Genomic DNA, 72,089 nt, shown 5'->3' on the forward strand with positions numbered 1-72,089 from the left:
CAGATGCGTTCCACTTACTGCAACTCACTGTCGCCTGCGGTTAGCCTGGAGTAGAGAGCATGCATTGTGGACACCGCAACAGTGGGCTTGTGTGATTTTTTCCGACGAGTCCAGGTTCAGCTTGCAGTCTGATTCTCGCCGGACTTTCATAAGAGAGCTCCAGGTACCCGTTACCATCAAGAAAACATCATTGAACAACACCGTTACGGTGGTGCAGGAGTGCTCGTTTGGGGTGGAATTATTCTGGGTTCAAGAACTGACCTGCATGCTCAAATTGGAACCATGACAAGCCAAATCTATCGGGACGTCATTCTGAAACAACATGTACGTTTGTTTCGGGGCGCCATGTGCGCACAATTTGTGTTTATGGATGAGAACACCCGTCCTCACCGTGCAAACATCGTAAGCGAATGCCTTCAATCGGAGGATATCACCCGTATGGACTGGCCAGCATTCTCACCGGACTTGAATCCAGTAGAGCACGTGTGGGACATGCTTGGCCGACGAGTTGCAGCCCGTCAACCTCCTCCTACATGTCTACCGGAACTTCGGAGAGCATTGCTTTTTGAGTGGTGTAATATCCCCAAAGATCAGATCGAGAATTTGATACTGAACATGCCTAGGCGTTGTACGGACTTTATTGCATCATCTGGGAGACATACAATGTATTGACAATCATACCAACCATGTAATATTGGTTTTTTGTAAATAGGATTTTTTTTTGCAATTTGCTCCAGGGAGAAAAAATCGCTAATTTTTTTAATAATATGAAACATATAGCATCTTTTTTTGCTCTTTACCTTTTGTTTAATAAATAAGCTTTACAAAAGTTAAATTTGTTTTGCTTCTAACTCTTTCTTTGCCTGATTTTGCATTTTCCTTAATTTATGGACATGAGTGTACAAATCCTTAACAGAGTTTAAGTCTAATAAGAGAGAAATGTACCGCATTTGACTGAGTTTTTTATAGTTTGCTTTATATAAGAAATCGCGTGAGAAGGGAGTACCGCACAACTTCGACAGCAGCCCTGAAATACTAACTGGTATTCCTTCTCTCGACCTAACTGCGGAGCGAGAAGCAATATATTCCTGTGTATTACGACTGAAAAACATATCACTCTATGAAATGGTCACATTTCAGCTTTGGACAACGAGGCAAAAATTTCAGATTATCTTTGCCATCCCTCCCATATTTGCTCTATATCGCAATTTACACAGATGTTTCGCGTACTGAAACAGGCACACGCTGTGGTCTGTGTGTCATGTCAAGTAATATCGTAAAATACACTTGGAAAAGAAGATTAAGTAATCATAGTTCAATATTTCAAGCTGAATTGTCGGTAATAAAGAAAGCTATTCAACTCTTCTATAGATTCGATACACAAGCCCATGTATGGAGTGATTCTCTATCTAGTTTGGAAGCAATTGGTGGTATAAATTCCAGAAATCCTCTAATCATAGAAATTCAAAAATTACTTCTCAAGAAAATGTCAGAATTTCGTCCACGATTATACTGGGTTCCAGCACATACGGGCGTAGTTGGCAATAAGCTTGCAGACGAACTTGCCAAGCAAAGCAGCAACCGCCACAAAGTTGCCGGAACATCCCTTGTCCTTGCCAAGTTTCTTTCTTAAAGTAGTTAACATTTTGAGCGGGAAAAGCATTTTTAATACGCTCATAAACAACCCCTCCTCTAAACTGACATCAAACTGTGTCGATTTCTAAAACAATCTATATAAATACGTTTCCAAAAAATTCTGCTAAAATATTAAAAGTTGTATTTGTAGAGCATTTATTAGTTAGATTTGTGACTACCTACTCAACTTTTGTAACCTATAAGGTATTTTCTCCCGCCTTCTTAGCATACCTTCGTGGTGTAATGGTCAGCACGCACGGCGTGTATTCGAGAGGTTGGTGGTTCGAGTGCCGGCGAAGGCATTGCTCCTATTTCACATGTCCTGCTTCGAAATAACCTAATGTTTCTATAGTGGCACCCAAGCCAAAAAAGGTGGTGGATGATGATTCTCCACCGCAAGGATTTGGCGATTCGGTTCCCTAATCCCCAGTCGCCCTTTAAAAGGGGGAGTATATACGGTATTTTCTCCCGCCCTTTTAGCATGCCTTCGTGGTCTCAGTTCGCTCGGCGCGCATTCGAGAAGTCCGTGGTTCGCGTCCCGGGTAAGGCATTGCTCATTTTTCATGTCTCTTGCTGTTAAAAAAATGTAATGTCTCTAAAAACTTTCCATTCATCAGAATAGTAATAAAGTCATGAAGCATAGTGGGTAGGGGGGAAAAAGGAATTTTAAAGAAAAGCTTATTTTTACAAAATGACTCAAAATTTCTTGAGACAGTATAAGTAGTTATATAACTCAAATAATTAAATATTTGACCTCTTAATTTTACCAGTATTTCTGTATAGAAATAAAACATTATTAAATATCTTTAATGAGTATCATAGATAGTGGAGCACATCGAGTGAGCTTCACAATATTTTCAAAAGCAGCCACTTTGACAAATGAACAGAACTGTTGGGAATCGCTTATGAATGTCACTTACACGTTTCATAATGCCAAGAATGTTATAAAAATAACGGTTATGCTATATCAACAAATTACCGATCTTTCCAAAGTGCTTAAAAATAGAGCTGTTCCAAAAATTGTATTCAGTTCATTCCCGGTGTTTAATCAAAAGCTCGTCGTCGATTTTTGAACTGCTTATCGATAAGCTATTGAATTCAGATTTTGTACAATTACGTTTACGGATGATAATAATTCGATTTAGAGCTTTTAAAATTTAATGTCGAAGAAAGTTTTTGCGCATATTTCCATTTAAGAATAAACTAAAAATCTTAAATTTTTAAGTTTGCATCATTTTACAGAGCGTAAAATAGCTTTTGAAATAAAATTTGCATGAAATTTGTAACCTAATTTCTGATTTGGGGGCGAATTTTGTTTTAAATTTATATATTTTTTCGATTATTTGAGGTAAAAGGATACTTGGAAGTAAAAGACTGAACCAAAAGTAATAATAATAATAATAATAATTTATCGCATAGATTAATGGTAATAAGAGATTACTTAATAGCTTCTTTGCTAAATTCCTGTACAGTTTTATAAGAAGAATCATAGGCCCTTAAATTACGAAATCAAATAATTGAATCGCATTGTCAGATGTATAATATTTATAAATTTATCAAGACAGCCTCACGTTTTTATTATTCGTGATATAAATCTGTAGAAGAATTTTTTAAAGAGAATTATTTAATCTCGTATTCCCATTAAATTACACGATACATAATTTTTAAAACAAAGGGCGTTAGCCGAGAAGGTCTATTAACTTCATTTTTTCTTTTTCCGTTGAAAACTATGTCAGTTCACTTTTCAAACTGTTGCTACCATATATTACAGCCCTGTATTATATTTAAAGAAATTAAATAATGGTTTTGGTTTATTAGATTACGGCAGAGCACTCGAGGGCTATCTGCCTTGAAATTAAATAATGAATAATCTGCATAAATATATGCATGTTTTACGCATTGTGATAAAACAACGGTACCTAGACCCATCCAATTTTCAATAACGTAAATTTCCACCCGAATATGGGCATCTTGAAGCCGAGATTTGGAATTTGTTTTATTATATCTTTTCTCTTTCGTAAAACTTCAATGAATTTTTTATTAAGAAACTCAACGATTTTAAAGCAAGCAAAGGCAACACTGTATGAAAATAATAATATAAAAAATTATCTTCAACGGGCGAGACTGTGTATTGGAAATTCTAAAGATATGCTCATTTAAAATTTATTTTGCGGTATTGATGTTTAACTGAAGTTTTATGGTTTAAGTGCGGAGAACATGATATTTAAAAATAAAGGTAACCCACAAACCGTTAAAAAACGCCCTTTGGGCGTAATGTAAAATCTGAAAGATTTGCATTCTCAGATTCTTATGTTTGCATTTATTACTTTTATTTTTCTCGTTTTAATTCATTAATGCTCTTATAGGTAAACGTTCATTTTGTAAAAAATTCTATTTTTTATTCAATAACTGCTCTAAAACGGAAATTCTTAAATCCCTTTATATATGCATCCACTTTGTAACTGGTAATAAATTTGTTTCTTTAAAGTCAGTGTAAGACCTTTATCCCAAAACATCAAGGAGATTTCTCCCCACGCTAATGACAGCCAGTACCCATTGTTGTCAGGATTGCATGGACCCTTGTGCCCTTAGGCATTGGGGGTTGGAAGACATACAAAAATACGGGCTAGTCCTTTTTGGCGTGTTTTTTCGATAATACAAAAACACGGGACTGTCCGTTTTCGAGGGTACATTTAAACTAACAATAATCCGTAACGAACCGTTAAGAGACCTGCATAAAAGAACGAGAAAATCCGGGTGAAACCGTTAATGGGTTAAGAGATTTTTATGTTGATGATATGTTAACTGGTGTAAAAGATAGTTCGGAAGGTATTGCATTGATAGACGAATTGCAACATCTGCTAAAAAGGGGTGGCTTTGAGCTTCACAAATGGTCGACAAGTGAACCGTCATTGTTATAAACCTCTGGCTTAACAAACACAGATAGTGACAATATTCATCGTGTAATAGAAGACAAACCATTGAAAGTTCTGGGATTGGAATGGCATCCGGACAATGATGAATTCAAATGTAATGTCGGTGTAATAGAGTATCAAAGTGTTCCGATTAAAAGAATTATTTTGTCATTCGTAGCAAAACTATTCTATCCATTGGGGTTGATAGCTCCGTTTGTAATTCTCGCTAAAATGATCCTTCAGCAATTGTGGAAATTACAGTTATCATGGGATGATCCTGTAACAGAAGAGATTGATCGAAATAGGAGAAATCTATGTAGAGAAGTTAAACTTTTGAATTCTATAAATATACCTAGGAAAATTCTGCTACCTGATTATTTTCGATGTGAACTTCACGGATTTTGTGATGCGTCTGAAAGAGGTTATGCAGCAGTTATTTATATCAAAACTTGCAATAACTCTGACATTAATGTTAAACTCGTAACAGCTAAAACTCGTGTAGCACCATTAAAATCTATTACGATTCCAAGACTGGAATTATGTGCAGCAGTGTTATTGGCACGCTTAATTCAGTCTGTAAAAGCTGCATTAGTTATAAATTTTGATTTAGTGCAAGCTTGGAGTGATTCACAAATCGTGTTGTCATGGCTAAGGTCAGATCCTAAAAAATGGCAAGTATTCGTATCCAATAGAGTTTCTGAAATACAATCCATCTTACCACCTGAGAACTGGAGTCATGTTGATGGAAAGGAAAATCCAGCTGATTGTGCTTCACGTGGATTATTTCCTGCAGAACTATTATCTCATCAATTGTGGTGGAATGGTCCTTCTTGGTTAAAGTGCAGTGAGATTGCCTTATCTAAAAGTATTCTTATAGATAAAGAGGCATTACCAGATGCACGTAAAACAGTCTCATTTGTAGTTTCTGAACCTGTACAGGAACTTGCTATTATATCAAATAGATCTTCATTTCCAAAGTTACAACGCATATTTGCTTGGATATTAAGATTCATATCGAATTCTAAAGTAGCTTATCTAGAAAGAAATACGTCTTTTTTATCTAATAATGAAATTCGAGCTGCAACTTTCTGTATTGTCCGAATAATACAGCGATTTCACTTTTTTAAAGAAATTCAATGTTTGGAGTTGGGAAAGGACTTACCTACAAACAGCAACCTCCTTAGCTTGTGTCCAATTTTAGATGACAACAAAGTGTTACGTGTAGGAGGAAGACTGAAAAATGCGCAACTGTCAGAAAATAAAAAACATCCAATCTTATTACCTTCAAAACACAATCTGACAGAAATCATAATTAGACACTTTCATGTCAAATATCTGCATTCAGCACCGGAACTTCTTCTATCTTTAATTAGACAGCAATTTTGGATCATAGCTGCTAGATCTGCTATCCGAAAAGTAGTAAGATCTTGTATCACGTGTTGCAAACTTAGAGCTAAAACTGCAAGTCAAATAATGGCTGATCTACCGGAATCTAGAGTAACACAATCGCGACCATTTCATCGAACTGGAATAGATTTTTCTGGACCGTTCATTATTAAACATCGTGCAGAACGTGGACGAAAATAATTTAAATATTACGTATGCTTATTTGTGTGTTTTGTAATCAAGGCAGTACATCTTGCTATGGTAGAAGATTTGTCAACAAAGGCATTTTTAAGTGCATTGAAACGATTTATCGCAAGAAGAGGGAAATCATTTGAGATTTATAGTGACTGCGGTACTACCTTTAAAGGTGCAGACAAAGAAATCAGAAAATGTTTTTTGCAATGTAAGCAAAATCAAGAAATTCACAAATTTTTGTCTTTAGAGGAAATAAAATGGATATTCAACCCGCCATCATCTCTCCATTTTGCTGGACTATGGGAATCGGTAGTAAAGTCAATGAAATTACATCTGAAAAGGACTGTTGGTGATACTGTGCTGACATATCCGGAATTTCAGACCTTGATAGCGCAGGTTAAGGCTTGTCTCAACTCTAGGCCATTGTGTCCAACATCGGCTGATCCAAATGATTTAACTGCATTAACACCTGGTCATTTCCTAATAGGAACGTCTTTAACTGCCATACCTGAACCAGACCTAAATTATAGTTCCTTCAATTACATTGACAGATGGCATGTGAGACAGTTTATTTTTCAACACTTCTGGAAAAGATGGAGTCTGCAAACGACTCGAGAATACCTGTCTCAGCTTCAACAAAGACCTAAATGGCAAAAACGTCAAAACAATTTAGAAGTCAATGACTTAGTCCTCATCAAAGAAGACAACCTTTCGCCTCTTAAATGGAGGTTAGGGAGAATAATTGCTGTTCATCCGGGCTCAGATCAAAGAGTCAGAGTTGCTAGTATTAAAACTGGTCATGGTGTCATAAAACGACCAGTCGTGAAATTGTGTCCTCTTCCTATTCAGACTAAAAAACTATGAACTGCTTCGCATATAATATTTTGTATTATTTTTTCTTATGTTTATCTTTATTACAGACTAAGAAGTTTCAAAATGCTCCAACTGTTGAATTCCCCTGGGATTTCAACGAGGGCCAGGATGTTTATGTGAGTATAGTTTGCTTCATTTTATTGTTGCAAACAGCGTAAATTCCTTTTGTTTTTCTTCTTTTAGTTTTGAACTTTATGTGTGGCAACAAGATAATTGATTGATAGAATTGTGTTTGTGACAGCCATGTAGAATGGCTCGCTTATTTTGAATCAATTATTTTGCATCGCTGACAAGTGTAATTTAATAAAAGCGTAGGAATACAGTCCATTTGTTGATTGATTATAGTTTGTGAAACATATTAAGTTTAATAGAACACTTCTATTTTATTAATTTTATTATATGATATATCATATATTATCCTATACTTTAGCACTTTATTCAAAATTATAAATTTATTATATGATATATTATGTACTATTCTATACTTTATGTATTAAGCTATATTTTATTTCCCATATTTTAAGTATTATTCAGTATTTGTCATGATATATTCTGTTTTGGCATTTTATTCCAAATTTGGAAAATTCAAAATTTTGTTATAATGGCACATTATGTGTTATTGTATACTTGATGTATTATTCTACATATATTTTTCTTCTATTTTAAGAATTATTCCAAATTTGCCATATGATATCTCTACATATAATAAAAGAAAGAGTCTGTCTGTGTGTTGTGTGTGTTTCTTTCGTTCGCGCTGCGCGTAAGCTAATAGACACAGGGCTACAAAATTTGCTACATGAGGTGTATCTAGACAAGGGCCAGTGCACCTCGAAGCGATTTTTTCGAAATTCGAATTCCAATTTTTTTTTATTTTATGTTTTGTGACGAATCCGCGTCATTTTGAAACATAATGGGCTATAGGAAAGCGAGATTTTACTCTACACACTCCATTTTCAAATCGTCATGAAACGTAAGCACTTAGATATTTTACGAAATTAAAATAAATTTCTTGTTTCAATAAATCGATTAAATACGAATTTATTTAACAAATGGAGCTTAACACATTTTCAACGGGATATTTTCTAAAAAAGTTTATTTTTAAAAATGTACAGTTTATTTTTCTTTGATTTTTGGACACGTTAAACATTCATCCTTGCGACTGCTTTTACAAAAAAATTTTGGAAAACTGATAATATTTTGTAATTTTAAAAATATGTTTAAATGAAGCTTCCGAGTACACTTCGCACATCTCACATCTTTAAAAATGTGATTTTGGCAACAATTTTCCTGTCTTATTGTTGTTGATATATTTTTGATGAAATCGCATCATTTTGAATAGTCTCATTCTTCTAGAAATAAGGGTTTGGCAACAATTTTTCATCGTATTTCTTATGTCACTGTTTTTAAGAAATCGGCATATTTCATTGTCATAAATATTTATATATACAATACATTTTTATTGATTTTTTTGATAAAGTTGTTCTGTAGAGTAAAATTCTGCGCGGAATTTTATGTTTTTTGAGTTGTTTTCATGTTAATTTTTGCTTATTTCACTGTTTGTAAAATACTGAAAAGTTTTGCATATTTTTTTTTCTTCAACGGAAAGTTGGTTAATTTTTTATTAGGATAATAATTATTTGCATTAAGGGTGTAGGGTTTATATTTATTTTACGTTTAAACTTTCCTGTCAAGCCTTACTTTCCCCTGGAATTGCCAATGCCAGAGTATGTAAATTTTAGTAGAACGCGCAAAGGATTCAATTTGTCAGCGGAAGTAATCTGAGTTAAATAGAAGGGAAACGAGTTCGAAGCTCTTGCTTCACGAGCTTTCTTGCTTCACGAGCGTGGAGGTGGCTAGTTAGAAATTGAAGAACCACGCGTTTCGGCCTGTGTGCTTGCCTCGCCAGATTGTTAATTTTTCAACGTAATATTCAGAAATTTGCTGAATTATCAGCGGTATCTTAGAACGCGGTGAGGTTAGTTACGTTTAGAGAGCCTCGTAGTTAGTCACTTGTTATTATTCTTTTTTTAGTTTCTTATTTTTATTTTACCGCCGGGTCGGCGTAGTTTGTGAGCGTAATTTCTAAAGTTGAATAAAAAGGGATTTAAACCCTTCTCAAGACTTTGTCTACTTTCCAGTTCTTAGCAGTCACCACTATTGTTGCGTGCAGGTTGGAAGCGCGCAACATAACATTAGCGCCTTAACACTTGTCGAACTGAAATGGCCGAAAATTGGATGGAAGTTGCTGGAGAACAACAAGAAATGGCAAGCCAATTGGAAGGATTTGGATACCTGGTCCAGACGATGACAGCGTCAATCAAGCCAAACGTCAATTTCGAAGGAAAAAATTCGGTGGCGATATTTCTAGAATGCCTCGACAATCACATCCAGTTCTACTCTGTGCCTGAAAGACAAAAAGTTGCCATCACCACATCTGCACTAAGAGGACAGGCCGCGCTATGGTGGAAGAATATAGGCAAATTTTTATTAGGGGAATTCGGAGGCCAGACATATACATTTGAAAATTTCAAAAAATCGTTATTAAAGGCCTTCCCCATAGTGAAAGATCGGCCAAGGCTAGAAGCCGAACTGTATAGTTTTTATCAACGGAATATAGAAGAGTTGACGGACTTTATTCTGCGAAAAATTAAGCTGACGGATATGCTGTATGGGAAGAAACCCGACGAGGAGATTATTGAAATAATCTTACCAAGATTGTTACCTGCTGTTCAAGACTACTTCGAAATTAGAAACCCAAGCACATTGCAGGAGCTCTTCGAATTAGCGGTCAAGTTCCAAAATCGCAGAATAGCGGAAAAAGCTAGAGGGGCATCGTATTCTCAAAGTATCCGCAGGCAATCTTCAAATGAGCAGACCAGAAATGCAAACCACTCTTATGGGGGAAAGAGCTATCAAGCAAGGTCATCGAAGCTCGAAGGTCAAGGCCCAAAAAGGAAATTTGAAAACAACCGTCCGCGTACCCAGAAGGCAGATGTTGAAAGAAAAGCTTTAAACGAGTAGAGGGGCCTGTGAAAGCGAGGGTCCAGACCCCGGAAGTTTTGAAAAAACCCTCAGGAAGACACTTAAATACGGTCATCGTAAAGAACTCACAGTTACCAATTATACAAGTCCTGGTTGGCGATGTACCAGTAGAAGCCCTCATCGATAGAAGAGCAGAAGGTAATTTTATGAGTGACATTTTTTTAAGAACTTTAATAGGTTTCGATTATTTAAAAATAAAAACACAGAAATCATAGCAGCGCAAGGACAAACTTGTCATTGTATTGGAAAACTATCTTTAAAAATTCAAGTTCAAACGAAAGCCTTAAAGTATTAATTTTTGTAGTAAAAAATTAATAATTAATCCACTTATTTTAGGTATGGAGTTTTTAAAAGCCGCGAAGGCCAAACTGAATTTTCAGGAAAGTTCTATCGTGCTGGAGATGGATCGGAGGGTGGTGGAACCAGTGGAACAACCGCAAGTTGACCTTAGCCATTTGAATGACCATGAAAGTCAAGCCATCAAGCAAGTGGTGAGTACATTTTCAAACTTGTTTTCAGAACGGCCTGGTAGCTGTCAAATAGTTACGCATGAGATACAGTTAACTGCCGACAAACCCTGTAGGACTAAACCTTACCGCTATGATAAAGAAAAAGACCAAATCATAGAAGAACATATTCATGAAATGTTAAAGAACAAAATAATAACGCCCATAAATAGTGAGTACGCGAGTCCAGTCGTACTATGTAAGAAAAAGAACGAGTTTCCTCCTTCGGATAAAAGGGCTTGGAGGTTTGCTATCGATTACAGAAAACTTAATAGTATTACTAAATTCCCAGTTTATCCTTTGCCGGTTCTAGAGGAAATTATTAGAAAGATTAAATCTACAAGATACATGACTACTTTGGACTTAACGTCTGGCTACTATCAAATAGCTATGAGACCCGAAGACATACATAAAACCGCGTTTATAACAAAATCGGGCACTTATGCATTTTTACGCATGTCCTTTGGGTTGTGTAGGGCCCCATCAACATTCCAGAGAGCTATGGACATTGTTCTAAAGCTTGTCCTTGGAAAATCGACTTTAATCTATCTAGATGATATAATTATAAAGAGTAGTATCTTGGAACAACATATTAAAGATCTAGAAGAAGTTTTTAAATTATTAAAAGAGGCCGGTCTTACAATTAACGCCTTAAAATACAAGTTCGCAACTAAAGACTTAAATATCTGGGTTATAAAATTTCGCAAAAGAGTATAGAAACTCAAGATTCTAAAATAAAAGCAATCAAGATTTTCCCACCTCCCAACACCGCCAAGAAAATTTCTTCTTTCCTTGGGTTATGTTCTTAATATCGGCATTCATAAAAGATTTTGCTAATATTGTTGAACCCTTGTTAGTAATTAAAAGAAAGAAAAGTAAATTCATGTGGACAGCAGAAGCAAATACCGCATTCGAAAGGTTAAAAGAAGCGCTTATCAATGCCCCTGTTTTGAAATTCCCGGAGGGGGACGAAAACGTGGAAATTGCAGCAGATGCGTCGGACTGTGCTGTGGGTGCGGAAATAAGCAGATCATGACGAAAAAAGCGAAGACCAGTGACAAAAATTAAGCTTTTCCGTAGGCACTTCACGTTTTCTTTTAATTATGTTTTTATAGAATATGTATTTGTTATTTATAAAAAATGTTTCTTCTTGTTTTTGATTCTTACTTAAAAACACTTAAAAAACAACTGAGGTCGTGTTTTGGGATCTGGAAAGGATTAATGGCATTTCGGTTAATTTCAACGTGAAAATTGCTTTGAGATACGAGCAATTTGACATACGAGCAAGGTTACGAAACGAATTAAACACGTATGTCGAGGTACCACTGTACGTAATTATATAATCGTTAGCAAGCAGATAGTAATAAATAATTTTAAAACTCTGATGCTATCAATATATAAATTATGTTGACTAGTATAATTAATTTAGTATTATACGCCTACATATAATAATATGATGTATGTTACTACAGATACGTATTAATATATACATATATGAGTCTGTGCATATATATGAAATCATAATTCTATTTAAACAAGTTAACAGTTAGAATTACTGAACAACCATGAAAGATTCCCCAAAAATGAAATATGGTGTAACAATGAACACTTAGTTTAGAAATTAGATTCTATTGTATATTGTTGTAAAAGCCATTGTAAGAGTGAAAATTCTTCATTCTGCCTTAATGCGATTTTTTGCGTTTAATGCGTTGTTTGGAGATATTATGATCCCGAATTATATTGATGTGATATATTAATACTGCATTTGTAGAGATACGTTTTCTGAGAAACGAGTCAAGGCGATTGATTTTTTGTAAAAATTTGGATTTATCCTTATTTTATTGACGTGCACCAGCACTGAATTGAGAATGGCTTGTGCTATGCTTCGATGGATGAAAAAGCGTTCGTAAGTAATGAATATTATGAAAGTTTCAGCATATTTAAATGAATAGTATTAAAAGTATATATTTATTAACATATATCAATAGTTTATGGTAAATTTTTCATTATAAATCTCATGATAGTTTCATTTCTCATTCTATTGCATTTCTATTGCGGTACATAAATTTTTTGGTATACATATTGTAGATTGCATCAGTTTTGCTGCGCAATTTATTCCTCGGTATGTTACTTGTAGTGTTATTAGAAATTCCATTATTTTTGTATTTTTTCTGCAATTTTTAGTATCTTATTAAGAAATTTATGTTTTATTTCAAGATGTATATGAAGTTGGTTATATCAAATGTTAAAAAAACGTTGTTATTCAGGCAATAGCGTTAGCTTTATCCAGATAGATAAATGCATTTCTTAAAAACTCAAGATATAAAGACACACTCGGATAGTAGATTCACTGACTTTACGTTTTTTAAGGGTTATATGTATTCATTAAGGGCGTGTTCAAAACAACCATTGACGGGTAGTCTTGGCGTAATTCGGATTCATACCAAGCTTATCCATTTCTCAGGGCAATAATTTTCGTTATTTTTGCTAAACCATTTACGAAAATATAATTTTCCGAATGCTGAACTCTTATGCATGAAAAGACAGAAGTTAAGATATTTGTTTTGCAATTTGATGCAAAATTCTTATTATTAAAACACTGATGTATATGTTCTTAATTTAAAACTCTGCCAGTACATAACATTATATAACATTATTGTGTTATCACCATTTATAGATGTCGCTTGCTGCACAGCCTGCTGAATACATTTTATTTTCTAGCTATCTACAATTACATCATGTTGTTTCGTTATGAACAGGGGCGAAGTATTCATTACTTAGATACATTTAAAGATAATTAATTAAATTTTTCTGATTTTGATATCTATATTATATAGACAGGATTACTGATAAAAAAATTCAGAAAATAGTAAATGAAGAAGTAAATAGAAAAATTTCGTTCAGGTATTGTGAGATGCTAATATAAACTTCATACATTTTACTAGAGGGCTGTTGCCAAAGCAAAATATTTACTATATATGTCTACGAGCTCTACGTATACAGTGTGTTGCTCAAAGTAAACTTCCTGCATTGTGAAGAGTACTACGTGTATGTCTTGATGCGTTCATGAGAAGCTTGTTCCCTCGTATACGCTCTGCCTCTTCGAAAAAAAATTGTCCGTAAACTGCAGCTTCTTGAGTTGTTTATATAGGTTCTTGAGCTGTTCTGGTATTTCCTGTCGAATCTGACGATGACGCGGAGAGTCTTGTATCCTTCGTTTACGTGCTACTTCTTCTATTCATCGCGCATGGTCTGTTGACGTTCCACTTGCCTAATGGGCCTCCGTTTCCCTTCTGCTTCCCTTTCCGGAGCACGCAGTGTTTCTTGGTTTTCTGAATGTCTTTTGTGTTTGGGGCATTGATAAGCGCTTCTTTTAACCTTTCGAATGCGGTATTTGCTTCTGCTGTCCACATGAATTTACTTTTCTTTCTTTTAATTACTAACAAGGGTTCAACAATATTAGCAAAATCTTTTATGAATGCCGATATTAAGAACATAACCCAAGGAAAGAAGAAATTTTCTTGGCGGTGTTGGGAGGTGGGAAAATCTTGATTGCTTTTATTTTAGAATCTTGAGTTTCTATACTCTTTTGCGAAATTTTAATTCAAATTCGCTCAAAATTCGCTCTACTAGTTTCTGATACAGTTTGAGCACGCGAACTTTCTTGAGTTGCTGCTTGTCTGCTGGAACTCCTATTCGTTTCTTCTTCAGTTTCTTGAATGCGTAAGCTTTCTTGTCACTATGCTTGCCTGCTGAGTTTCTAGTTGTGTCTACATTCATTTTTGAAGCTCGCAAATTTTATTGTACTTGCCTGTTGAGTCTCCTAGTGTTTTTTACTTCATTTTTCTGTAGCTCGCTGTACCATTTGTGATCTCTTCTTGCGTTCAGACATTTTAGTAAATTGGAAAAAAAAATTATTTAACTGTAGTAAAGTAACGTTGCATCTAAAATACGTTAAATATCTACAGATGTTTAAACTTCTACTCAGAAAGTAAGTATACAATAAAAGAAATTAAATTTTTATAAATAAATTTAGAATAGCATAAAATGCATAGAAACATTTCATTATGAAGAAAATGTATTCATTCTTTCCAAGCAACCAGCGATTCGTAAATACATTTTTCTTGCCAACTCAGGAAACAAAGACCTTTGACACTTCAGGTAATACATTGGAAGTTATGATTTAAATTTATTTCAATATAACAAATTTTCAAAATCTCAATAAAGGAATTAACGTAGCGATAACATATCGTGTCACGTATCCAAAGGTGAAACATAAAAGTTGCCAAAAGCAGCTATTCATTTAAAATACTGATATTAACGAAAGATTTTCGACATACAATGACGTTATATGGAATCACGTGCTTTCTTCAACTTCAGAATATAACCGTAAATAATAATAACAATAAGTTTCACGTTTGGCAATACTATTTATTTCATATTTTTTTTAACTTAAAAATATCTCTTAAACAAACTCTACGATTTGAATGTGAGAAGGGCCAACATTTTTCCAAGTAAAGCATTTTGATGTCCAGTGCGCTAGACTTCGGGCACTTGGAAAAATAAATACGAAAAATTACCGTTTTACGAAATTTTATATAATATCTCGAGTGATAGTCGTAGGAAGATAACAATAGTCGGAAAGTTTTACCAAGAAGTTTTGAAATCCGGGGGTACCTCCTTCCAAACTCAAACTCCCCGTTCCGGAGATATGATGTTACGAAGAAAAAAACAAGGAGGCAAAAATCCACAGATATTTATATTGTTGATTCCTGTGTACAATATTCAATTTCCTTTAAAACATTAAGCTTCATTTAAATAAAAGGAAATTAAATTCAGGCATTTTTATTACCTTTCAAGCTTTTATTGTATTTTTAAATATTCTTTTTGTCACATTTGCGCAAGTTTTCCTCGGCGTCATTAGGAGCCGTAGGTCGAAGACATTTAAGAATCATTGCTGTAAATAATGATCATAGATAAATTGCAATACATATTCGATTCTTTTGATGAGAATTTGAGTACAATTCTTTATACATCAGCTACTATGCCCCTTTATGTAACGACAAAGATTATTTTCGATGATTATCCGATGAGAATGATTCTTTACAATGATTATTTGATGACAATGATTATTTACAACGAATATTAAAACCTGATGACTATGATTCTTAAATAGAATATGCATGTCATTCGATGACAGCGATTATTTCCAAAGAATCTTCGATCACGTCACTATTGTATATCGCTATACCCGTGGGGTTGGGGCCGGTTGTGAATTGTACTACGGCCCTGTAATTAAGCGTTTTAAATGACGTCAAATAGTCACTGATCCAGATATTTTTCTAGTAACTGCCGCGTATTGTGATCAAAACCGTTATTTAAATCTTCTGAATAAAATTTGGGATAATTCCTTTTACATTAGAGAATAAAGCAATTTGTAACACGAATTTCAACAAAACTGCATGCATCGAATAACAAGAATTATATAAACGGAAGTATCAGTACAACAAATCGCTCCTTGCAGCTCTGCTTGTGTGTCCGACACTTGTTTTTCAGCTATCGTATCTACCCATTTGAAGATACCATGTGAAGAATACTTTTTTTAAGTGTGTAAATTAATTACATGTATGTTATGTATATATATGGAGATATTTTTTGAATTAAGAAAGCACCAACTTCTTTTAACGAAAACAACCGAGACATTACCTCCAGTCCAATTTAATTTTTCATCTAAATCATTTCTTAATTACAAAAGTTAATATTAATTTTCTTTGCAAAGGAGACTAGGTGTTGCTGGAAACAAATGAAATACCAAACATCATAAATTTATTGAAGTCAACAGCAGAAAACTGTTAAACAATTAATAGATCACTTCAATGAAATGTAATTGCATTTAAACGTATTAAATTGTTTTCAGCAGATGTAATAATCAGGAACATAGGAAGATCCGAAGAGATATTTTGCGTTTAAATACTTCTTTTGTTTTCGCTAATTTTTTTATACATTTCAGTTAACGTGTAAATCTGTGTTTTGAACGCATGGCCCGTTAAGTGAACAAGTCTGTAGGAAGGCAATTTTTAATCCTGTGCGGAAATTGTCCAAATGATTGATCAGTCATCGACTCAGCATACGCAGCCATCAGGTTGAGATCCCAAACATTGATTAATTGCGCTCGACTGGAAATTTGATCAGCATGGTCAACGGAAGCCACCGTTTAAAAAATTTTCTTGTTCTTAAATATATGCTTATTCACTTTTGTAATATGACTAGATACTTATAATCACGGTTCCTTCACTTTCAATAATATATTTCATAAATTGTTGAAGTGCAGACACACACTTCATATTGTAGAAAAACGTTTCTCTGGAATTTTTGATGCAAATCCTGGTTATTTTTTCTAAGAAGTGAAAGTAAGGAAGTGTGCCATTTATAAAGCTTAAATTTTGCTAGATTTGCAGGTTTTTCGAGCTCGCATTTTACGTGCTTCTTAAGAATCTCTGGAAATAAAATGGGAACTTTCCATGGCTTGTTGCCAATCTAATTGGAGAAAAAATTTATTCTTTATAGGGATACTTGCGAAAGGTAACCGTCGAGCAATCTTCTTGTATCTGCCTCGTCCCATCCTGTTTGTTATTTTATTAAAAGGTGTTTGGAAATTATTTCCCTCATTGCAAGGTTTGATTTGAGATGATAGATGTCAATCAGACCTTTTAATATGGCATCTTGAGCTGCTGGTGCCAGCAACTTTATTTCCTATTATACCTGTATATCCTCATAATGGAATTTAGGCTAATAAGACGAATATTCATTTCCATATTTATCGTTTTTTAAAGATTTTGAATAAGTAAAGATATTTTACAACATAGAGCGTTTAGAAATCTTTGACAATCTGTAAAAATGTTCGCAAACTGTAACTTACTACTTTTGACAAAAAACGTATAAGTAATCATTTATTAAATTAATTAATTCAAACATATGAACATATATATTTAATGAAATAAAAATATTTCAGCGCAAATAATTATCGACGTGTATTTGAAGAAGAAGAAGGAGAAGCAGAAATATACTACAGCGAACAATTACTAGAAGAATTGGATCCCCAGTGTTTAAGATTGCAATACGTGTCGGAGACGTAAGTCTTTTCGGAAAAAATAATAAAACAAAACATAATGTTTCAGGTCCAGTTTAATTATACATTTAATAATTTTTTGACAAAAACGCTGGTCTGGAAAATAATACGTTTTCAGATTTATAATGCTTAAAGTTTTTTTCATTCCTTCATTACAAAAATAGATTATAAATGTTTAAAATGGAAAATTACATTGTGAAGAATTCATATTTACTGTAATACCTTTTGATTATAAGGAAACTTTATTGCATTAACTAATGAAATATCTAAACAGAAAGCTAATATACAAAATACACGTGTTTATACGGCCAGTTTGTAAAATTTGTGAATGAGAAGTAAATGTCAAATAGTTGATATAATTAGAGTAACAAAGACAAAAAAGACTTTATGTTTATAAATAATATGCATATATATATATATGTAAAACAAATTAAATAAACACTGAAATCCATCCCTTACTCTATTCGGAACAAATCTAATATAAATTGTTCTCCTCACCTCTTTCTGTTAGACTATATATTTCTAGATTTACAGAGATTTATGATATTATTTAGCTCGAGTTTTGACAATGTACTCATCAAACATAATAAAAATTTCGAGATTCTAACTTTTCATTGCAATTATTGTTTTTAATATGTAATATTAAATGATTTTGAATTAATAGCAAATTAAAAACTAAAAATTAATTAATTAAAATATATGTTTATGTAGATATATATATCCCCATCACATGATTTTTACATAAAGATGATGACTTAGCTAAGTGGGAATATAAAATTTCCTGAATCAAATATTTCTCTTACTAAACCACAATATTGTCGAACTATGCACATTTTTTCTATCTCTGTCACCGCTGACACGGCGTCGTACTACTTTATTCCTATTCGAACAATATGAGAAATATAAATATTCTAGAAATGGGTAAGTTTGGAATTTCAAATGAACTGGGGCCGCAAATGTGAATTGAAATAAATCTGAATATTTTATCTTATTCATCTGCCAAATTTGCTCTGTATTATAGATCAACATGTGCGATCAGAATTCCTAACATTAATTCACACACACACACATATACATATATATCTATATATATATATATATACGTTTATCGTATATATGTTACGGTGAAACACCGAAATCTGGAGAATGTCGACTTTCACCGGTGAATGTCAACATTCACATAGTCGCTTGTTGTATGTCCGAAATATTTTCAAATACTCTTATTTCTGACTTACACCGGTAAATGACGACATTCACCATCTACTAATGGTATATATATATATATATATACATATAATCGTTTATTGCAATTATTATTATTATATATATGTATACATATAATCGTTTATACATATAATCGTTTATTGTCGGAAACGCTTTCCTAACGCCATAGTGACGAGAGACAACACAAGAAAAATAGGGTACGAACAGTGTAAAGATATTTGTTTGTTATTCTTAGCGCGGCGGAAACTAAGAAATAAGAACAAAAACATTGGATCGTCATCAAAAAAAGTATTCGAAAGTTCCTTCGGGAAGAATCCTAGACATGGGTTTGGTAGGGGTAGTCCAGTGCATTGTTCAGCAAGATCACGAGCCCTCACTTGCATTATCACTTCCTCTAGGGTACGTCAAAACATTAGTGCATGAAACCCCCGTTAGAACTCCAACAGGAACTTGTGGCACATATCGTGTCAGCTGCTGGGAAAGTCCTGGGGTTGCACGGTATTTTCCAGAACATCTTATGTTCGATGTGAGAGAGATGTGATACCTGCATCAGGGTTCAGGTCGTAATATCGAAGAATTTCATTGAGGTCCATAAGTGTCTAATTTTGTTCCTATTTCTTAATTTCTCTTGTGCTAAGCATAACTGGTTTCCGTTCTTTCTTGTGTTTCGTGTTGTTTGTACCGACCAGGAAAGTGTTTTCGGTCATGTTTTGCCTTTTCATTTTTCGTCGTCGTCGTCGTCTCTCTCATATATGTGCATATTTACCTATGACTCAAGTGTTACTACTATATCATGAAATTTACAAACATAGTGTTTATAATGCTACATATCCCCATCCGAAAATATCTTTTTTTTTTCTCTTGCCCTTCAAATAAGAAATGTGTGTCCTTCATTGTATAACCTCCTGGAACTTTAATTCTTCTTTTTTCGAGGACTATGGAGAAAATATTTCAGTATAGGCAGCTGTCAAAATTCTAACATTACATTTCAAAAGCCATTAAAGTGTAGCCGAAACGCTCAGAAAGGCTTAATTCGCTTAGGATTTACGAAATACATTTTGTAAGACTTCGCAAATTTTCCTTCAATAAATTTAATGGAACAGACAAAAGAAATTACAGGGAAATACAAATATAGGAGAAAACAGATATATCTTTTCGTAATTTATTTTGCTTTGTTTGATTTCTTTCATTCTTCCTGTATAAATAATTAAAACTTTAAGAATGCAACTGAAGAATGAGAATAAAATTTTCAATTGAAAACGAATGGTGGCAAAAATCCTAGTGCTCCTCTGCTGTACCACGAAATAGACCAGCAATATATTCCGAATTTGGAATAACGAGAAAAAATTTGAAACCTTTGCAGCCAGCGATGCAAAGAGATTGATCTGACAGGAAGATGACTTAAATGAGGAAACTCGGAGATAATTTAATGAGGTGTCAGGTTACCTCTACTGGGATAATAATAAGAAAAGGTTAAAATACAAAATACGTAAGTAAATTATACAAAAATTGAAGAAATTTAATATATCTGGCATGCGTAAGAAATAGTAATTGATTCAAAAATGTAAATGAATCCAAAGCTTTCAAACTTATACTCGTTTAAATACAGATTTTGCTGATTCAGAAAGTACGTTACTTGTATATCTTCTAAAATGCTTTTTCCATCCTTAGTTTGTAGTTGTTTCATTTTTCATTTCAGTTTCATTTTTTCCTCCTATTTTGCAATTTTCGCCATTCTTTCCCTCTGCTTTTAAGCCACCTGTTTATTAGTACTATTATTTATATTAAAACATATGTAAAAATTAAGTAAGGAAAAGTAAGGCACTAAAACTTTGCAACTTATTACGCTCTACGTGAGATCCATGGTGGTCGCTTATTGCATACAAATCATGCCAAATGCTTTAACTCTTTCGCATCGAGGGACGACCAAATCTGTTTTCAATAAACATCGAAAACGCCCGTGTTTACGAATTTGTCTTGGAATAGTTTTCCTTTCCCCCTCCGGTTTCATCCATTGTAGCTTTCCGTTTTTCTCCTTTATTTCGGGCGTTTCGGGCGACTTCGATGCAAAAGAGTTAATTTCTCTGCTTGGCTTTAGGTCCTAACAACGAAAACTAAAATTTCGCCCTTTGTAGAAAAACATTCTGTCAGGCAATGAATATACGGTTAGATTTTTCCCTATGAAACTGAGCCAAAAGTGTTGTATAGTATCTAAATATGGAAGTGTTGTACATGTTAAACGTGATCTTCGTTGCATTACTTTCACTCTTTTACTACTGAAATAAAGAGATACTGATTATTTTGTAGATTGGAAAACCCTCCTTGTGATCATGAAAAGGAGCAAAAACTGGAAAACGAGAAAGAACTAGAAATGAAGCGAGAACAGGAAAAGATGCAAGAGCTGAAAAAGAATCAAGAGCTGAATAAAAAGGAAGAACAGGAAAAGAAGGAGAAACTGGAAAAGAAGCAAGAACTGAAAAACAAGAAAAAACTGGAATTGACACAAAAACGAGAAAAGAAGCAAGAACTGAAAAAGAAGCAAAAGCTGGAAAAGATACAAAAACGAGAAAAGAAGCAAGAACCGGAAAAGATACAAGAATTGGAAAACATACAAGAATTGGAAAATAAGCAAGAACTGAATAAGAAGCAAGAGCAGGAAAAGAAGCAAAAACTTGAAAAGAAGCAAGAATTGAAAATGAAACAAGAGCAGAAAAAGAAGCAAAAACTGGAAAAGAAGGAAGAACTGAAAAACAAACAAAAACTGGAAAAGCAACAGAAACTAGAAAAGAAGCAGGAACTGAAAAAGAAGCAAACTCTGGAATGGATTCAAAAACTAGAAAAGAAAGAAGAACTAAAAATTCAGAAACAACTGGAAGAGATACAAAAACAAGTAAACAAAGAAGAACTGAAAAGGCAGAAGAAACTGGAAAAAATGCAAAAACTAAAAAACAAAGAAGAACTGAAAAAGAAGAAGAAACTGAAAAAAATGCAAAAAATAAAAGACAAAGAAGAACTGAAAAAGAAGAAGAAACTGGAAAAAATGCAAATACAGGAAACGAAGCAAGAGCCGGAAAAGATGCCAGAACTGGAAAATATAGACGAGTCAGAAAAGACGCAATAACTGGAAAAGAAGCAAAAAACGGAAAAGAATACAAATCTGAAAAACAAGCTGGAACCGGAAAAGAACTGTCAAACTCGAAAAGGAAACCGGATGAACTGCGAAAAGAGCCAGAACTGGATAACGACTGTAGAACGATTGATTTAATGACCAAATGAAGCAAGAACCGGAAAAGAAAAATAGAACAAATAAATCATATACCACTGCAAATAATAGCACTGCAAACATTAAATATCAACGTCAAAAAAGTAAACACCCTTCTTCAAGGGGGCTTTCCAATACACTGTCATAATCCAGAAGATATAAAATCATTTATAACCTCATTGCCAAAACAGTTGCAAAAGATATACTTAACATAAAATTCCCTGAAGCCAGAATACCAAAATGCACAATTCATAATATTCCAAAAAATTTCAACTCTGATGAACTGATTCAAATTATCGCCCAAGAAACATAATATTTCCGAGCTAAGACCTTTATTTAAACTGAATGATCAAAATAATAAATGGATCATAAAATGTCACGGTAAAACTTTCCAAAATTTTATGAGTAAAAAACAAATATATATTGGATGGCGCACCAATAAAATAACCGAGTTTACCGGTGTACGCAGATGTCAAATCTGCCAGGATTTCTCCCATAAGACAAACAAACCAAAATGCTCATTCTTCATCGGAAATTATCATGTTTCTTGCGTTCTTCCCAAACTCCGTACTGCATAAACTGCTGGATTAACAATGAAATGTATGAAGCAAACTTTGAGTGTAAACATCCAGCTTTAGCTATTTCCTGGTCCACATATCAAACAGAAGTTAGACGAGTAAAATCCAATACATATTATCAACAATAATACAAGATCCTTCAGGCTATATATAGACCATTTCCATCAATAAAAAGAATAATAATGTCATCCGCTTTCTCAAAATAAATCTTCAAAGAGAGAAGACCGCCACCGACCAACTAAGTCAGTATCAAGTAGATTATCTGGCAGATTTTATTATAACACAAGAATCTTATTGCATCCCTGGCAAAGTAGGAAGAATTCCAAATAACTGGACAATTATTCAACGTCATGCTTCAACCGGTGTTTTATCTCCTCGTACAGCCATATTCATTCCAAACAATAAATGGAATTCTACAATAAGGATTAATACTCGAGATATAATCACAATTTCAATCAATACTAATGCATCTCAGCTTCTTATTACTAGTATCTATATATCTCCGTCAAAAATCCAAATCAAACCTTATCCATACTAAATGAAATCTTACAACAATAATAATAGTCCGCATGTTATTAGTGGAGACTTTAACTCCCATAGTACTTAATGGGGATACTTACAAACCGATCACAGAGGAGAAATACTTGAAGAATTTTTAAATGCAAACAATCTCATTCTACATAATCATTTTGCTGACCGACCTACCTTTGATAATACCTACAATAAAGATTGGACTGATCTTATTTCTACAACACATCTTGATAATAAAATTAACAACAGATCAATACTAGATGAACACTGAATCTGATAACAAATATATCTCTTTTGATATAACTGAATATACGTTCCTTTACTGCACTTACAAGATATAAAATCAATAATAACAAAGAAAAGAAATTTCAACAAAAGTTCAATTCAATTTCAAATGACTTTCTAAATTCTATTATTCTGTGTACAACAAAAACAGAACTTAATAATATTACCAAGGAACTTATCAGAAAGTTTCAAGATACCTAAGAACGTACCTTCTTCAAAAGATCATCAATTCCCATTATAAAAATCAACTGGTGACGAAAGAACTCCGCAAAGATACACCCAAAACACGAGCATTACGAAGAAAACTCAAATCATCGCAAACTGATGAAGAACGACTCAACCTACTTCAAAAATACAAAAAACGAAAAGCTTCATATAAAAAGCAAATAATATCTGAAAAACATTAAGCATGGTGCAACTATTGTTCAAACAACCAGGATACGTATGGCTCATTGTACAAAATTGAAACCAACAAAATCTTCCACCCAACGCAACTTACAGTCACTAATACGGGAAATAATGATAAAAATGTTACGAAGATCACTTTAGAAAACATCCTAGATGTTATTCTACCAAACGAAAGCATATATGATGATTCAACTGAACAAAGATTAATTCGTTTTAATCTACTTCCACGAAAATGATATCCCATTTACATCCATGAAACTCAATCGAATTATTGAAAAACTCAATAACAAAATTGCTCCTGGACCAGATAGAATCTGCATTCAAATTATACATAAAAGCTCTTGGAGAAATTCTTGAACGTTGTATTATAGGAAGACTTGAATACCAATTTCAACATCAGAATTACATCAAGGAAAATCAGTATGGATTTAGGCAGCAAAAATCTACCATTCATGCAACCAGTGCAGTCCTAAATCAAATGGATGTTAATAAAATCAATAACCTACACTCCGCAATAATCAGCTTAGATCTTGAATCAGCCTTTGATTCAATATGGCGGACTTCAATTAAAGAAGCACTTAGAAATATTGAATGTAATTATAATATCTATTAAATAATCAATAATTTCCTTGATAATTGCTATAATCTCATTTTATATAATAATATTTTAATCAGATAAAAACAAGTTCGTGGATGTTCACAAGGCGCATGTATGAGCGCAGAATTATGGAATATTACATTTAATAAAATTATAAAAAGTTCCTGGCTTCCTTTTCCTAAAATTACTCCTTTCGCCGATGATGTCGCATTTGTTATCAGTGGAAGGTCCTACTTAATCCTTCGAAGAAATTGTCAAGAAATAATAGCCATATTCCAGCAAAAATGCAAGAAAATTAAACTTGAAATTTAATCCTTCAAATCTAGAATCATGACAAATAATAAACCTGGATAAAATCTTACTAAGCAACTTTCTGTTAAAATAAATGGCGAAAAAAATCAAGCATACTAAATCAATCAAATACCTAGGAAATTATAATACATGAAAACAACATCTTATCGAATATCTCAAAGAACTTAAAATTCGCACACATTCTATAAGTCAAAATCTTCGACATGTGCATGGCACAAACTGGGCTTTAAATCGCCATATCACCAAATTACTATATCGTACAGTAATAACCAAAATGATTACCTACGGCTCTGCCATCTGGGCATTCCCTATAACCACAAGAAAAAAAAAAATTCTTACCTCAACACAACGACAATTTAATCTTAATATTTCCAGAGGCTTTCGAAATACCTCCAGTACTACTCTTAATATCTTAGCTGGAACTATTTCACTCCATGTCGAATCCATTCAGGAAGCAATTGATTCTACAATATATGAACTTCGCCATAATATTACTTATAACAAAACCATATACATCACAGAGGATTACGAAATGTGCCCTGCTCCTTACAATAGACATCTCCTGCTGTATCACACACAAAAATAAAAACAGCAATAAACACTAAAACTAAAAACAATTCAATTGAAGTATTTAATTATAGAATCAAATATTAATACTGACCGTCAATCTGCCATCTGTGCTATCTCTAACCCAGAAAATCAGATTTCTATTGTTTATGACATCAATAACCTCTCTAAAACAACAGATAATTTAAAAATTCATATATCATGGATAAGAGGCCATAGTAGAAATGCCGGTAACTTAACATTTGACAAACTTGCAAAGAAGCTGTTCCTAATCAAGAAAGCAATTTTCTATATACGAAATTTCCGAAATCTTATCTTCGACTGCCCATAAAGGAACAAATTACCCAAATATGCCAAGAACAATGGAATAACGCATCTACAGGTCGATGAAATTACTAGTTCTACCCCTATTGCAATACTGACACCAAGAGTACATAATCCTTTTTAACATGTAATATTACTGGCCATGGGCCATATCGTGTTTATTTTCATCAAAGAAACTTAATAGACACTGACTTCTGTATATGCTGCTAGAAAGGAGACAGTGATCACTATCTTTTCTCATCTCCTCTCAAGAAAACGTTTCATATTCGTGCACCCAGAAATATTGATATATAATTCAAAAGAACGATCAGCAAACTTCAACATCTTCATTATAATATGAAACAAATTCACCAAAACTTAACACAATTGGATTAAATCTATGCAGAGTAACCCCATCTACAACAGACGAAATATAACAAAATATTTAATTTTCACCTTTGTAGAATTTTAAGATAATTATCGATCTTTGTCACAAATACTTATTTGTACTGATCGTAATAAAAAAAGCCTTGAAAAATCCATAATAAACAGAATGAAATATAAAAATTGAGTAAACTAGAACTGAAAAGGTGAGTCATGATATTGATTTGCTGTGTCATGACAAAAATGAGCTATGAATATTGTATGAGTCATGTAAAATATATGAACTTAAACGAGAAACTTTTTATGATCTCTGTAATCATGAACACTTTAGTCACTTATGAACTCTGCCTAATGAATACTGAAAACTATTTGTGATCATGAACTCTAAAATACAATTTTATTCTCTTCTACATGTTATACTTCTATTTTATTAATTTTATTATATGATATATCATATATTATCCTATACTTTAGCACTTTATTCAAAATTATAATTTTATTATATGATATATTATGTACTATTCTATACTTTATGTATTAAGCTATATTTTATTTCCCATATTTTAAGTATTATTCAGTATTTGTCATGATATATTCTGTTTTAGCATTTTATTCCAAATTTGGAAAATTCAAAATTTTGTTATAATGGCACATTATGTGTTATTGTATACTTGATGTATTATTCTACATATATTTTTCTTCTATTTTAAGAATTATTCCAAATTTGCCATATGATATCTCTACATATAATAAAAGAAAGAGTCTGTCTGTGTGTTGTGTGTGTTTCTTTCGTTCGCGCTGCGCGTAAGCTAATAGACACAGGGCTACAAAATTTGCTACATGAGGTGTATCTAGACAAGGGCCAGTGCACCTCGAAGCGATTTTTTCGAAATTCGAATTCCCATTTTTTTTTCTTATGTTTTGTGACGAAACCGCGTCATTTTGAGACATAATGGGCTATAGGAAAGCGAGATTTTACTCTACACACTCCATTTTCAAATCGTCATCAAACGTAAGCACTTAGATATTTTACGAACTTAAAATAAATTTCTTGTTTCAATAAATCGATTAAATACGAATTTATTTAACAAATGGAGCTTAACACATTTTCAACGGGATGTTTTCTAAAAAAGTTTATTTTTAAAAATGTATAGTTTATTTTTCTTTGATTTTTGGACACGTTAAACATTCATCCTTGCGACTGCCTTTACAAAAAAATTTTGGAAAACTGATAATATTTTGTAATTTTAAAAATATGTTTAAATGAAGCTTCCGAGTACACTTCGCACATCTCACATCTTTAAAAATGTGATTTTGGCAACAATTTTCCTGTCTTATTGTTGTTGATATATTTTTGATGAAATCGCATCATTTTGAATAGTCTCATTCTTCTAGAAATAAGGGTTTGGCAACAATTTTTCATCGTATTTCTTATGTCACTGTTTTTAAGAAATCGGCATATTTCATTGTCATGTATATATATATATATATATATAATACATTTTTATTGATTTTTTTGATAAAGTTGTTCTGTAGAGTAAAATTCTGCGCGGAATTTTATGTTTTTTGAGTTGTTTTCATGTTAATTTTTGCTTATTTCACTGTTTGTAAAATACTGAAAAGTTTTGCATATTTTTTTTCTTCAACGGAAAGTTGGTTAATTTTTTATTATGATAATAATTATTTGCATTAAGGGTGTAGGGTTTATATTTATTTTAAGTTTAAACTATCTTTCCTGTCAAGCCTTACTTTTCCCTGGAATTGCCAATGCCAGAGTATGTAAATTTTAGTAGAACGCGCAAAGGATTCAAATTGTCAGCGGAAGTAATCTGAGTTAAATAGAAGGGAAACGAGTTCGAAGGTGTGCTTTCTTGCTTCACGAGCGTGGAGGTGGCTAGTTAGAAATTGAAGAACCACGCGTTTCGGCCTGTGTGCTTGCCTCGCCAGATTGTTAATTTTTCAACGTAATATTCAGAAGTTTGCTGAATTATCAGCGGTATCTTAGAACGCGGTGAGGTTAGTTACGTTTAGAGAGCCTCGTAGTTAGTCACTTGTTATTATTCTTTTTTTAGTTTCTTATTTTTATTTTACCGCCGGGTCGGCGTAGTTTGTGAGCGTCAAGAGCACGCATTTGTAATTTCTAAAGTTGAATAAAAAGGGATTTAAACCCTTCTCAAGACTTTGTCTACTTTTTAGTTCTTAGCAGTCACCACTATTGTTGCGTGCAGTTTGGAAGCGCGCGACATAACATTAGCGCCTTAACACTTGTCGAACTGAAATGGCCGAAAATTGGATGGAAGTTGCTGGAGAACAACAAGCAATGGCAAGCCAATTATAAGGATTTGGATACCTGGTCCAGACGATGACAGAGTCAATCAAGCCAAACGTCAATTTCGAAGGAAAAAATTCGGTGGCGATATTTCTAGAATGCCTCGACAATCACTTCCAGCTCTACCCTGTGCCTGAAAGACAAAAAGTTGCCATCTCCACATCTGCACTAAGAGGACAGGCCGCGCTATGGTGGAAGAATATAGGCAAATTTTTATTAGGGGAATTCGGAGGCCAGACATATACATTTGAAAATTTCAAAAAATCGTTATTAAAGGCCTTCCCCATAGTGAAAGATCGAGCAAGGCTAGAAGCCGAACTGTATAGTTTTTATCAACGGAATATAGAAGAGTTGACGGACTTTATTCTGCGAAAAATTAAGTTGACGGATATGCTGTATGGGAAGAAACCCGACGCGGAGATTATTGAAATAATCTTACCAAGATTGTTACCTGCTGTTCAAGACTACTTCGAAATTAGAAACCCAAGCACATTGCAGGAGCTCTTCGAATTAGCGGTCAAGTTCCAAAATCGCAGAATAGCGGAAAAAGCTAGAGGGGCATCGTATTCTCAAAGTATCCGAAGGCAATCTTCAAATGAGAAGACCAGAAATGCAAACCGCTCTTATGGGGGAAAGAGCTATCAAGCAAGGTCATCGAAGCTCGAAGGTCAAGGCCCAAAAAGGAAATTTGAAAACAACCGTCCGCGTACCCAGAAGGCAGATGTTGAAAGAAAAACTTTAAACGAGTAGAGGGGCCTGTGAAAGCGAGGGTCCAGACCCCGGAAGTTTTGAAAAAACCCTCAGGAAGACACTTAAATACGGTCATCGTAAAGAACTCACAGTTACCAATTATACAAGTCCTGGTTGGCGATGTACCAGTAGAAGCCCTCATCGCTACAGGAGCAGAAGGTAATTTTATGAGTGATATTTTTTTAAGAACTTTAATAGGTTTCGATTATTTAAAAATAAAAACACAGAAATCATAGCAGCGCAAGGACAAACTTGTCATTGTATTGGAAAACTATCTTTAAAAATTCAAGTTCAAAACGAAAGCCTTAAAGTATTAATTTTTGTAGTAAAAAATTAATAATTAATCCACTTATTTTTGGTATGGAGTTTTTAAAAGCCGCGAAGGCCAAACTGAATTTTCAGGAAAGTTCTATCGTGCTGGTGATGGATCGGAGGGTGGTGGAACCAGTGGAACAAACGCAAGTTGACCTTAGCCATTTGAATGACCATGAAAGTCAAGCCATCCAGCAAGTGGTAGTACATTTTCAAACTTGTTTTCAGAACGGCCTGGTTGCTGTCAAATAGTTACGCATGAGATACAGTTAACTGCCGACAAACCCTGTAGGACTAAACCTTACCGCTATGATAAACAAAAAGACCAAATCATCGAAGAACATATTCAGGAGATGTTAAGGAATAAAATAATAACGCCCATAAATAGTGAGTACGCGAGTCGAGTCGTACTATGTAAGAAAAAGAACGAGTTTCCTCCTTCGGATAAAAGGGCTTGGAGGTTTGCTATCGATTACAGAAAACTTAATAGTATTACTAAATTCCCATTTTACCCTTTGCCGGTTCTAGAGGAAATTATTAGAAAGATTAAATCTACAAGATACATGACTACTTTGGACTTAACGTCTGGGTACTATCAAATAGCTATGAGACCCGAAGACATACATAAAACTGCGTTTATAACAAAATCGCGCACTTATGCATTTTTACGCATGTCCTTTGGGTTGTGTAGGGCCCCATCAACATTCCAGAGAGCTATGGACATTGTTCTAAAGCTTGTCCTTGGAAAATCGACTTTAATCTATCTAGATGATATAATTATAAAGAGTAGTATCTTGGAACAACATATTAAAGATCTAGAAGAAGTTTTTAAATTATTAAAAGAGGCCGGTCTTACAATTAACGCCTTAAAATACAAGTTCGCAACTAAAGACTTAAATATCTGGGTTATAAAATTTCGCAAAAGAGTATAGAAACTCAAGATTCTAAAATAAATGGAATCAAGAATTTCCCACCTCCCAACACCGCCAAGAAAATTTCTTCTTTCCTTGGGTTATGTTCTTAATATCGGCCATTCATAAAAGATTTTGCTAATATTGTTGAATCCTTGTTAGTAATTAAAAGAAAGAAAAGTAAATTCATATGGACAGCAGAAGCAAATACCGCATTCGAAAGGTTAAAAGAAGCGCTTATCAATGCCCCTGTTTTGAAATTCCCGGAGGGGGACGAAAACGTGGAAATTGCAGCAGATGCGTCGGACTGTGCTGTGGGTGCCGTTCTTATGCAAAATGGCCATCCTTTGGCAATTTTTAGTAAAACGTTGAATCATACACAAAGGAATTATACAGCTACAGAGAGAGAAACATTAGCCGTATTAATGGCTATACACAAATTTCGAGTTTATTTCGGCAAAGCGCCAGTAACAGTCTTTTCGAATCATGCGGCTGTTGGTAGACTTTACTCGGGGAAAAACCTAACGCCAAGGTTAATAAGATGGGCTTTAAAACTCCAAGAATATAATCTCATAATCAAATATAAACCGGGTAAGGAAAACAATGTAGCTGACGCACTTTCTCGTATAAAACTGGACGATGAAGGCAATGAACTTAAATGCGCTGTGTTGACTTCAAAAATTTTAGATTCTAGAGATACAATTATTGCTGAATTGAAAGCTGATCCTGAATTTGGAAGTATCTATGCGTATTTGAAAGACCCCGAAAGCTTTGAACACACAGATATCGATGAGATAAGAAATAGAGCAGAAAACTATGAAATAATAGATAATTTATTATTTTATATGAAAACAACAAACGAAAACCTGGAATACAAACCAGTCATCCTAGCCTCGCTTCGTATAAGCATTTTGAAGGAATTACACGACGCGAAAACAGCGGGTCATTTAGGGCTCAGAAAGGCTTTAAAAAGGGTACGCGAAGCGGTATATTTCCCGCAATTATACAAAATAGTAACTGCGTATGTCAGGTCCTGCAATAAATGTCAGTTAATAAAGGATATTAATTACAGCCCGCCCGGTACATTCGCGCTACATTTCCGAATGAAATTTTAGGCATAGATCTTCTTGGTCCTTTCCCTCAGAGTGAGTTAAATAAAAATCGTTTTCTTTTAGTAATTGTAGATCATTTTTCAAAATGGCCAGAAATTCTTCCACTTAAACGCGCGTCAGCCAAAACAGTCGCAGATGCATTCTTACACAGATACATTTTAAAATACGGTGCACCGAAAAAAGTACATAGCGGTAACGGTAAACAATTCGTTAGCCAAATATTTGAAAACATATGCACTGGACTTGGCATACGCCATATCAAAATGGTTCCGTATAGACCACAGGCAAACATAGCAGAAAGAGTTAATAAAAACATTGTAAAAATAATTCCAAGTTATGTTAGCACACATCACAAGCGCTGGGATGGGTACATAAATATGTTAGCTTATGCTTTAAGAACGGCAAATCACGATACTACGGGAAAACCCCAGCAGAATTATTTTTAGGACGAAAGTTAATTACGCCATTAGATAAATTATTCTTTGTGCAACAAAGAGACCAAGAATTTAAACAGAAAGATGTGCAAACACTTATTGACCAGGCGGTTAAAAGATCGGATACGGCAAGAAATAGGCAAAAGTTATACTATGATAGAAAACGCCGTGAAGCAGATTTTAAAGTTGGAGATAAAGTGTTGAAGCGGAAATTTTCTTTGTCAAGTGCCCCAGACAATTTTACTGCAAAAATAGCTCCAAAATTTGAAGGCCCTATGTAATTCAGGAAATCAAGGGAGTCGTATTGTACCTTAAGAACGAGAGAGGGGAAATCTGTAAAGCAAGTCCCGACCAGGTGAAAAATATTATAATCAAAATGATTTTGAAATCCTTGAAAGTTTCTTGCAGGACTCAAGCGTAAAAGAAGTAGAAGGTCCAGAAATAACGTCACCCGTTCCACAACCCAAGAAGCAGAGAACAAGAAGAGAAACCTAGCCGTTCTATAAGTCATGCGACGGTACCGAAAAGAAGAAATGAAAACGTCAGACTCGAGCATTTAAGAAATACAAGAAAGCAAAGCCGCCGCGTAAAGACACTTTGGTAAAGAGGAAAACACCACTTACAACTTATCGCAGTAGAAATTCTACATCGAGGAGAACGCTTCCAGGGCCAGAGAGTCAGGTGCAAACAAGGCCACCGTTCCCGAGAACGAAAAGACAGGAGGAGGAACGAAAAGACCACCACCAACAGAAGAAATCCAAGCACGATTCCAGACCGGAGGACGCCAAGACCAGCCGTCCAGGGGCAAAACGGAAAAGACAGCAACCCGACGACTACCACTCCAAGAGGCCAGCATGCAGAGGGCGAAAAAGAAGAAGCAACGTAGACGACACTCGAAGGACCCTAAGGAGACGACTGACGTCGATGAAATCTATAACATGGGAGCAGTTCTGCCAGAAGAGGATGTCGGAGTTACAATCATCGAAAACTCAAAGATAAGTTAAAATCTTCTATAACATTTTTTTTCTTTTGTTCCGAAATGTTATGCGTAAATACAAAGTTCTATGTTTTGACGGAAGTCAATGTGTCTCGGTTGAGATTTAGTTTTATTTTACTTTATTTAGCTAAGGCAAAAGTACACTCATGTCCAAAATTATCTTTACATACCCAAAAATGATGATATTCAATGAAATATCGAATCAATGTGATCCGTATTTGCAGGGAATGTGTGAAACCAAGCCTAATTAACATTATCCAATCAAAAGTAATCAAACGATTTGTGATATGCAAATCTAGGCGTTACGTCATCCAAGGGTGAATCAAGCGCTTTGCAGAATCTGAATATTTGAGTGAATTTCTGCAACATAGCGTTTGATTTCAGTGTGTAGGGACTCAAAGCGGTTTGTTATGGCTTCGAAGTATCATTTGGAAGAATCTATAAAGTGGCGAAATATCGGCCGTTTAGAAGCAGGGCAGTCAATCATGGAAACAGCCACATGTCTGAATATTTCAAGACAGACAGTTTTTGAAACAGTTTCATTTGAAACAGTTTCAAAATGATGGAAGTGTTGTAAGGAGGCCTGGACAAGGTCGGAAACGAATGACAACTGCTTCTGAAGATCGGTATCTGGCATTAACTGCCCGTCGTAACAGAAAGGCTACTGCTCGCCAGTTAAATTCAGAGCTTGCAGCCGCCACTGGAACTGTTGCATCACGGAAAACAATATACAGAAGGCTTAATGAAAAAGGCCTTTATGTCAGAAAGCCAAGGGTATGTGTTTTACTGTCTTCACAGAAAAAGAGGGATCGGTTTAATTGGTGTAAAGAACATCAAAACTGGACTGAACATCAATGGTCCCATGTTCTCTTTACTGATGAGTCGCGGTTTAGTTTAACTGGTGATTCTAAACGTGTTTACATCTGGAGGGAGTCAGGAACACGAAATGATCCCTCGAACATTGTGGAACGTGACCGTTTCGGTAGTGGAGGTGTGATGGTATGGGGTGGAATAAGGATCGATGGACGTACGCCCCTACACGTGTTCAGCAGCGGATCTGTGGCAGGCCAGATATATCGAGATGAGATCTTAGATCCTTATGTAAGACTTTTCAGGGGTGCATATGGACCTGACGTTTTATTTATGGATGATAATGCCCGTCCACACCGAGCAAACCTCGTTGAGGAATTCCTTGAAAGTGAAGACATTAAGCGAATACCTTGGCCACCAAACTCTTTTGACCTTAACCCGATAGAGAACTTATGGGACTACCCTGGAAGAGCAATTGCACGTATACATCTTCCTCCTAGAGACGTAAATGCTCTGAAGACGGCATTGCTGGAAGAGTGGAGATTAATTCCCCAAACTGTGGTTAACAACGTTATTTCCAGCCTTAAAACACGTTGTGATATGTGTGTACAAGTCAGGGGAGATCATATTCCATATTAAATTCGCAAGACTTAATTCTTTTTCTGAATCATTCTTTTTTTCTTAACTCTCTTTGTCACACTTTATTACCATTTTTATTGTTTCATGCTACAATTTTATATCATATGAGGTGATCTTCAATTTTTTCTTTTGCATTTATGTGTCATCATGTTATGTATGATTCCACGAAAATTCATTAAAGTATAAGTCATAGTCTCTGAGAAATCCGTGAATTTATGCATGTAAACATAATTTTGGACATGAGTGTATTATTTTCTTTAAGTATAAAATCTAGGAACAAGCAGTTTCTGTTGGTCGAAAGACTAATTCTTTTCTGTTAAAGCCAAAATTTGGCCGAAGATAAAAATAACTTCGTATTCTTGTATTAATAACAACTTTAGTTTCAGTGCCTCCATCTTGGCGAAGAATGAGTAAAGTAAAAATTTATTTTTCTCTTAATCATTTTATGGTAAATTGTAAAAATCATATGTATTAGAATTTTGTAAATATACGTAAATGCTTGAAAGTTATGTAAAAGTAGAATTTAGTCTAGAAGCATAAAATTTTAGATGCTAAAAGTAAATGCTCAAAAGCAATGAATTCAAATTTAAGTATTAAACTGTAGATAAAATCATGCTTTAGAGCGAAAGCCTGCATGTCTAAAGATAAATGAGGGGGAATTTAGAATGAATGTGTTTTGTAGGGTTCTCCACCTACACTTGAATTTTAAGAATGTTAAAGTAGCTCATCGAGTTGTAGAATGTCGAGTAAGGTGTGTCTATTTGGTCGTTGAATTCTAACAAATCATTGTTTTTAGGAGAAGTGTTGCAATACTAAAACACGAATATTCCCGTTTGACACCACACATGGTGGAGAGCCAGGGTAAAGTTAAATTCATGTTTGAATACTTGAATGAATGTGAATTAAGCAGTAACTAAGGAAAATAAATCGTTCAAAAACAAAAACTTATTCAGTGTCAAGAAAGTGTAAATTATAATGTATTTAGAAAGATACTGATACTTATTCCTTCCAGATACTGGAAGGAAGAGAACAGATTGATTGCTGAAGTCCGGGAAAGGTTGCTGTAAGAAGAGAGAATTAAATAAGTATCTACAGAAATTTGTTCTACCTTTTGTGAGATAACAGATTTTTTTTATGTCAACGAGGCTCTTAAAATTTAGATCAGAATTCTGGAAACTTTCCAATAGGTCGTTTCTAGGACCTGCTTCCAAGTTTTCCAAATTCTGGCAGCGGCAAATGTAGGGTTTATATTTATTTTAACTAACATTTATTTTAAGTTTAAACTATCTTTCCTGTTAAGCCTTACTTTCCCCTGGAATTGCCAATGCCAGAGTATGTAACTTTTAGTAGAACGCGCAAAGGATTCAAATTGTCAGCGGAAGTAATCTGAGTTAAATAGAAGGGAAACGAGTTCGAAAGTGTGTTTCTTGCTGCACGAGCGTGGAGGTGGCTAGTTAGAAATTGAAGAACCACGCGTTTAGGCCTGTGTGCTTGCCTCGGCAGATTGTTAATTTTTCAACGTAATATTCAGAAGTTTGCTGAATTATCAGCGGTATCTTAGAACGCGGTGAGGTTAGTTACGTATAGAGAGCCTCGTAGTTAGTCACTTGTTATTATTCTTTTTTTAGTTTTTTATTTTTATTTTACCGCCGGGTCGGCGTAGTTTGTGAGCGTCAAGAGCACGCATTTGTAATTTCTAAAGTTGAATAAAAAGGATTTAAACCCTTCTCAAGAATTTGTCTACTTTCCAGTTCTTAGCAGTCACCACTATTGTTGCGTGCAGGTTGGAAGCGCGCAACATTACAAGGGATATCATTAATTATACTTTGCATTATCATTAATTATACTTTGCTTTCCAGAATTTTTTTGTTTTTTGTATTCTTTTGTGTTCTTTGTTGCTCATTTCACTGATTTTAAGATACTGAAAAGTTTTGAGTGATTTTTTTAGGAAAGAAAGTTCTTAACCTCCTTTATACCATTTGAGTTCTTAAGATTTTGCAAAGGGAAGTTGGTTAATTTATTTATTAGGATCATTAATATTTGAATTAAGGGATATTGCTTATTTCGTGGTAATTTTGTTATACGTAATAACTTTTTTATGAAGTTGTTCTGCAGAGTAAAATTCTACGCTGTTTTCAAGTTTAAAGTTTGGTGTTTCTTTCACCATTTTTCCGGTACATTTAAAAGCCAGACGAAGGCTGGCAGCTAAGCTGCTAGTATTCTGTACAAGCTTGATATAAAACTTGTTTTATTAGATTTCCCTCCTTTCCCAACAGCACAAAATTTCGAGATCTGGACTCATCCATTGGGCTAATAATTGATTTAGCCACTACAATATTATTACTACTTTCTAATGAACCTTCTTCTAGATTTCTTCATTTCTTCTATAACCCGTTCTCCCTTTTTGTCCTCCTCACTTAAAAACTAACTTCTAAATCTCTCTTTAAAGAACTACCAGTAGGATTCTTCCTCTTCTGGCCTTCCCTCCGTGCTGTATTCGGTTAGTTATTGGGATGTATACCTGTGCAATCTTTAATGAAGCTCCAACACTTTTACCTGTACATGTCTGTACCTAAATGAAACTGGTTCGTTTTGATGTTATACTAGCGAAACACCAAAAAAATCTTGATTTAAATGATGATGATTTAAATAATTTAGCTGGTATTTTAAGGATGAGGATTTATACTAACTGCTGATGATTTTTTATTTAAGTTATCGTGATTATATGTTATAGTGATGAAGAATGTGATTAAATGAGTATGATGGTAATAAAACTTTAGGTGATAGTACTTTGTATTCAGGTGATTTTATTATTTGACGACTTCAATGATGATGGTGTATGTGATATATAGTTTCGATTGATTAGTATCGAATGATGATGTGATTTGTGTGATGGTGGTTTATTTTATTCTGACGATGGTGATAGAGATACGATGGTTTAAAATGATGATGTGTTTTGTGTGGTGAGGAATATTTAGATGATTTTGATGATGATATAGATTTGGCTAATGATGATTTTATAGCTGATACGATAGTGATTTATAGAATAGTTTAGAGGGTTTCGGCAGTGAAGACGATGGTTATTTATAATTAGATGCAGCGTCTAACAGTTTCTCCCACCTCAGACATGATCTCAGTCTGTGTGCTTGTTTCCCTCGTTTTGGAAACATCTTTGATAAGCTGGGTTGGCGCTTTTTGCTTTTTGTACATTTAGAAAACATTATCATATTTATTTTTATAACCATGGGTCCAAAGAAGAAGATGATGTCTATTGAATTACAGCGTGAAATCATAGAAAACCATGAGCAAGGTGTGCGAGTAATTGACTTGGCGATGATGTACGGTCGTAGCACATCAATGATATGTACTGTGCTTAAACAAAAGGAGTTGATAAAGGGTATAACGCCATCTAAGGCCGATAAAATAATGTCTAAACTCTGGACCTCTCTCCGTGAATAGATGGAGAAACTACTGATGGGGTGGGTGAGAGAGAAGCAGCTTCAAGGAGGAACCTTAACATAAAGCATCATATGTGAGAAGGCACGAGCAATTTACGGTTATTTGCTAAAGAAGATCCCACACACTTCTAAAAATGAGGAATCAGAAGACTTGTTTAAATCCAGTAGGGCAGGCTTGACATCTTTAGAAAAGGACCGGCATTCACTCCGTCGTCAGACATGGTGAGGCAGCAAGTTCCGATGTGAAGGCAGCTGAGGTTTACATCAAAATGTTTTCCGAACTGATACTAGCCAAAGGATACATCCCCCCAGCAAGTCTTTAACTGTGACGAGACAGTACTTTTCTGGAAAAGGATGGCGAATAGAACTTACATAACGGCAGAGGAGAAGACTATGCCAGGTCACAAACCCATGAAGGATAGATTAACTCTAGTAATTTGCGCCAATGAGATTGGCGACTGTAAAATCAAGCCTCTGCTAGTATACCATTCGGAAAATCCCAGAGTCTTTAAGTCATATAATATTTCAAAAGAAAATCTGCCAGGTATGTGGAGGACAAATCCGAAGGCTTGGGTCACCAGGAAATTCTTTGTGAAGTGGATAAACCTGGTGTTTGGCCCTTCTGTTAAAAAATACCCACAGAAAAACAACCTACCCATGTAAGCCCTTCTCTTCCTCGACAAGGCCCCTACTCACCCACCAAATCTCGAAGATGATTTACTCTAATAGTTCAAGTTTATAAAAGTTCCCTAACTACCACCCAACACCACTCCTATCCTGCAGACCATGGATCAGCAGGTGATTTCTAATTTTAAGAAATTGTACACCAAGCACATTTTTTGGGGCTGCTTTGAGGTGACCGAGAACACAAACCTTACCCTTGGAGAGTTCTGGAAAGGCCACTTTAAGATCGTCATATGCCTAGGAATTATTGATCATGCCTGGCTGGGTGTTACAACGAGGACCTTAACCTCTGCATGGAAGAAGCTGTGGCCTGAGGCTGTTGCTGAAAGGGCCTTCGAAGGATTGGAACCCAAAGTGGCATAGGTAGAGGAGCTTGTTTCTCTGGGAAAATCTATGAGTCTGGAGGTGGATGGGAGAGATGTGAACGAACTCGTCGAACAACAGTCTCAGGAGCTGACAACCGAGGAGTTACACGATCTGTATTTGCAGCAGCATACGTTGGGTTAACGCAAAATTAGTTTTGAAGAGGAGCCAGAGGTGGAGGAGATTATCGCTACAAGAGATATAAAACAGGTCTTGGGAATGTGGGAGAAAGTTGTAGAGTTCGTGGATAAAAATCACCGCGAAAACGTTGCAACTAGTCGTGCATCCTTGACACGGAGGAAGAAACAAACCTCCTTGGAAAGTTTTTTTAAATGATCTGCGGGTGGAAATAAGCAGATCATGACGAAAAAAGCGAAGACCAGTGACAAAAATTAAGCTCTTCCGTAGGCACTTCACTTTTTCTTTTAATTATGTTTTTATAGAATATGTATTTGTTATTTATAAAAAATGTTTCTTCTTCTTTTTGATTCTTACTTAAAAACACTTAAAAAACAACTGAGGTCGTGTTTTGGGATCTGGAACGGATTAATGGCATTTCGATTAATTTCAATGTGGAAAATTGCTTTGAGATACGAGCAATTTGACATACGAGCAAGGTTACGAAACGAATTAAACACGTATGTCGAGGTACCACTGTACGTAATTATATAATCGTTAGCAAGCAGATAGTAATAAATAATTTTAAAAGTCTGATACTATCAATATATAAATTATGTTGACTAGTATAATTAATTTAGAATTATACGCCTACATATAATAATATGATGTATGTTACTACAGATACGTATTAATATACACATATATAAGTCTGTGCATATATATGAAATCATAATTCTCTTTAAACAAGTTAACAGTTAGAATTACTGAACAACCATGAAAGATTCCCCAAAAATGAAATATGGTGTAACAATGAACACTTAGTTTAGAAATTAGATTCTATTGTATATTGTTGTAAACTCCATTGTAAGAGTGAAAATTCTTCATTCTGCCTTAATGCGATTTTTTGCGTTTAATGCGTAGTTTGGAGATTTTATGATCCCGAATTATATTGATGTGATATATTAATACTGCATTTGTAGACATACGTTTTCTGAGAAACGAGTCAAGGCGATTGATTTTTTGTAAAAATTTGGATTTATCCTTATTTCATTGACGTGCACCAGCACTGAATTGAGAATGGCTTGTGCTATGCTTCGATGGATGAAAAAGCGTCCGTAAGTAATGAATATTATGAAAGTTTCAGCATATTTAAATGAATAGTATTAAAAGTATATATTTATTAACATATATCAATAGTTTATGGTAAATTTTTCATTATAAATCTCATGATAGTTTCATTTCTCATTCTATTGCATTTCTATTGCGGTACATAAATTTTTTGGTATACATATTGTAGATTGCATCAGTTTTGCTGCGCAATTTATTCCTCGGTATGTTACTTGTAGTGTTATTAGAAATTCCATTATTTTTGTATTTTTTCTGCAATTTTTAGTATCTTATTAAGAAATTTATGTTTTATTTCAAGATGTATATGAAGTTGGTTATATCAAATGTTAAATAAACGTTGTTATTCAGGCAATAGCGTTAGCTTTATCCAGATAGATAAATGCATTTCTTAAATACTCAAGATATAAAGACACACTCGGATAGTAGATTCACTGACTTTACGTTTTTTAAGGGTTATATATATTCATTAAGGGCGTGTTCAAAACAACCATTGACGGGTAGTCTTGGCGTAATTCGGATTCATACCAAGCTTATCCATTTCTCAGGGCAATAATTTTCGTTATTTTTGCTAAACCATTTACGAAAATATAATTTTCCGAATGTTGAACTCTTATGCATTAAAAGACAGAAGTTAAGATATTTGTTTTGCAATTTGATGCAAAACTCTTATTATTAAAACACTCATGTATATGTTCTTAATTTAAAACTCTGCCAGTATATAACATTATATAACATTATTGTGTTATCACCTTTTATAGATGTCGCTTGCTGCACAGCCTGCTGAATACATTTTACTTTCTAACTATCTACAATTACATCATGTTGTTTCGGTATGAACAGGGGCGAAGTATTCATTACTTAGATACATTTAAAGATAATTAATGAAATTTTTCTGATTTTGATATCTATATTATATAGACAGGATTACTGATAAAAATTTCAGAAAATAGTAAATGAAGAAGTAAATAGAAAAATTTCGTTCAGGTATTGTGAGATGTTAATATAAACTTCATACATTTTACTAGACGGCTGTTGCCAAAGCAAAATCTTTATTATATGTCTACGAGCTCTATGTATACAGTGTGTTGCTCAAAGTAAACTTCCTGCATTGTGAAGAGTACTACGTGTATGTCTTGATGCGTTCATGAGAAGCTTGTTCCCTCGCATACGCTCTGCCTCTTCGAACAAAAATTGTCCGTAAACTGCAGCGTTTTGAGTTGTTTATATAGGTTCTTGAGCTGTTCTGGTATTTCCTGTCGAATCTGACGATGACGCGGAGAGTCTTGTATCATTCGTTTACTTGCTACTTCTTCTATTCATCGCGCATGGTCTGTTGACGTTCCACTTGCCTAATGGGCCTCTGTTTTCCTTCTGCTTCCCTTTCCGGAGCACGCAGTGTTTCTGGGTTTTCTGAATGTCTTTTGTGTTTTCTACTAGTTTCTGATACAGTTTGAGCACGCGAAGTTTCTTGAGTTGCTGCTTGTCTGCTGGAACTCCTATTCGTTTCTTCTTCAGATGCTTGAATGCGTAAGCTGTCTTGTCACTATGCTTGCCTGCTGAGTTTCTAGTTGTGTCTTCATTCATTTTTGAAGCTCGCAAATTTTATTGTACTTGCCTATTGAGTCTCCTAGTGTTTTTTACTTCATTTTTCTGTAGCTCGCTGTACCATTTGTGCTCTCTTCTTGCGTTCAGACATTTTAGTAAATTGGAAAAAAAAAATTATTTAACTGTAGTAAAGTAACATTGCATCTAAAATACGTTAAATATCTACAGATGTTTAAACTTCTACTCAGAAATTAAGTATACAATAAAAGAAATTAAATTTTTATAAATAAATTTAAATAGCATAAAATGCATAGAAACATTTCATTATGAAGAAAATGTATTCATTCTTTCCAAGCAACCAGCGATTCGTAAATATATTTTTCTTGCAAATTCAGGAAACAAAGACCTTTGACACTTCAGGTAATGCATTGGAAGTTATGATTTAAATTTATTTCAATATAACAAATTTTCAAAATCTCAATAAAGGAATTAACGTAGCGATAGCATATCGTGTCACGTATCCAAAGGTGAAACATAAAAGTTGCCAAAAGCAGCTATTCATTTAAAATACTGATATTAACGAAAGATTTTCGACATACAATGACGTTATATGGAATCACGTGCTTTCTTCAACTTCAGAATATAACCGTAAATAATAATAACAATAAGTTTCACGTTTGGCAATACTATTTATTTCATATTTTTTTTAACTTAAAAATATCTCTTAAACAAACTCTACGATTTGAAAGTGAGAAGGGCCAACATTTTTCCAAGTAAAGCATTTTGATGTCCAGTGCGCTAGACTTCGGCCACTTGGAAAAATAAATACGAAAAATTACCGTTTTCCGAAATTTTATATAATATCTCGAGTGATAGTCGTAGGAAGATAACAATAGTCGGAAAGTTTTACCAAGAAGTTTCGAAATCCGGGGGTACCACCTTCCAAACTTAAACTCCCCGTTCCGGAGATATGATGTTACGAAGAATAAAACAAGGAGGCTAAAATCCTCAGATATTTATATTGTTGATTCCTGTATACAATATTCAATTTCCTTTAAAACATTAAGCTTCATTTAAATAAAAGGAAATTAAATTCAGGCATTTTTATTACCTTTCAAGCTTATATTGTATTTTTAAATATTCTTTTTGTCACATTTGCGCAAGTTTTCCTCGGCGTCATTAGGAGCCGTAGGTCGAAGACATTTAAGAATCATTGCTGTAAATAATGATCATATGATAAATTGCAATACATATTCGATTCTTTTGATGAGAATTTGAGTACAATTCTTTATACATCAGCTACTATGGCCCTTTATGTAACGACAAATATTATTTTCGATGATTATCCGATGAGAATGATTCTTTACAATGATTATTCGATGACAATGATTATTTACAACGAATATTAAAAGCTGATGACTATGATTACTTAAATAGAATATGCATGTCATTCGATGACAGCGATTATTTCCAAAGAATCTTACGATCACGTCACTATTGTATATCGCTATACCCGTGGGGTTGGGGCCGGTTGTGAATTGTACTACGGCCCTGTAATTAAGCGTTTTAAATGACGTCAAATAGTCACTGATCCAGATATTTTTCTAGTAACTGCCGCGTATTGTGATCAAAACCGTTATTTAAATCTTCTGAATAAAATTTGGGATAATTCCTTTTTACATCAGAGAATAAAGCAATTTGTAACACGAATTTCGACAAAACTACATGCATCGAATAACAAGAATTATATAAACGGAAGTATCAGTACAACAAATCGCTCCTTGCAGCTCCGCTTTTGTCCGACTCTTGTTTTTCAGCTATCGTATCTACCCATTTGAAGATACCATGTGAAGAATACTTTTTTTAAGTGTGTAAATTAATTACATGTATGTTATGTATATATATGGAGATATTTTTTGAATTAAGAAAGCACCAACTTCTTTTAACGAAAACAACCGAGACATTACCTCCAGTCCAATTTAATTTTTCATCTAAATCATTTCTTAATTACAAAAGTTCCTATTAATTTTCTTTGCAAAGGAGACTAGGTGTTGCTGGAAACAAATGAAATACCAAACATCATAAATTTATTGAAGTCAACAGCAGAAAACTGTTAAACAATTAATAGATCACTTCAATGAAATGTAATTGCATTTAAACGTATTAAATTGTTTTCAGCAGATGTAATAATCAGGAAGATAGGAAGATCCGAAGAGATATTTTGCGTTTAAATACTTCTTTTGTTTTCGCTAATTTTTTTATACATTTCAGTTAACGTGTAAATCTGTGTTTTGAACGCATGGCCCGTTAAGTGAAGAAGTCTGTAGGAAGGCAATTTTTAATCCTGTGCGGAAATTGTCCAAATGATTGATCAGTCATCGACTCAGCATACGCAGCCATCAGGTTGAGATCCCAAACATTGATTAATTGCGCTCGACTGGAAATTTGATCAGCATGGTCAACGGAAGCCACCGTTTAAAAAATTTTCTTGTTCTTAAATATATGCTTATTCACTTTTGTAATATGACTAGATACTTATAATCACGGTTCCTTCACTTTCAATAATATATTTCATAAATTGTTGAAGTGCAGACACACACTTCATATTGTAGAAAAACGTTTCTCTGGAATTTTTGATGCAAATCCTGGTTATTTTTTCTAAGAAGGGAAAGTAAGGAAGTGTGCCATTTATAAAGCTTAAATTTTGCTAGATTTGCAGGTTTTTCGCGCTCGCATTTTACGTGCTTCTTAAGAATCTCTGGAAATAAAATGGGAACTTTCCATGACATGTTGCCAATCTAATTGGAGAAAAAATTTATTCTTTATAGGGATACTTGCGGGAGGTAACCGTCGAGCAATCTTCTTGTATCTGCCTCGTCCCATCCTGTTTGTTATTTTATTAAAACGTGTTTGGAAATTATTTCCCTCATTGCAAGGTTTGATTTGAGATGATAGATGTCAATCAGACCTTTTAATATGGCATCTTGAGCGGCTGGTGCCAGCAACTTTATTTCCTATTATACCTGTATATCCTCATAATGGAATTTAGGCTAATAAGACGAATATTCATTTCCATATTTATTGTTTTTTAAAGATTTTGAATAAGTAAAGATATTTTACAACATAGAGCGTTTAGAAATCTTTGACAATCTGTAAAAATGTTCGCAAACTGTAACTTACTACTTTTGACAAAAAACGTATAAGTAATCATTTATTAAATTAATTAATTCAAACATATGAACATATATATTTAATGAAATAAAAATATTTCAGCGCAAATAATTATCGACGTGTATTTGAAGAAGAAGAAGGAGAAGCAGAAATATACTACAGCGAACAATTACTAGAAGAATTGGATCCCCAGTGTTTAAGATTGCAATACGTGTCGGAGACGTAAGTCTTTTCGGAAAAAATAATAAAACAAAACATAATGTTTCAGGTCCAGTTTAATTATACATTTAATAATTTTTTGACAAAAACGCTGGTCTGGAAAATAATATGTTTTCAGATTTATAATGCTTAAAGTTTTTTTCATTCCTTCATTACAAAAATAGATTATAAATGTTTAAAATGGAAAATTACATTGTGAAGAATTCATATTTATTGTAATACCTTTTGATTATAAGGAAACTTTATTGCATTAACTAATGAAATATCTAAACAGAAAGCTAATATACAAAATACACGTGTTTATACGGCCAGTTTGTAAAATTTGTGAATGAGAAGTAAATGTCAAATAGTTGATATAATTAGACAATGTTTTGACAATGTACTCACCAAACATAATAAAAATTTCGAGATTCTAACTTTTCATTGCAATTATTGTTTTTAATATGTAATATTAAATGATTTTGAATTAATAGCAAATAAAAAATAAAAATTAATTAATTAAAATATATGTTTATGTAGATTTATATATCCCCATCACATGATTTTTACATTAAGATGATGACTTAGCTAAGTGGGAATATAAAATTTCCTGAATCAAATATTTCTCTTACTAAACCACAATATTGTCAAACTATGCACATTTTTTCTATCTCTGTCACCGCTGACACGGCGTCGTACTACTTTATTCCTATTCGAACAATATGAGAAATATAAATATTCTAGAAATGGGTAAGTTTGGAATTTCAAATGAACTGGGGCCGCAAATGTGAATTGAAATAAATCTGAATATTTTATCTTATTCATCTGCCAAATTTGCTCTGTATTATAGATCAACATGTGCGATCAGAATTCCTAACATTAATTCACACACACACACATATACATATATATCTATATATATATATACGTTTATCGTATATATGTTACGGTGAAACACCGAAATCTGGAGAATGTTGACTTTCACCGGTGAATGTCAACATTCACATAGTCGCTTGTTGTATGTCCGAAATATTTTCAAATACTCTTATTTCTGACTTAGACCGGTATATGTCGACATTCACCATCTACTAATGGTATATATATATATATATACATATAATCGTTTATTGCAATGCATTGTCGGAAACACTTTCCTGGCGCCATAGTGACGAGAGACAACACAAGAAAAATAGGGTACGAACAGTGTAAAGATATTTGTTTGTTATTCTTAGCGCGGCGGAAACTAAGAAATAAGAACAAAAACATTGGATCGTCATCAAAAGAAGTATTCGAAAGTTCCTTCGGGAAGTATCCTAGACATGGGTTTGGTAGGGGTAGTCCAGTGCATTGTTCAGCAAGATCACGAGCCCTCACTTGCATTATCACTTCCTCTAGGGTACGTCAAAACATTAATGCACGAAATATGGAATTAGTGCACGAAATCTAAATATGGAAGTGATGTACATGTTAAATGTGATCTTCGTTGCATTACTTTCACTCTTTTACTACTGAAATAAAGAGATACTGATTATTTTGTAGATTGGAAAACCCTCCTTGTGATCATGAAAAGGAGCAAAAACTGGAAAACGAGAAAGAACTAGAAAAGAAGCGAGAACAGGAAAAGATGCAAGAGCTGAAAAAGAATCAAGAGCTGAATAAAAAGGAAGAACAGGAAAAGAAGGAGAAACTGGAAAAGAAGCAAGAACTGAAAAACAAGAAAAAACTGGAATTGACACAAAAACGAGAAAAGAAGCAAGAACTGAAAAAGAAGCAAAAGCTGGAAAAGATACAAAAACGAGAAAAGAAGCAAGAACCGGAAAAGATACAAGAATTGGAAAACATACAAGAATTGGAAAATAAGCAAGAACTGAATAAGAAGCAAGAGCAGGAAAAGAAGCAAAAACTTGAAAAGAAGCAAGAACTGAAAATGAAACAAGAGCAGAAAAAGAAGCAAAAACTGGAAAAGAAGGAAGAACTGAAAAACAAACAAAAACTGGAAAAGCAACAGAAACTAGAAAAGACGCAAGAACTGAAAAAGAAGCAAACTCTGGAATGGATTCAAAAACTAGAAAAGAAAGAAGAACTAAAAATTCAGAAACAACTGGAAGAGATACAAAAACAAGTAAACAAAGAAGAACTGAAAAGGCAGAAGAAACTGGAAAAAATGCAAAAACTAAAAAACAAAGAAGAACTGAAAAAGAAGAAGAAACTGGAAAAAATGCAAAAAATAAAAGACAAAGAAGAACTGAAAAAGAAGAAGAAACTGGAAAAAATGCAAATACAGGAAACGAAGCAAGAGCCGGAAAAGATGCCAGAACTGGAAAATATAGACGAGTCAGAAAAGACGCAATACCTGGAAAAGAAGCAAAAAACGGAAAAGAATACAAATCTGAAAAACAAGCTGGAACCGGAAAAGAACTGTCAAACCCGAAAAGGAAACCGGATGAACTGCGAAAAGAGCCAGAACTGGATAACGACTGTAGAACGATTGTTTTAATGACCAAACGAAGCAAGAACCGGAAAAGAAAAATAGAACAAATAAATCATATACCACTGCAAATAATAGCACTGCAAACATTAAATATCAACGTCAAAAAAGTAAACACCCTTCTTCAAGGGGGCCTTGCAATACACTGTCATAATCCAGAAGATATAGAAAAAAATCAGTTATAACCTCATTGCCAAAACAGTTGCAAAAGATATAGTTAACATAAAATTTCCTGAAGCCAGAATACCAAAATGCACACTTCATAATATTCCAAAAAATTTCAACTCTGATGAACAGATTCAAATTATCGCCCGAGAAACATAATATTTCCGAGCTAAGACCTTTATTTAAACTGAATGATCAAAATAATAAATGGATCATAAAATGTCACGGTAAAACTTTCCAAAATTTTATGAGTAAAAAACAAATATATATTGGATGGCGCACCAATAAAATAACCGAGTTTACCGGTGTACGCCGATGTCAAATCTGCCAGGATTTCTCCCATAAGACAAACAAACCAAAATGCTCATTCTTCATCGGAAATTATCATGTTTCTTGCGTTCTTCCCAAACTCCGTACTGCATAAACTGCTGGATTAACAATGAAATGTATGAAGCAAACTTTGAGTGTAAACATCCAGCTTTAGCTATTTCCTGGTCCACATATCAAACAGAAGTTAGACGAGTAAAATCCAATACATATTATCAACAATAATACAAGATCCTTCAGGCTATATATAGACCATTTCCATCAATAAAAAGAATAATAATGTCATCCGCTTTCTCAAAATAAATCTTCAAAGAGAGAAGACCGCCACCGACCAACTAAGTCAGTATCAAGTAGATTATCTGGCAGATTTTATTATAACACAAGAATCTTATTGCATCCCTGGCAAAGTAGGAAGAATTCCAAATAACTGGACAATTATTCAACGTCATGCTTCAACCGGTGTTTTATCTCCTCGTACAGATATATTCATTCCAAACAATAAATGGAATTCTACAATAAGGATTAATACTCGAGATATAATCACAATTTCAATCAATACTAATGCATCTCAGCTTCTTATTACTAGTATCTATATATCTCCGTCAAAAATCCAAATCTAACCTTATCCATACTAAATGAAATCTTACAACAATAATAATAGTCCGCATGTTGTTAGTGGAGACTTTAACTCCCATAGTACTTAATGGGGATACTTACAAACCGATCACAGAGGAGAAATACTTGAAGAATTTTTAAATGCAAACAATCTCATTCTACATAATCATTTTACTGACCGACCTACCTTTGATAATACCTACAATAAAGATTGGACTGATCTTCTTATTTCTACAACACATCTTGATAATAAAATTAACAACAGATCAATACTAGATGAACACTGAATCTGATAACAAATATATCTCTTTTGATATAACTGAATATACGTTCCTTTACTGCACTTACAAGATATAAAATCAATAATAACAAAGAAAAGAAATTTCAACAAAACTGCAATTCAATTTCAAATGACTTTCTAAATTCTATTATTCTGTGTACAACAAAAACAGAACTTAATAATATTACCAAGGAACTTATCAGAAAGTTTCAAGATACCTAAGAACGTACCTTCTTCAAAAGATCATCAATTCCCATTATAAAAATCAACTGGTGACGAAAGAACTCCGCAAAGAAACACACAAAACACGCGCATTACGAAGAAAACTCAACGCAAACTGATGAAGAACGACTGAACCTACTTCCAAAATACAAAAAACGAAAAGCCTCATATAAAAAGCAAATAATATCTGAAAACGTTAGGCATGGTGCAACTATTGTTCAAACAACCAGGATACGTATGGCTCATTGTACAAAATTGAAACCAACAAAATCTTCCACCCAACACAACTTACAGTCACTAATACGGGAAATAATGATAAAAATGTTACGAAGATCACTTTAGAAAACATCCTAGATGTTATTCTACCAAACGAAAGCATATATGATGATTCAACTGAACAAAGATTAATTCGTTTTAATCTACTTCCACGAAAATGATATCCCATTTACATCCATGAAACTCAATCGAATTATTGAAAAACTCAATAACAAAAATGCTCCTGGACCAGATAGAATCTGCATTCAAATTATACATAAAAGCTCTTGGAGAAATTCTTGAACGTTGTATTATAGGAAGACTTGAATACCAATTTCAACATCAAAATTTCATCAAGGAAAATCAGTATGGATTTAGGCAGCAAAAATCTACCATTCATGCAACCAGTGCAGTCCTAAATCAAATGGATGTTAATAAAATCAATAACCTACACTCCGCAATAATCAGCTTAGATCTTGAATCAGCCTTTGATTCATTATGGCGGCCTTCAATTAAAGAAGCACTTAGAAATATTGAATGTAATTATAATATCTATCAAATAATCAATAATTTCCTTGATAATCGCCATAATCTCATTTTATATAATAATACTTTAATCAGAAGAAAACAAGTTCGTGGATGTTCACAAGGCGCATGTATGAGCGCAGAATTATGGAATATTACATTTAATAAAATTATAAAAAGTGCCTTGCTTCCTTTTCCTAAAATTACTGCTTTCGCCGATGATGTCGCATTTGTTATCAGTGGAAGGTCCTACTTAATCCTTCGAAGAAATTGTCAAGAAATAATAGCCATATTCCAGCAAAAATGCAAGAAAATTAATCTTGAAATTTAATCCTTCAAATCTAGAATCATGACAAATAATAAACCTGGATAAAATCTTACTAAGCAACTTTCTGTTAAAATAAATGGCGAAAAAAATCAAGCATACTAAATCAATCAAATACCTAGGAAATTATAATACATGAAAACAACATCTTATCGAATATCTCAAAGAACTTAAAATTCGCACACATTCTATAAGTCAAAATCTTCGACATGTGCATGGCACAAACTGGGGTTTAAATCGCCATATCACCAAATTACTATATCGTACAGTAATAACCAAAATGATTACCTACGGCTCTGCCATCTGGGCATTCCCTATAACCACAAGAAAAAAGAATTCTTACCTCAACACAACGACAATTTAATCTTAATATTTCCAGAGCCTTTCGAAATACCTCCAGTACTACTCTTAATATCTTAGCTGGAACTATTCCACTCCATGTCGAATCCATTCAGGAAGCAATTGATTCTACAATATATGAACTTCGCCATAATATTATTTATAACAAAACCATATACATCACAGAGGATTACGAAATGTGCCCTGCTCCTTACAATAGACATCTCCTGCTGTATCACAGACAAAAATAAAAACAGCAATAAACACTAAAACTAAAAAAAATTCAATTGAAGTATTTAATTACAGAATCAAATATTAATACTGCCCGTCAATCTGCCATCTATGCTATCTCTAACACAGAAAATCAGACTTCTATTGTTTATGACATCAATAACCTCTCTAAAACAACAGATAATTTAAAAATTCATATATCATGGATAAGAGGCCATAGTAGAAATGCCGGTAACTTAACATTTGACAAACTTGCAAAGAAGCTGTTCCTAATCAAGAAAGCAATTTTCTATATACGAAATTTCCCAAATCTTATCTTCGACTGCCCATAAAAGAACAAATTACCCAAATATGCCAAGAACAATGGAATAACGCATCTACAGGTCGATGAAATTACTAGTTCTACCCCTATTGCAATACTGACACCAAGAGTACATAATCCTTTTTAACATGTAATATTACTGGCCATGGGCCATATCGTGTTTATTTTCATCAAAGAAACTTAATAGACACTGACTTCTGTATATGCTGCTAGAAAGGAGACAGTGATCACTATCTTTTCTCATCTCCTCTCAAGAAAACGTTTCATATTCGCGCACCCAGAAATATTGATATATAATTCAAAAGAACGATCAGCAAACTTCAACATCTTCATTCTAATATGAAACAAATTCACCAAAACTTAACACAATTGGATTAAATCTATGCAGAGTAACCCCATCTACAACAGACGAAATATAACAAAATATTTAATTTTCACCTTTGTAGAATTTTAAGATAATTATCGATCTTTGTCACAAATACTTATTTGTACTGATCGTAATAAAAAAAGCCTTGCAAAATCCATAATAAACAGAATGAAATATAAAAATTGAGTCGTCAGAGTAAACTAGAACTGAAAAGGTGAGTCATGATATTAATTTGCTGTTCATGACAAAAATGAGCTATGAATATTGTATGAGTCATGTAAAATATATGAACTTAAACGAGAAACTTTTTATGATCTCTGTAATCATGAACACTTTAGTCACTTATGAACTCTGCCTAATGAATACTGAAAACTATTTGTGATCATGAACTCTAAAATACAATTTTATTCTCTTCTACATGTTATACTTCTTGTTTATGTGAGTATCGTTTGCTTCATTTTATTGTTGCAAACAGCGTAAATTCCTTTCGTTTTTCTTCTTTTAGTTTTGAACTTTATGTGTGGCAACAAGATAATTGATTGATAGAATTGTGTTTGCGACAGCCATGTAGAATGGCTCGCTTATTTTGTATCAATTATTTTGCATCGCTGACAAGTGTAATTTAATAAAAGTGTAGGAATACAGTCCATTTGTTGATTGATTATAGTTTGTGAAACATATTAAGTTTAATTAGAACATATATTGTTGGTCAAAAGTCTAGCCGGAGAGCTAGTGAAGATAGTGACTGTTCTAAGTGTATTCTAACAACGCAATACGCATATGGTTTGTGAAAATTATCCACTTTGTGAGGTAAGTGGATTTTGAACAAAAATTCGTTTAATTTGTTGTTAAATTTTAAGAACAATGTTGTAATACAGCATAGAATTCGATTTCATTTTAATAATAGTGTTAAGTGATTTAAGAACAATTTCTGTTTTTGAATTGATCAATTATGAGTGAACTTATAACTTTTAAAACAAAAAGAGCGGTCTTACGCAGGAGTGTTACTAATTATGTAAAGAAAATTGAAACTATTTTAACTGCAGATGAAATTAATTTAATAGAACTAGAGGAATGTGTCGAATTATTGAAACAAAAAGAAACTGAGTTAAGGAAGCTTGATTCTGAAATCGAAAGTTTAATTACAGATACTAAAGAATTAGAAAACGAAATAGATAATGTTCAGGAGTACACAGATAAAATTTATTTGTGGAAATTTAAAGGTGAAAAAATATTAAAAAATCAAAATAATAAAAATAATTCTAATAGTGTAATTTCAGAACAGGTTCTTGACAATATTAAATTACCCAAGTTAACATTACCGACTTTTGGTGGTAATATTACAGAATGGATAGCTTTTAAAGATCTTTTCAGTGCTTGTGTAAGAAATAATACAAATTTATCTAATGCTCAAAAATTGCAGTATTTGAAGGCTTCGTTGAAAGGTGAAGCATATCGCATTATTCAAACCATTCAAATTTCGGATTGTAATTTTGAAATAGCATGGAATCTATTAGACGAAAGATATTCAAATAAGAGAGAACAAATTTTTGCATATATTAAACGTTTTTTAAGTTTACCAACTATTCAAAATGAATCAACATTTGCTATTTTAAATTTAGTTGACAATATTAATGAAATAATTCGTTCTTTAGAAGTATTGAATCAAACCATTGATAATTTTGGTGACACTTTAATGACTTATTTAATTTTGCAAAAATTAGACCCTGCTACAAAATTATGGTGGGAACGTCAGTTAAAATCTAATGAAATTCCAAAACTTACGACTTTAATTGAATTCCTAAAAAACTATGCAAGAACACTTCAGAATAGCAAATCAACAAGTAATAAGCTACCGAAATCTGTGTTTCAAAATAAGAATAATGTTCTGGTTGCTACTTTGGGTTGTGGTTATTGTAAAGAAGATCATAGTTTAGCCAAATGTTCGAAATTTCTAAATTTATCGGTTCAGCAAAGGATAGAATTTGTAAAATCTAATCGTTACTGTTTTAATTGTTTATCTAATATGCACTTGCTCAAAAAATGCAAGAGTTTAAATACATGTCAACATTGCTTTAAGAAGCATCACAGTATTTTGCACATTGTAAATAATTCAAAGAATAAAACTCAGTTAAACAGTATATCTCCGCCTATGCAATCTATCATTAAAAGAGATGAATTAACGAGTCCTAAGGACGTTTCAGCCACAGTTTGTGCCTCTCATTATGATTCGAATGCAAAAGGTAATCAAACCAGTCACATTTTATTGTGTACTGCTTTAATAAAAGTTCAAAATTCTAAGCAACAATTTGTGAAGTGTAGATGTTTATGTGACACTGGATCTCAGAGATCATTTATTTCAAGGGATTGTGTGAAGAAATTAGGATTACGAGTGAAAGATAATTCCATTTCTGTATCATGTTTAGGAGAATTTAATACTATAAGTAATGGGGAAGTCGATTTAGTATTCACTTCTCATTTTAAAAGTGATATTCGTGTATCAACATCAGCGTTTGTACTGGACAAGGTGACAGATAACATTCCCTATGTATCTTTGCCATCAATCATCTTCGATAACTTCAGTGATTTACAATTAGCTGATCCATTACTTTACAAGTCACAACCAGTTGACATTTTATTTGGAGTAAATGTATTTCTGCATTTAATGACGGGAGAAATTGTCAAACGTGGTCCTGATCTACCATTTGCTCTAAATTCGAGGTTGGGATGGATAATTTCGGGTACTACAAATTTTGAATCTACAGATTTTGAGCCAGTATATGTAAATCATTTGAATACAAACACAGATGAGTTAGTAAATTCTTTCTGGGAGTTAGAAAAGTTTCCAAATGTACAACCTTCAACACATGAAGAAAAACTTTGTGAAGAACATTTTAAAAACTCGCATTTTAGAGACACATCAAGTCGTTATTCAGTTGCATTACCATTCAAACATAATAGAGATATTCTAGGTGACTCCCGTGAAGTGGCGTACAGAAGATTTCAATACTTGGAGAAGAGGCTGTTATCTATGAAAGAAATTTACAACCAGTATATTCAGTTTATGAAAGAGTACTTTTCACTAGAACACGTAGAATTAGTGCCAGACACAGATTATGAATTAGAGAATAAACACTATTATATCCCACATCACTTCGTGTTGAAGGACCCTAGCTTAACAACAAAATTGAGAGTTGTTTTCGATGCGAGCGCTAAAACAACCACAGGTGTTTCTTTAAATGATACACTAATGATAGGCCCAAAAATACAAGATGACTTAATTTGTATTTTACTAAGATTTAGACTTCATAACATTGCAATAACCGCTGATATTAAAATGATGTACAGACAGATAAAGGTTCATGAAAAAGATAGAGATTTTCAGAGAATATTATGGAGAGATAGCCCATATAAGCAAATACAAGTTTGTCGTTTGAAAACAGTTACATATGGAACTGCAGCTGCTCCATATCTTGCAACCAAAGTTTTGAGCCAGTTAGCGATTGATGAAGGATTGAACTTTCCAAAGGCAAAGAATATAGTTTTAACCCATCAACGAGCCCGCCTCTCGGAACGAAATGCTTCGAAAACGGTCGCGTTGTCAGACAACAAACCCCTCCAAAAAAAATCGCTTTCGTTTTCTGAAATCTCTCTAAGATGGCCCAGCCTAAGGCAGTATGTTTGCTTCCCCTTAGTGTGATGGATAAGCCATAAAATTGCCTTCCCGCTATTGAATGCCAAGAAGTAGTTGTTCCGTTTAGTTTCGTCTCCCTCCTCTTTCTTTGTACTAGTAGCCTGTAGACTTGTTTCTTTTAACATGTGACTGCCGAATTTTCCGAAATCTTTTTAGAATTTTAGCTTCCAAGCTTGTGAACATTCAATTATTCGACATGTTTTATTGGGCAGTATTTTAAGAAAGATCATTATTTATTTTGTTACACGATGTTTTTACTATTTACTTATCTATTTTATTTAGTTTTAGTAAACCAATTTATTTTGGGAAACTAAATTTTAATCCATTCTTTTACCGACTCAGTTTTCATCACATTATAAGTCCATACATATTTACGATGAGAGTACAATATTTATCAGAAATTTTTGGAAAATTTCGCATATGCATTTATACTTTAGCGTTGAATTTTTTCCACAAGTTGTTCGTTTACTGTCGAGCTCATCTTCGTCTTTTCAGCGTGGAATTGGCAAGCATAATCTTCTTAATATTTTTCGGGATTTTATAGCAATTTCTAGAATTTTGGCGGTTTTCTACAAATATTTTGGTAAGTTTAGCTATTATACAGTTGCTACTAATGTAAAATTTAAAGCCAAAAATGTATTCCTTCGTTGATTTGAGAGATCGCATTTCGAATTTAAACGGAAGTTTAAATGAATTTGATACAATCTTACCACAGACTAGAATTATTTCTCTGTGTTGGATGGATTTTTCTCACTTTTCTGCATTTGATACATTAAATTCATAAAGCAGACACTCACAAATAGAATTTAAATAAATTTATTTAAATAAATTTCTATTTTCATTTAAAATTTGTCATTATTAGCACCTCCCGCAGTTTTATGCAATCATAGGATTTTCCGAATTCTATTAGGTCGTTAACACAATTTCAAGGCATAATAGAAAAGTGATAATATGGAAAGACTATGTCTTGAGTACCAATAGCCAAGTATTTGTAATTAAATAAAATAATATTGAATACCAGCCGCTTTTTTATTTATTTTTAGTCATATAACAAAAGATAAACAACAATACTATTACATCTAAGAATTATTTAGTAAATTATTTTGCTAATGTTTTATGAATGAGGAAACACGGTAAAAATGTTTTAATGATTGAATTCACCGTTAAAAATCAAACAAACCCCAAAATTCCTTTTTCCCATAACTTCGTAAAATGTTTTGATTAAAATCGTAATATGATTTGAATGAGTTTTCCAATTCTGTTTTGAGTGATATAAATATTATTAAATTAGGATATAAATATTAGGATATAAATTATTATTAGTAATAATTTTTGTATTATAACTTAGCAGAATATCGTTTATCGTTAAAAATTATATCTAAAAGAATTAAATTTTGAAAAAGAATAAAAAATATAATTAACTGTTCCATTTTCTCCTCTATGCATCTATTTATATAAAAAAGGAATCTAGCTAGGGAATTTACGACTTGTATATGAACTAAAAATTGGTATCTTGACAAAACTTGTCAGAGCATAAAAAGCTTATATTCTGTGATATTAGTGTATTAATCATACTTCTGTATCCGTAAATGCAGTTTATAATTACCACCATAAGTATCATAATGGACTTTATTAAAACGACGAAAACTGAATGCAATATCCTAGCATTATCAAAGTACGGCTTTTTATCCCGTTAAGAATTGCTTGGTTCGTAACCAACACGAGTTTTAATTTTGAAATGTTATTCCAAATAAAACAGGAAGCGTTAAACTATATGCATTTTAAACAGTTCTACTTTTTTTTGGAAGGGAACCTGACCTCCGCAGGCTAACTGACACTAAGGGCTCGAAAGACTATTTCTAGTCAATAGAGTTTTTTCATTCTAGAAATACTCATTATCTAGAGCTATCTTTTTTTCTAAAAATTGTAAACTACAGATATAGTGGGAAAAAATTCTCATTTTACATAATTTTCGGATAATTACATTTTAAGTTAAATAATTTTAGATTTTGATTAACGCAATCGATGAATATGGCAGAATAATAGTTTGTTGTAAACATTGTAAATTTCAACGTTTTTTAAGTAAAGTTTTTAAGTAAACCAAACCAAAGATTATTAAATTAGTCTTATAATGTTTACTGTTTGGTTTTCAGTGTTCTGAATTTGCATTTTAAAAAACATAATTTAAATAATCTTTCTTTACGCTAGTCGCTTTTAAAATGTTTACCTATGTAAACACTTACTAATGTTTAATGTAGCAACTTTGTATGTACTTAACGAAAGACTTAGAGGAATTTATAAAGAAAACTAGTTCACATGGAAAAAATCGCGAAATCTTCCCTACAGCCAACGTATTGACCAGAAACCAAAACCAGGTCAAAATACTTATGATCATCTCTTTTATCCACATAACCATTGGTAAACTTTTCAAACTTATACTTGTTCTTATTGCAGTTATAAACAGAAATGTGAACACTCAGATACTGCCGCTTGTTAAAGTTAGTACAGTCTGCGGCTGATTCTATATCTGCCGAGGTGTTTTCGAAAAAAACTTGAAAGATAATAAATTATGTTACCTGCTGAGTCATCGAAATATTATATATTTGTTTATTGAAACTGAAAATTTTATAATTTTCTATAAAACTGCAATGGAATTATTGCATTGAGTAATCTTCAGTGTGATGTAATTAGTGTCCTAAATATAAAAGTATGCAAAAATCAAATTGGAAATTACAGCAAATCAGTCCCTAGAAATATGCTATGCCTGTATTAATCTAGTAGCAATCAATTATTCATGAACATTATAGTATGCATGCCATATAACAATTTGTCAGTAGTACAGGAAACAATTTCGATATGCGTGCCTTTTCTTTTAACATAGTTTTTCTCTCGTTACTTTTAAGATAAACATATAACTTGAAATAGTTTTTCTTCCTCCAGCTTTCACTTATTTATTTCTTAAAATATCTCCACTAAAATCAGAGTGATATTATTAACGATTTTTCTTTATTATATAAATATAAAATTTATCCTTTATTATATAAATAATTGAAATGCTTAAATTTGACATTCTAATAAATATTTTATAGTAACTCTCTGAAAAATTTAACTTCTTTTAAAATGTATGAAAATGAATTAAATCGTGTATTTTTTCCAGTCTTAATGATAATAGAATTTTAGAATCATCAGTTATATATCCGTATTGATTATGAGAAATTATCTCATTCTTCTTTGAGCTGGAAATTGCTCAATGGAGCTTCTTCCAGCTAGAATTTGAACTCGGGGTGTAAGTGATAGTAGATCGGACTATCAGTCGGAATGCCTGTGGTTCGTATTCCGCTGATAGGATAACGGTTTTTTCGTGTTTTTTTTTTTTTTTTTTTTTTTTTTTTTTTCCCTCATAAAAACGCTATGTCTCTTCAATGGCACCCCAACGAAAACATGTCAGACGCTAATTCGTTAACACATGAATTATTCCGATAATGCCTCGTGCTTCTTCTCTCTCGCCATTTAAATGAAAACAAATAATAAGTAATTATGCCATTCTCACTATCTTGTTATAAATGGAAGTCCTTTCAGCTAGAATTTGGAAGACCTCCTTATTAGAAGCACAAAGAGGGCACTGCTGAATTTTCGCATTTCTTGCTTCGAAAAAAATCCAATGTATCTGCGTGGTATCTTTCTGTTTGTGCAGCATTCGAAATTATTCTGCTTTCGCAAATTTTCAAATTTACTTTTTCTTGTATCGTTATTCCATTTGTCATATATTGATAGGTGAAACAATGCAGATTTCAGTCTATTTTCTTAAATTTTCGTATCGGCAGGAAAATATACTGTCGCACTTAAAATTGGTTTTAATGCTGAAAATGATTTGATTGTTTGGTTCTATTTTTCCTTTTTCTTCCTTTAAAGATTTATTTTTCTTCCATATACTTATTTATTTATTACATTTTAATCTAATAGTCTCCCAAAAACTAAAGCGATAAAAAAGTTCTTTGATTCCAAGATAAAAGAAACTTTCATTATGCTTTGAATTTCTTCAGCAATCTTTCACCAGTAGGATTTATTTTCTTCTTTCGCCTACTGATACTATGTGATTTTATATATGTAATATATCTGATTATGTATGTGTGTGTGTCTAAAGGTTTAATTGATATATATATGTCATCAATGATATATATATATATATATATATATAATCAATGATATATATATATGCATTCATATTTTAGCATATATATATATTATAATGCATATGTATATACTGCATTTTATAATTTCATTACACAAAAATTTTATACCTTAGGGAGTATATCTTTTATAGTAGATTTTGGGAAATGCTTGAATTTTGAGTGAAAAGGAGGAAAGTCAAGATTTCTACTACTTTACCCCGTTCAGTGCTTTCTCTTTTACTGAGGAATTAACATCATAGGAGGGCTGTTTTTGCCCAAAGGTTCGGCCTTTGTGGGAACGGTTAGGGGAAACCGGAAAAGCAAGAAATAATTTTTCATTCATGAATTGACATCTTCAAGAAGCATTGACTCTCAGTGAGTAAAAGACAAACATCTGGAAAGATGTATTTAAGCATAAAATGGTTTTCGAATCCAAATAACATTAATTTAGAGACATTTTTGTGAATGCAATGTATAATATTGAGATAAAAGTATAAAAGTAAGTAAAAGAGGGCGATGTAGGGTGATTTCATTGTTCGACTGTTCGATACACTATTCGACTATGTTAGAGAAAGGCCTCAAACATAGTACTGTCGGCCCTGTGTTTAGATTTGCTAAATTTACTAAAGCACACGATATCTATCTACCAAGATAAAGGTATTCTACTTCCGACGAGCTTTCTAAGAAACACTTACACGCATTTAGTTTACATGTTAAAAAAAATCATAAAAATTCCATGCAGTTGATCTATTTCGTCGCTGAAAATAGAAGCCAAGAAGAATCGATAGTGTTCTCTGGCTTCAGGCACCTAGATTTCTCACTTTGAATTTGGAACTAGAAATATAATTACAAATGTCTCTACTAGGGAAGATCAAAATTCATTATTTTTTCACACATGTAAAATCTGGATAAATACGTTTTCTCGTTTATAAATTACAGAAGATTTTTCAATAATTCCTGATATTTTAAAGGAAACTTTTGCTGTATTTGTTTCCTGTAACAGGTCTAAATAATCATTCATTAAAGCCCCACTAATTTTAACGATCTGAAAATTAACAAATGAGTTGAACTCTTTCATAATTATAATAAAAAACTTCATTTGGGTTTAAGATTACCTCAGAAGTGATTTTTTTTTATTTCTTAATTTAGATGCCTTACAATCCAACAGTTATTTCCCCTATTCAACTACGGCCATATTAGTGGCCGGTAAATACTGGTAGTTCGATTTACACCCTGACGAACGAATACGATGGCTGAATGGTATTTTTCCATGGTTTTCCCTATATCTAACATGAATATGAGAGTTTTTCTCGTTAAAAAGTCATCTACGAAGGCATCTCTTTCCTTAAAAGCAGATAGTCCTCGTGTGTTTTGCTGTATTCAAGTAATGTTTACCTTCAAACTACGGCACCTGTCACACTAAATCAAGATTAAAGGTTTCTAAACAAGATTTTTAATCGGCCTGCGGTGGCCAAGCGCTAAAACCGCTGAGTACTGGTAATCCTACATAAGTTCAAATCCTGGTGAACACGCTTGTTCGGTGAAAGTTTTCTACGTTCAATGTGAAGGAAATCTAGTTTTCCTTAGAAAGTCCTCCCTGATAGTTTCCGTCCTCTTGCGCAGATGCCAATTCCATTAAATTTTCTGCATTAAACACAATTTTAATTCTTTCTTTTTAAAGAAATCTCAGGGGAAATAATTGTAAACATCAGATTCAGTGAGATTATGAATTATTATTTTAACCCCCCGAGCGTTACGGGTTTTTTCAGAAAACGACGTAAAAATAATCGTGTTTTCTTACCAGAACTGTCGCAAAAGCGGCAAGCATTTTTACTCAAACTGCTTCAAAAGCGGGCCTCCCTTACCATGTGGATATAATTAAGCTAATTCTCCCCTCCGTTGAATTTAGCGAGTGAAATTAGTTTTTCTCCCTATGGTATCTTCGTCTCGAGACTCGTTGCTAAAATAGTATTTTATCTCCTATTTGGCTACTTTATAATTTGCACACTAACACATATGCTATATATTACTCGTACCTTAAATCAAGATGTGTGCCGAATACAGAAAGTTAGTCAATATACATCAGTAAGAGAAACTACGTAAAATGCTTTAAATTTTCAGTTTCTTTAAGGAATTGCTTCGATAATGGTGAAAAATTAAGCTTGCATTTTTTTTATCCTTATTTCCTGAGGAAATACTTTTTAATATACAAAGGGAATTTGTGAGAATTTTTTTCTCTCGTGTTCCAATTTTTCGAATACAAATTATTCGCAACTTATTTTAGTATTATGTTTATATTTAATTTTCAAATATTATAAATTTATTCCAGTTTAAAGTGTTAGATTTAAATGATTCTTTAGATTGCATCATAAATTTATTAGTAGTTAGTTATTTATGACACCGTTTTGACTTGTGAGAAATAAATAAAGTATTGTAATCGCGAAACATTTCGATTTTCATATTTCAAAGGAAATTTCCATTTTGAATAGTTCCATCATGACGTTTACACGTACGTATGACGCATAACTTAACATAAAATGTTGAAATTTTATGTTTGGGACTTATGACTAGTTTTAGCGCGACGTATGTCTGTACGTATGTATGCATGTATATCGCATAACTCAAAAACGGTTAACCGTAGAATGTTGAAAGTCTCTGTATGGGGCATCTGTATAACATCTAATTGTGCACCTCCCTTTTTTATTGCTTTCGGCAGTGCCAAAAGGGCATTTTGAAATGGAAGATCATATCTCATTTTCAAACGAAATAGGTTTAAATGAAGTTTAGCAAAAATTGCGTTTCATTTATTTGTCGTACAAGGAAGTCATGTGGTGTCCGCATCATATTTTTTAAGATGTTTCAAAATAAATAAATATATGGTTTGAATATCAAATGATCTCAAATGTATCAGCTTTATTTGTTTGTAAATATTCTACAAGGAAGTCAAGAAATAATCTAAATAGCATACCTTGAGAAGAAACACATTAAATACATTTTCTTTTCAAGGAAAGTTGAAATTTGAAAGAATAACTGATTAAATTTTCTTTAAATCCTTTTATAAAATATTACATATAAAACCAGTTACTGTTTTCAGAAAGACAATTTAAGAAGGAAAATATTGTTTTAGAATGCATATCGCACAATATTTCCACCTTAAATTGTTTTTCTGAAAAATATTTGTGTAATATTCATTATAAAGTAATATTTTTACTCATAAATTTGGTATGCTTAAATTTGTGTTATCTACCTGTATATAATATAAGCAGTCAGTTCAACTACAATGTAACAATTATACAAGCTCTGTGTAAAGATCGATTTCTATCATCTATGTCCATCTGTTCTATAATCTATTTCTAACTCTATAATCAGCCAAAATAGTGTTATAATTATCCTTTTGAAAATTGCAACGGGTAAAATATATCAATATGAAATATGCGATCAAGTAAAATTATCTCATTGCTGTTACAGGAGGATGTTGTGTGTAAAACGTCCTTTAAAAGGTGGCAAAAACACATAAGTGTTTTAAGTTTAGTTTTATTTATTTGATTGCGGCAAAACAAGTATTCGTAAGTATTATCTGCCTAATGAAGGCATGCTTTTGTGGAGAACTGCTTAAGGAAAACTGGTTGGCACTGACGTTAACACATAAGGAAAACCATGGAATCAGCCTGTTCGCCAGAAACCTCCATGGAATCAGCCTGTTCGCCAGAACTAGACACTGGCTCGAAGTACTAGTGTTCAGAGATATTACCGCTGTACTATGTTAGAATTTTAAATCTATGTCATCTTTAAGTTATTTAGCAGATACTATGTAACAACAAATTACTAAATTCTCAATGACTTGATTCAAGTAATTTTCTATAAAACTTGGCCTTCTGGTGGCCGATTGGATAAGCCCAAAGAATTTGAGTTTTCGACCTGGGCCAGAATCATGGCAAATGCCTGGCCGCATTTGTGGATTTCTCCATAGGGAGTACAAATGTGAGGTAGGTTTCCTTACAAAATCCTTCACGAAAGCATTACGCTCTTTAGGCAGATAACCTTAGTATTTTTCATCGCTTACAGTTAAATCAAATGAGCTTCCGATAAAGTGCGATGTAAAAGTAGGACCGACGAAGTACGACAGTCCTCTATATACATATATCGTTCTGAGGAAGTACGATATACATACACAGAGAAAGTATGACATAAAAAAAGGCAGTAAATACATTTGAAGTGTTGAAACTTTTTTCGAAGGAGAATAAAATGCAAACAATATTTTGCTTCTAGACACACTTTCCAAACTGGGATAAATCGGAGTGCAGAATGCACTTAAAACAAATTAGCTTGAATAATTTTATCAAAAAACTTATTCATGAATGAGAAATCATAAACACAATTTTTGTTATTTTTTACGTTCTAGAGACATTAGGTATTTTGGAAGCAGAAAAAATGAAAAATAAGCAATGCCGGGAAGCGAACCATGGACCTTTCAATTATGCGCTGAGCGTGCAGAGTACCACACCACGAAGGCATACCAAGAAGGTGGGATTTGGCAACTAGGTTTTTAGGTCGCCTAATCCAGGGGAAGGAGAATCATCATCCAACACCCTTTTAGTTCGGGCGCCACTGTAGAGAAATTAGGTAATTTTTGGAAAGCAGGAGTGATGAAAAATATGCAACGCCTTTGCCTTAAATCGAACCCGGACCTCTCAATTACGCGCTGAGCATGCAGACCACCACACCACGAAGGCGGGAGAAATACCTTATAATGTAATGAAATTTATAAGTATTAAAAATTTTAATACAGCTAAATGAAAACTGTATATAAAATTAACTGCGATAATTCGATTCTTCGGTTATCGCCGTTTCAATTATGCAATTTTAATGTAATAACATAATTACAAAATATTTTTGCCGGTTTTTCAGCCACCTTCTAAAAAAGGAGCATATGATATGACGTGATTTTCTTCACTGCTTAGTTGTTCGATATATTGCTCATTAGCTGTTTATTTATCTGATGTCTCACTATATATGTTATTAAATTAAGCAAAACTTTATGTATAATGCAACTTAATATTTGCCTATAGCAGTTCTGTTACAGATCGGACATACGTACATATTATTTGTCTCATCGGTATATCATATACCTGGGAGTCTAAATTCCCTTTTCTCATTATTTAAAATCTGATAAAATTATTACCTTTAAGCTGAGGTAATCTGGAATACCTTGTCACGCAAGGAAATTTCCCTTAAATTGTGCATTTTACATCCATTCGGTCGTTTTTTTTTTTTAAGTCCAAAAGTACAGGTTGGCTCTGAAGGACTATTAATTTCGTTTTGGCATTTTGCTAAGAGGCTGAATCACTTTTGAAATCGTTGCCACCATGTATTATTGCCCTGTCTTATATTTAAAGAAATTAAATAATGAAGAATCTCAATAAATGTACGTATGTTTCTCGCATTGTGATAAAACAACAGTACCTAGAGCCACCCAAATTTGAATAACATAATTTTCCATAGAATATGGGCACGTGGAAGCCCTAATTTGAATTTGGAATTTATTTTATTATAGATTTCAGATTTTGTAACCCTTCAACGAATTTTTGATTAAAGAAAACGAAACGACTTAAAATTTTAAAGCGAGCAATAGCAACACTGTACGGGGAAAAAAAATTATCTCCAGCGCGAGGCTCTGTATCGGAAATTCTAAAGATATGTAATTTGAGATATTGCTGTTGAACTGAATTTTATAGTTTGAGTTACAATGCAATTTCCTTGTAATTAACTATATAAGAGTTACAATGCAAGTATTTATATACTACGTGCATTATCGAGATGTTAATAGAAACCAAAAAAAAAAAAAATTCTTTGTAGCAAAATTCTTAACGATATTATTTCTCCAAGACATTTACGCAGGTGTGTATTCTTTTCATAAATGATGAAAAATAAGTTAACAGTTTACCGAGCAGATGCTCCAAATTATACAGCTTTGAAGATTAAGTAATGAAAATATAAACTCTCATTTCTGGTTATGTGCTGAAAAAAGATATTACCCTTTTCAAAGAAAACACCTAATAGCGGAATCTTCAAGTTGACTTCAAGGTAAATATACCTCCAGGGGGTACTGAACTAAAAGCTTACCACCTTTGTACATTTTCTACTTTGTATGGGAGACCATTACCTTTGTGCAAGGACAATCTATAATTCTGATCTGTCTCAGTTTGTTCCTTTTGTTAACTATGACGAGAAATGGAGCTGCCGTAAATTCTAAATTTATTGCTTCTTCCAAAGACTCTGATTTCAAGTTGTGTATTTGCCATCTGTTAGTAATTTAAGCTACCCTGGCTTTAAATTCAGAAACATCCTTTCATCAGTAATTACAGTACATATAAACACTATATCATTATTTAAATTCAGACTTTAAAATCTTCATCTATGTTAAACTATAGAAAGCGCAAGCAGTTTATTTCGTGCAAATTTATCACATTTTTCGTAGGAATTATTAAAACGGTTTTGTATGTAAACTATATATATATATGTAAACACACAGAACAAAACACTGTGTATACATATGGGGATGTATGTTTGTATGCATGTGTGCGCGCGTATGTTATATTTCTCTATTATATATCAGTATTTTATTGAAAGTAGTTGTAGACGACATTTAATAAAAAAAAAAACTGAAAAGTATAGTAAATCTCAAAATGATAGTGCCATTATGAAACTGAATATTACATGAAATCGAAAATTTATGTGAAGCAACTATGGAATGAAAAAAAATTCTAGTTAGGTTTCACAGCATACAAAATAACACTTTAATCTAACCACCTGAGTAAAACGAATGCCAAGAAAATATCCTGAAAATGTATATCGGTGAAAAAAATCTCCGGAAAATGCCTCACGGAAAATATGCATCTGGTTAAAAATATCGCTAGAATAATAAACAATGTAAATCTTTTTATCAGGTACATATACACATGCACCTTGAAAAATATTTGTAATTTTTATACTTTGTAGAGATATATAGAGGATTCTTTAATATTAAATATATTTTTCATTTATTTATTACAAAATATTCTTTCTTACTAAAAATATGCTTAATGATTACATCGTTTATATATCCTAATTAATTATAAATATTTTTTTAGTTTCTTGTTATTTGTGTTTCGTTTCTGAGAATTATTAAAATTCAGGCAATCTGAATTTTACACAAAAATAAATTCTTTCCTTAGTAACAAGTATAACTTTTGCATTAGAAATTATTCACGATAAATGCAATCTTGCTTTTTCGCCAACAGAATGTTTTGGTTTATTTGACTACATCAAAGCATGCTAGAGCTGTCTGCCTAAGAGGAGGGTCTCTTCGTGGAGGACTTTTTAAAGGTTAGGTTATTTAATTACGGCAAAGCCTCGAGGGCTATCTGCCTAAGGGGAAGGATGGCTTCGTGGAGGACTTTCTAAGGGAAACTGGCTCGTATACACGTTACACATGGTGAAAACCACGAAAACAGCCATGCAGCCAGCCCGTTCGCGGGATTCGAACCTCGGATCGAACTACCAGTGTTGTTCATCGACTTTACCGCTCGGCCGCTGGTGGGCCCCAGGACTTTTTAAAAAAACTGCTCGTATATATGTTATATATGCGGAAAACTATGAAAACGCCCATGCAGCCAGCCCGTTCTCCTAGAATCGAACTTAAGTCAGATCTCGGTATTCTGCGACTATTCAGCGACTTTACCGCTCGGCCGACAGTGATAGAATGTCTGCTACCTATACATTAATCTACTACAGAGGTATATTTGTTTCCGAGAAAGAGATGCGAATGTGCCAATTGGTAGTGCTCTATTTAAATGGTCAACGTGTAAGTTAAGTGGGTGGCCAAATCAAGTAAATGTTCTAATGATATATCTAGCATCTAGATATGATTCGAAATTTTTTTGAATTGGAATGGCAACGATCAGTTTACAAACAAACTTAAAAATAATTGAACATAATATTCATTTTCAAATACTATTCTATCTAATTTTTGAAGTTAAAATGCCGAACAATTCATATAATTAATGCTGTCGTGCTAGTACATTTATAAAGACTTACTGGTTTACCTTGCGTCCTGTGGTAGAGCAAGTAGTAGCAGATCCAGCTAGTAAAATTGGAAGATCTGTGGTTCGAATCCCGGTGCTTAAGGGAGGAGAATATAAGGAATGATCATTTTTTTTGGGGGTGCCCTTGTAAGGTAAATTGACAGCACGTCTAGATGAATAAGTTTGAAGATTCATGATTGTGATCCAAGCCTCATCAGTGGTTAAGATACACCTCTGAATACTGGCAGTTCGACCTGTTTTGGGTTCGATCACAAGCGAACTGACCGGCTGCATGTTTGGTTCTTGTGGTTTTCCCCCTGTATAATATGCTAGTTTCTCTCAGAATGTCCTCCACGAAGGCATCCTTCCTCATAGGCAGGTAGCCCTCGCAGCTTTGCGTTATTTAAATAACTGAATCGATCATGATTTTGATCCTTCCAAGGACGTTTTGAGTTTACATGTTTCATGGCTTTACTATTATTAATGAATTCCACTCAGGATGTTATCCAAAAATATATTAACAACTCAGATTTTTCGAGAACTTTTTTTTCTATCTGAATACCCAGTAAACACCTTTGTTATGCGTGAAAACTCTTATTCATCAGTTTCGACTGGGGGATGGTAATTGAAAGAAATATGATTATTTTCTATGTGAGCTTTAGTATGGAAGAAGAAAGATACTAGGATGCTGAAACAATGAAATTTTTATTAACTACATAAGAATAAACTGGGGGTTTTAGCTTCATTAATCGTTCATATTATGCTATTTGTAATTATTCAACTTAGAGTGGATCACTTAGTTTTAAAAAACAAGTGATTTATGCATTTACAATTACCAGACAAGGCATTTTTTAAAGCATAAAGATAATTAAATGTATTTTAAAAATTGAGTTTGTAATCAAGCTTCGCTATCTAGGAATAAGATATAGCGCTGCAGTTAAGTTATATTCTTTCTTAAAAATATATTTCTTTTGTTTACCTATTAAAAATAAGAACCAGCAGCGTGTGTTTTTGAAAATATCCCTAAATGCAACATAAATACAAGGCAGATTTCTTTAGGGAATCCTTTACGAAGACATTTTACCACTTAGGTGGAAAACGTTTTGCTAAATTAAACTCTAAATTTACAAAGGCGATTTTATGAGAAAACAGAAGGATGACTCTACATTGGACTAATAATTAGCAAGTTGCTCATCAAGAAAAAATAATGGCAATCTTAGATAAAATGAAAATCAGAACGATATTACTGCAAATTCTTCAATAAAGCATCTAACATACTGCAAATTAAAAATTTAAAAAAGCGTTCTTTATTTTGTGAGTTTATTTGTGAAACTATGTGAGAAATAACCTCATTTTATCTTGTAATATTGGAAAATGTTTTCAGCTGTCATTATCTATCACAAATTAAATACCTGGAAATTGGATTCATTTTAAGCTGTTTAAAATATTATTTGTGTTCGTGCTTAGGGTGAAGAAATGTTTGTGTGCTGTGTTCATTCATAAATATATGTATTTTGTCAGGATTTTGATTTTGCACTTCCCAGTTTTTATCAAATAACATAAAATTAGCATTTCATGGAAAAAAAACAGCATTTTTGTTTATCTTTAATTTAAACAGCAAAGGGATTAGAATTTTTGTTACTTTGCAAAAAGTACCTAGTAAAAAGATGGATTTCGAATTTGAAATGTTTTTGCTATTTGGTTAGTAAATTAATTAATATAATGTAGTATACTACTTAGTTACTATGTTTTTATTGGGGGAACCATTTAAGGACATATTATAACGGTGGAAATTACTTTTTTTCTTTTTGAAGTTCCTCTATACATTATAAAACTAACCAATTGATCAAAATTTGCATTGTACAATAAAATAAATACTGTAACACAACAACAACGATAAATAGCCTTCTTATATAACAGCCCCAATTAAAATTGCTGACTAACTAAAAACAACGAACGTGGAGACATTTCTATTATGTAGTAAAGTAAGCTTTAAAATATTTTGGAAGAACTGGTCATACATTATGTGAAAGAAAGTGGATCCAATTTTCATTTTAAAAAATTTTCTTATAATGTGTCAGCTTATTTTAAGCCATTTTATCTAGTGATAACAACATGATATTGTTTCAGATTAAAAATAATGAATGCAATATCATCCATATTTCGAAATGGGCTTATTTAGTTATGCTGTTATAAATACTAATAACTGTTGATGAAACATTTCCACAGCAACATAATTTTGATCTGCTATGCAAGTTTATTTATGTGTTTATTTTAATAAATATTGAGTCGCCGAATGTAAAAGAAAGCATTAATAAAATCTTTAAATGCCTGTCTTTGAGTCTGAGTTCGAACACAGCATATTTAAAACAAGAGACAATTACAAGACTTTGCTAGGATCCTGCTAGCCGCGCAAGACGCTTTGTTAGAAGGAAACAACTGATTGAAAGCATGTGTTCAAATATCGCATCTGTCATTTATCTGTCGAAGAAAAGGTAGGACTTTTGTATGAGTATGTTTCAAAGCTTGTTTTTCCGTTCCCTAAGTTCGCCAATCCCCAGGGGTGTAATTAGTCTTTTACAACAAATCTGAACTACTACAGTTCTTCCGAAACGTGAAGAGAATATACTTACGATGACCTTACTGAATGATCTGAAAACCATCTGCTATTCTGAACTATTTTGTACTTTCTTTAAAAATGCAGAATGTTATAAGTACAGGTTTTTTGCGCATCTACAGTTATTGTTTTCTAATTACGGTCATGTAACATAAATGCAAAAGCATTTAATATTTATTTAGTCCTTCACATAATATGTCAAAACAAATTTCTCTTAAGTCATCTGTTTATGGCTGAAGTTGCTATGTGTATTTCTTTAATTTATGCTATGGAAGTTAAAAATACAGCAATCAATAAAAAATATAAAAATTCTGCACATGTGAAAATAAAATTATGGTAAAATGCTTGAACACCATCTCCAAAACAAGAGACTAAATTAAAAAAAAATCATGTTTAAGCTAAAATATTAATGTCTTGCAAAATCTTTTCTAACATACGTGACAATTTTCTATAGAGGGACAAGCTTTTTTTTACTGCTTAGACCTAGAGTACTTTTTTTTTTTACTTCTTACTAAACAATCATAGATCCTTTCCCAGATTTTACTAATCAAGTCTTGCTGGCCTAAGATGTAATACTTTAAAGAAATTCTAAAAAGGTTAGCTTTTTTCATTTCAGTAATTCTAAATACTTTTAAAAATTCGGATTACTACAAATTTTATTAAAACTCATACTATGATTCAAAAAGTTGCTTCAGACCGAAGTTTTTAAATTAAAAAGAAACTGTATTTGATATGGTAATGAAGTTAAAATTTCATTGCACCTGCTTAGACAATATTCAATCTAAGAATGCTACTATTTTAGAGAATTCTATGCATTTCAAATAAAAAATAGCACAAATAATTATTATATATTCAGACTATACACGAACACTGCGTCATTCGCCAACAACATATATTCAAAAAACAATAAAAATAAAAAAATAAAAAAAATAAGGACATTTCTTTAACGTTTTGTGTGCTACATTTATTTATTAAATACAATGTTCTTTGCACTTACACCATAAAATTCCGTTCAATAGCAATGTCGATAATTTTAAAATGAGCATATATTTAGAATTTCCGGTACACAATTCCGCGCGCTAGAGATAAAAAGGTTTCCACCCCCGTAGAGTGTTGCTATTGCTTGGTTTGAAATCTTTGAGATTGTTACTCAAAAATTCGTTAACGTTTCACGAAATATGAAATAGATAATAAAACAAATTCCAAATTTCAAATTTGGTCTTCCACATGCCCATATTCGTAGGAGGATTACGTCATCCAAACTTGGATGGCCTTTTTTCAAACCTTTTTTTTTATCACAATGCGAGAAATATACATACATTTACGCAGATTTTCATTATTTAATTACTTCAAATGTAATGCGGGACTAATAACATTTGGTGGCAACAGTCTGAAAAGTGATTCGCCGTTTCTAGTGATTCAACGCAAAATCGCAAAAACGAAAACAGTATTAGTATTTAAAACAATAGTCTCTCACGGACTATTGTTTTAAATACTAATACGTCCCTTTGGACTAATAAATAAAAATATGAAAGGCTTCAGATTTTAAACTACGTCCAAAGGAGCGTTTTTAACGTTTTGTGTGTTACCTCATTAAATATCATGTTCTACGTACTCAAACCATAAAGTTCAGTTCAACAGCAATATCTCAAAATTATTTTAAAATGACCGTATCTTAGAGTCTCTCGCGCTGGAGATAAAAATATGATTTTTTTCATACGGTGTTGACATTAGTCGCTTTGCAATCGTATAGTTTTTTAATCACAAATTCGTTAAAGTGTTATAAAATATGAAATCGATAATAAAACAAATTTCAAATTCAAATTAGGGCTTCCACATGCCCATATTGTATGGAAGATTACGTTACTTAAATTTTCATAGCTCTAGGTACCGTTGTTTTATCACAATGCGAGAAACATGCGTACATTCATGCAGATTCTTCAATATTTAATTTCTTTAAGTATAATACAGAGCGATAATATTTAGTG

The sequence above is a fragment of the Stegodyphus dumicola genome, chromosome 4 (genome assembly GCF_044657685.1).
Source record: "Stegodyphus dumicola isolate Sdum_Otavi_A_Nest chromosome 4, ASM4465768v1".
NCBI classification, from domain to species: domain Eukaryota; kingdom Metazoa; phylum Arthropoda; class Arachnida; order Araneae; family Eresidae; genus Stegodyphus; species Stegodyphus dumicola.